Source organism: Corvus hawaiiensis, chromosome 12, assembly GCF_020740725.1.
Source record: "Corvus hawaiiensis isolate bCorHaw1 chromosome 12, bCorHaw1.pri.cur, whole genome shotgun sequence".
Classification (NCBI taxonomy): Eukaryota; Metazoa; Chordata; class Aves; order Passeriformes; family Corvidae; genus Corvus; species Corvus hawaiiensis.
In genome coordinates this window covers 14,684,251-14,745,198 of record NC_063224.1, presented here as the reverse complement: position 1 = coordinate 14,745,198, position 60,948 = coordinate 14,684,251, and the positions used below count along the sequence as shown (strand labels likewise).

The following is a 60,948-nucleotide window of genomic DNA, read 5'->3' as shown; positions in this document are numbered from 1 at the left end:
AGATTTATGAAAGAGCAAGATTTGCCACTAGCCTCTCTCCATTAAGGGTACGGCAAAACCTCGCTTTGCCCTTTGTAAATACAATCAGCAGAAGTGAGGCAGTTGCCCTTTTCAGAAGAAAGAGCACTCTCAAAGGACAGATGTTTTAGCAAAAGTTCTCAACACACTCAGAAGCAATAAGGCTCCACATTCTTTACAGTTTTTCCTCAAAAACGTTTCTCATTCCTTTAAGTGTTTTTTAAAGACAAAACACTGTACTGAAAGCTGCAGTCTCCTCTTTAGCCAGTTATTTTCCCTGCACTATAGGAAGATGGAGACAATTATAGGATGTGCATTTTGCCAAAAAGAGCTGGCCTGAATGTGGAAACCATGGCCCTGAAACCTGAAGGACTCATTTTGCACATTTTTAAAGGCAGAAATATAGTGAAGATAAAGGTAAAGCCGTCTTATCTTGGCATTCTGCTCACCTGTTGAATTTACCCTGTGTGCTGGGAACAAGTTCTCTTTGCCTGTGTACAGGTCTTCATTGGAAAGAAAAGATGCCTGTTGCTCTTGCAAGAAGAGATTTACCATCAAATCCTCAGGTTATTGTTTAGTATTTCTGAGGTTTTATGGTGAATTGGAATCTAAGAATAGTTATTCCTACTGTGGCACACTTAATTCTGATCTCAGAAAGGATAAAAAAGTTATTTTTAGTTGTAGATTTAATATTTTTTCACCTTTAATGTAATTAAAGTCTAAAATACCTTGGTAATTCTGCTCCTGTCATTGCACCCAAAACGTGCTGCCACATCCCGTTGCAGGTAACAGGCTACAAAAGGAAGGGAAGGACAAACTCAAGATGATTGATATATTTCCTCCAAAGCACAGAGTCTGTAATTCAAGATACAATGTGCTCGCTAAGTGATTAAACAAAAGTATCAGAGCAGCTAGGGTAGGGCTGAAGTTGAAATAGAAGCATAACTACTCCTAGACAAACATGCTTCACTGCTTCAAGCCTCAGCTATTTATTAGATCAATTTAGGCACATTTTCTTCTTCTTCTGGAAAAATTTTAGTTCTCTCCCTCAGAAGGAACTTGAGGCTCTGAGAAATATTCTCTGCCCTTGAGAAAACAGCAGCAGCAATGAAGAGCTGGCCAGAGGACCCTCAGTCCAAACACAGGCAGGTTTCACTTGGTGAGCAGCCCTTGGTTGAAGGGTTAGAGCTCTCGTCACACTGCAGACTCCACACACACCTCTGCTGGAGTAAGTGTCCTTGAGCAAATTCTCAGATGGGAATGCTGGTATTAGTTTAGACATGGTCCAACATGCAAATCTTTTTCCCACCTATCTGTTCCTTCCAGGTTTAGAAGCCCTCCTGTGTGCACATGGAAGCCAAGGACTGTGTTCTTCAGTGTCTCATGCTCTGATGCACTTTCAGGCACAAAACAACCACCCTGCTCTGAGTTCTTCTAAAGAGCAGTTCAGCTTTTTGTGGGAGGATTATGGATTGTTCCCAAATCCGTGGGATCCTACAGCTGGTAGTAATGGAATGAACATTACTGCAAAGATTTTACCACCTTTGGATTCCCATGGTGAGTTTGCCCCAGTACAAGAGGCTTTTACTACCAGTGTAGGACACATCAAACACAGATTTGCTTGGTCTCAAACCCAGTGAGTGCAGGTGGCACAAATCCCTGGCTGTTACTGGCAGCCCTAGAAAAAGGAAATCCTGACCATCTGAAAAAATTACAATCCCTTCCTGCCCTCCTTCTAGAAAAAGACTTGGGTATGAGGTGAGGCAGTGGCTGTTTGCTCTGCAGCTCCTGCAGGCAGAGTCCTGCTGCCACTGGAGCTGTCACTCCACCTTTCCCACAAGGAAGCTCCTCTCTAAAATGCCACACAAGTGACAGGGTAAGAGTCACAGTCAGACACAGGAAATTTCAAGGTACTTCACTAAATTCAGCTAACGAAGGTCATGTTTCTTTACCTAAAGTTATCCTATTGGCTCACTTGAGAAACAATCAGTTTGGAGCAGAAAAATAACTGCTCTATTTACTGTAAAAAAGCTTCTTTAGAGAAATCTCACCTGGATAAGAAAAGTGACACAATTCTGCATTTAAAAAAAATTGGAATAAATTTTAAACAAATCTTGGAACTACAGAATACAACATTCCAGGATGATTTATTTCTCTTTTCCACTGCTTGATTCACCTTTTTTCAGAGAGGCCTGGGGCAAACCAAAACAATTTACATTGAGTGCCACATAGTGTCCCCCTGTCCATCTACCAGATCTTGCCCTGACCGCCCAGAGATAACTGGTGTCACCAAGGAAAAGGCAGCTGCAGCCTAAGACTGGCTGCCTGCACCTTCTGCTGTGGGCTTAGGCACTATGCGAGGGTGTCTGAAAAACAACTGATTTCAATTTTATTTTGTTTGTGCTGTGTCTTTCCTCAACTCTGTGCTGTAACAAGGTAGGGAACTCACACAGCCATCAAGCCTTCTCAGGGACATTCAGGACACAGGGAAAGGCATACACATCTGTAAAAACTTTATTTCAAAATCTTTTTATTCAACTGTTATTCAGCAATATACAATACAGTTTATAAACAAATGTCTTACCTTGTTTCCAATCTTCATTTAAAAATAAATATTATTGACAGTGAATATTAATTATGGTAAGATGTACCTTTTTAATGTCTCCAAAAGAAATAATTTAATTAAAAAAGAAAAAGGAAATCCAAAAAAACCCTAAACACAATAATCTACTAAAAATATTTCCTTTCTTAGGAAGAGTTTGACCCAACATCTTTACATATTGTCATAAAGATAACTGCTCAACAGTTCGTGCAAAATGAAGAGTCAGAGGAAAGGTTTAGAAAAGAAAAAATATTACATTAAAATAGAGAAATCATAAGTGCCATGCACAGAGCAGGGCTTTACACCATAGAGTCTGGAAACTAGATGCATTATTCTATGTGGTTTACTTTTCTGTGGCATCCCCAAAAATATGTTTTTCCCCCCATGTAGAATTTATCATGCTTCTTTCAGTCTCTTTCTGTCCATCTTTAAAACTGTAGGGATTTCTTTGTCAGGGGTTTTGTTTGTTATTAAATAGGTTCCTTTCTGTTTGGCTGAGGAAGAGTGGAGGGAGCAGTCCGTCAGTGGTTTACTAATAAATGTACAAGCTTATGCAGTATTAACAGGGACATATATAGGAGTGGGTCTGTAGCATAAATAGGTCCTGTACCTAGAAAAGAAAGAGACAAAGAAGAGAAGGGGATTTGATTTTTTATCTTTTCCAATATAGAAGATTAAATGCAGAAGAGAAATATAGGAAGATTCATTTTTATCACTTCAGTGCCAGGGGTCAGAAGCTTAATTTTAATAGTAAAACAGCATCCTCAAGCTATCCAACTCAAATAGCTTTTTCCTCCCCCTCCCAAATCTAACTCCACTTAGGTCATTTCATTATGTGTTACTAATGGTATGCCTAAACTTGGCTTCAGCCAAGTTACCAGCAATTGAGATTTCTATAAATACACCATAATCTGGTATATAGTTTGAGAAATGACAGGTATCAACCACCCATTACTTTAAAGGGAAATGACAAATGCTGCGGCTGTACTTCTTGATTAACAGGACATGAACCCATTTCATTTGGAATGGGAACAGCAAGACCTTGACATCCTCTTTACCTTTTATAGGAAAGAGCAGAATTTTAAATTAAAAATGTGCTCAGGAGCTATAGAAAAACAGAGGTCAGGTGTGGAACACATCTGTTACCGTCATTCTGTCCCAAGGAGAGCAAGCTGCGATGAGGTAACTCACGGGGCAGGACACACACTGAGGCATTTGCTCACAGCAACAAGTGGCAGCCACGGCCATGTGCAGTTACCAAGGCTGTCCCTGCCTCACATCCATTTACACCAAGATGCTTGCCCAGTTTTTTTATTTTCTAGCGATGTGTGCTGAAAAGACACAGAAAGGTATTTGCTGTGTGCGCTGTGGTGTGGCCCCTCTCCCTGCCATGGGAGGGCTGAGCTGTGGGGCTGAGGGCTCTTGGCCAAGAGAGCAGGACGGACACACAGGCACGGCCTGAGGCTCTGGCTGTGCCACCTCTGAAATGGGTCACAGCTGTGCTGCCAGCACAGGCAAAAGGGCCCTGTTCCCTGGAGCAGCCCTGGCGCCCCAGTGCAGCCCACGCCGCTGCTGCAGGGCAGGACATCGGTGCCTGGCACTCCCCGAGCCTGGCTCAGCCCATGCAGACAAGGCCAGGCTGGGCCACAGCAGCTGCCTGGGCCCAAATGCCCACAGGGGACACCTTCCTGAGCCATGAGTGGACCAGCATGTGCAGTTGTCGCCAGCACAGAAATGGGTACGACAGGTGTGGGACGTCTCCACGCAAAAGCAGGAGTCCAGCGGGAATTTGCCCTGCACCTGAAGTGCAGAGGGGCACCTGGGGAAAGGCCTGCTGAACACCCGACCTACAGGAGTAACCAATGCCCAAAACAGACTGCCACCCAGACTGTCAGAGATGCTTTGCAAAGCATGATAACTTATTTTTAAAGTTTTCTGTGTTCAGTGTCCCTAGAAAAGTAATCAGGGCACTTCTATTTAGGAAACTCACTTCAGGTACCATAATGTGAATATTTTAGTCTTGGTCTCTAGGACATGTGAGTGGCATGATCAAAGGAAATGCCTCAAACAGTGCCTGAGCAAAGCACTGCTCTTGGGCTCGCTGCTCCAGCTGCCTTGTAATCTACATACACCTCACCAGCAGTGCTGGAGTATGATTACCCAGTATCAAAAATAGTACATAGCAATGTGGTGTGCAATTGAGGAACTCAAGAAATGTCCCCACAGTGCTATCTCACAGACGTCCAGACTGTGTGGTGATTATTTAGTTATTAAGGTTTTAATTAAATCCCTGCATGCACAAACACGTGCTAAGGACTGCCTACATAGCAACAGCAAGGTTTTAAGATGAATACAGGATTTTTGTTTTGAATGCTGAAAAATCATTAACAAACACAATTAACTCCAGCAACTAAAGGAGTTAGTTGCAACCCATTGCAAAAAGACACTAAAAGTGTGTGCAGGGGTGCACAACAGCTGCCAAAGCCCAGGTTCCCAGCCAGCACAGGGACAGTCACCGACCCCAAACACAGCAAATCTACACAAATCTACCTACCAGTGAGAGAAAAGAGCTGACTGGGAAGGCTGGAGGGGAGCCCTGCTGTCTGTCTGTCTCTGAGCCTGACGTGCGTGTGGTAGCTGGAGACAGATGCTTACCCACAAACTGCACTCACAGGCCCAATGGACCCACACTTCCATCAGCACATCCCCATTCCCAAGCTGTCAGATGGCTGTCCTCCCTTCTGGGACATGGCACAGCTGCAGGAAGGCCAGCCAGGACAGTCCCCACGTGCTGTCACTGTCCCCCGTGCCTGGGGATGGCAGGGGCAGCCCAGCAGCAGCCGACACTCCTGGCAGCTACACACAGCTCAATGGTCCCAAATTTGTGCCAATTCCCCACCTGCCCAGCACTACAGGGAAGAGCTGGCCTTGGATATTTATTATGACCAAACCTGAGGGTGATGAGAACCCCTCTATTAGGGCTGAACTTGTTCTTTCAATGAACAGGACTCAAGTCTGAGATGCTGCCAGTTACTCAGACAGCAAGACGTCTTTTGTGAGGGGGAATTCCCCTGGAAACACAGAAACTCAACCTGTAGAAATGGGCTCTTGAAGCTCAAGTGCTCTTGCTGATACTGAAGGGCTGCCAGAACACCAGGTTAGGATTATTTCTGCTTTGAAGAGAAAGCAATATTAGTCACAACTCCTTGCAGCACCTGTGTGCCTGCTCACCAAAATAATTCCTATGTTGGTTTTACCTTTATGTACTAGTTTCAGTTTAAATTTCAATGCAGAACTGTGAAATCAACAGTCCAAATTTTGTCTTTTCCTTCTGTAGAAATTGCTGTTGTTTTTAACCTGTATTCTCCATTTTCTTTGATAGCAGAATGTGAGTTTAGAGTCTGTTAACAGAATCTCAGCAGTTAAACATATTTTTAAAACGTAACTTGAAAGCAATTATTCTTACTGAATACCACATACAAGCTTCTTTTTTCATACTGATTCAGTGTTGTTCTGCTCTAAGACTTCAGGCATTATTGGACACACAGAACTTCAGAATTCTCCCTCTGAATATAAGCAGACCAGAAAAATAACTTCCAGTATGTTCTCTCTGGTTAGTTAACCTGAGCCATTGATTATAAACAAACTGAACTTAGTGTCCTCAATTCTGCTGTTACTGCAGTAGTGGTAATCTTGAGTTTTTAGTTAATAAATTGCTACATCTGCAGATGTTAACAAACAAAATGTGGGCTTGAGCATGAGGATCTGGACACACGATTGACCCAGGTGTGAGAACAGAGAGTTTTTACCCAGACACCCTAAATCACAAGTACACAGTTACTTGCAAACTACAGACACTTGCAAGAAAACATTTCACTGGTATTTTGAATATTCATTTGATGTTCTGTTATTGCAAGCTTATTTATCACTATACAGACTTATAACTTTGCTTTTAAAATATTTATATGCTCATGGCCAAAAGGGAAAGTCTACCACCATGCAGAACAAGAACAAATTGTTCTCTTTGTGTATGGTGAATTGCTCTCTGGCATCACTCATCCTTCTTTTCAATTTATGACATAATATTGTTTTACTGCAATTTTCTATTTAATATTTTTTTTTATGCCAGAATTAATCACAGTTTGACTTAAAACAGTTCAGTCGAAAACAAACATTAATTAACCAAGTGAATTGTGACACGCAGAAAAAAATGGGATGATTCTTTTACAAGCTATATTTAACCAATGGTCAAAAACCACGGTTTCCACCAGTCACCTATTTTTCTTACTAGAAAGAATTTGATGTCTCTTTCTGAGATGGTGGTAAAATGCAGTGGCCCATATAATAAAAAGCTGAAAGACATCAGTAGCCTATTTTCCTTGAAAGATGAGATAACACCTCAAATCTGACTGCCTACTGATGATGGAGCTGGGGCCCTGGTTGGCAGTGTCACGAGACATTCCTCTGTACTGCCTTTTATGCAGTGACCTGTTAGCCTTGGCCTATTTCCTTACAGAACAATGCCCAATTAAAGCCCTCAAACCTGGCATTTCATTAAGAGGTGAGGGATCAAACTGACCATATTGACTGATCTATTCTCTCAGTCCAGAAACTTTAGACTGTGCTTGACACATGTTCTCGTTCTGGTATCTATGGAAAAAATGGAATTCTACATGGGTTGTTGGTCAAGGATCATTGCAAGCAATAACCTCCTAGATAAAACAAATTCTCACTCACTGACATACATTTGGAGCACTTACGCTGAATTGAAGGGAATTTACCCAACTTCAGACTTAAGAGCTTCTTAGAAGTTTTTAACTGAAATTACTAAAGTCACAATACACTTACTCAACCAAAGAGATAATAAGGTACACCCCATTAGGACTTTTCCACAGCTGAGACAGCTTATAAGCTGTCTACAACCTTCCACTCTTAAGTACTTCAACACAATCCACACACTGCATTTTTGCTATTTTTTTAAATAATTTTTTTGTACCCAGTGCCTTAAACTTCCCACTCCTCCCCAAGAGCTAATTCTCCAGGATGCTGTGCAGAACTGCATGCAGAGCCTGTGCTGACTTCAGCAGACTCTCCTAGCTCAACCCCAGAGAACTGCATGGAACAGGAGGTGTTTTTGTTCAAAGACGTATTTGTACAATAGAAAAAAAATACTGAACTGTGGTGTCCCCATTGCTCTAGCTTTCGTCTGGCTGTGGATCATCCTGCCCAGGCACAACCAGAAACAGCTCCTCAGCTGTCTTTTGGTGTAGCTAATTTCTGCAGTGGTGACTTCCCACATATTTATGAGCAACTGCATGGGATCTGCTCGCCACTGAACCTGCCTAGAAGGCATAATGACAAAATTAGTTTTCTATCCACTACACATCTTTATTTATGATTCACTGAGTTTTGGAACAGCTTTCCATAACTCATCTCAAAAAAATGCCTCACAGAAGTCAGTATATGTTTTTATTTCTACACAACATGCAGGTAGAAGCTTATGATTCTGCTTTGTTCCTTCATCCACAGTATCAAGGTTTTTAAGGTCAAGAATAAATCTTCTCACAGAGCCAGGTAAAACTATCAACATTGTCCTCCACACCCTTCATGAAAATGCCCACAATTTCACTTTCCTTATCCACACCATAGCCTCAAACTCCCCAGGAAGCTGAAAGAAATTTTACTGGCCAGAAGACACTGACCAGAGTTTTGTACAACTGTGTCAGCATTTTACGTCTTCTCAAATACACCTGAGTTTCACTGTTTCTCTACCTTCTCTCTCAAGATATCCACTGCAGTATTCAGGCCTATATTGAGAGGTGAACTGCCAAAACACCATGTTACAAGAGTAACAGGAAGCCTCTCCTGTTCTAATTTTGGAAATTCAACAGGCTTTAGTATTTCAAATAAGATTTTGCATTTGGAGTATTTGGCACACCTGAAATGAGCATGTTTTACTTGCCCACACCTGTATCTATTTACGTGCTGGGCTAAACTCACCTGAAAACAATGAGCTGAGGCAAAATTTAAGGCTTGATTACTCTGCAGAAGCTGCATACAGGGCAGCACAGTGCAAACTTCCAGAATAGGTAGAAAAATAAATATGTGTATTTGAGGAAAGGCCAATTCCTTGTAGCAGCCTGGTCCTTAATTTTGACAATTCTTGATGTGACAACTCAAAAAGCCCACCTAGGACAGAAGACTGGTGTTTTAGTGGTTTGGTGTTTTATTAGACTTTGGTGTTTTAGCATGGTAGCAGAGAGGCTACAGATTAGAAAACAAATAAATTGGACGGTAATGAGAGGGGGTGTAGTCATGCCAAGGAAATGATGCAGAAATAAAAGTTTGGCTCTGATAAGAAGCTAAGAAAATAAAAATATTCCTTCTGCAGTATTGATTTTCGGAAGCACTGCAGTGCTTTGCTGGAAGTCAATGTGTGAGTGCCTTTGGGACAGAACAAAGACAGAACAGACACAGGTGTTGGTAGAGGAGTCGGGGATGTGTTTCTTAAGGCACCTGCAACTATTGAGGCAGATTTTGATATCAATAGAGCTCATTTTAACTGAGACTCATTAAAGCCACATTGTTGTTAAAATATTAGTGCTGACAATCCCTTCCAAACATGCTCATGGTACACGGACCAGCCAAGTGCTCCATTATCCTCTACAGAAGCTCTTCCCCTCTCCTGGATTTAAGGACATCATTAGACATGAGGTACAGGATTAAATGGACAATTGATCTGACCTATTCCACAGCTGCTGCAGGTCTGCAAGGCACAACAATTTCATATTAAACACAGCTATCACAAACAGAGGAGCTGTTGAACTAGTGGATTTGATGGATATAGGGAAATGCATATCTGCTACAAAACAAGAAATCCTTCTACCTTTTATACAGAAATGTTTCTGGTTTCTAGGTTCCCAAAGAAATAGGCAGTTTCATTTCCAACAGGCTGGTAAAAAGTCATCTCCCACTAAAGTCACAAGAAATAGGGGCGCACAATATGGGAAACATTTTCCCTCAATATCCCCACTTCCCTTCTGTGGTAGCCAAAAGTGCACAGAACAATCAGCACTCTTACCAAAACCTCCCTCTGCTTCTCCAAACACTACATCTGCCTGTGAACACCTCTGTGCTGAGGGCGGGCAGTGCCCACAGACAGCCCAGCCGAGCAGCAGCTGAGCTGAGGGAGCCAGGCCCTTGAGGGGCTGCTCTTGGGATGCCTTCTACACTGGAGACAAACAAACCACTCAACCACTCCAAATATCCACTCGTGGAGAAATTAAAGAATAACTTCAAGACAACACCAGGAGTAATTTATAACAAGCTCCAAAAGGAAATGCTGCTGTAGACGGTGTCAATGGATAATAGAAATGCATCCTGAATGCTTAAAAGGAGCAATTCATTCTATATAGATTATACAGTTTAAATACTTTCTATTGGTTTGCATTTAAATAAGCCAGTAACTTTCCTCTTTTGAGACCTGCAGCTGGTCTCTACTTTGTATTACCCTCACATAAACAGATTTCTGCTTTGGTATCAGTGAGATGATCTCTCCTCACTAAACATCTTATTAAGACACTCAAACCATGCAACTATGAGTTTGTTTTAATTTCCAGAATTTTCTGCAGTTCCATGATCTAAAATTAACTTAACAAAACCAAGAACCCTTAATTCACTCCTTGAAAGTTGAATAGTAAGAGATACAAAATTCTTTGTAATGAGGCTTGGTAGAAAATGAATTTTAAACAAAAACATATAGAAAAATAACTAACTGCATTAGTGGTAGTTCAGGTGGTAAATGGGTAGCCAGTGCTACACTTCTTCTGTACTAGTATGTGAGAAACTCCAGAGCATATCTATACACACAAGTAGCAAAAGCACAACTCAAACTGCCCATATCCTGAGGCAATGAAGAGTAATGGGAGCTGGTTTCAGCTACTGAACTTTGAAGCAAGTCTGGGCCATATTCTCAGGGGTTTTATTATAAGTAGGAGGACTAAAAATATTGGACATATTGCAGAAAAGGAGGCAAGCTAGGTATGGTCACACAATTCCACAGGCTGGCACTTTATGAAAAGACTGGCAGTAAGAGTCACACTGGAGTGAGCCACAGGTTTCACATTCTGTAATTGATACAAGCTGCAAATATTTGCAACCCAGAAATAAAGACGATGACACTGTAGTTCTCACTTCACTGTCTTTTAGAGTATTTTTGATCAGGATTAGGAGCAAGCTGCTGATGTAGTTGTAATTATCACTCCAATCAGAATTACTAAACTTAAGCAGATGCAAGGGCAGATTAAGGATTTTTTTGAAATAACCCTATCCTGTCCATACTTAAAGAACAGAGTTAAAGTGCATTAGCAGAATACATGATGACACATGGAAAATGGCTGTATTGAGAGCATGTGCCTGAAAAAAACCCCAGAGCCTGTGATTTCCATAAAGGAGGGATCACGTTTTTGCTGTAAACCAACAGTGGGATTTTGGGACTGACCCACAAATACACAAAGTCTCCAAACATTTCCAGTGATTGATATTTGCTAGATGTTAGTTAACTAAAGACTTTGCTATGCCCTAGATGTAAGGGAAGCCAAGCTTTGCAGAATAAGCCAGCAAGGGGTTATTTGACAAAACTGTGGACATGGGATATTCCTCAATACCCTCTGTACATGTGAAATCTCCAGCTCCTTGGCAGGAGAGGGATTCAGATTAGCATACCAACTGTAAAAATTATAAAGCAGTAAACTATTTCTGATTATGTCAGTTTGATGAATTTTATCCATAGAATCACTGAATTGGTGAGGTTGGAAAAGACCTCTAAGATCACTAAGTCCAGCCATGAACTCAGCACTACCAGACTGTCCACCCCTAAACCCTGTCCTCAGGTGCCACATCCCCATGTTTCCTGAACACTTCCAAGAGCATGGTAACAAAATGACAGACATGGAGTATAATGTCCCTTAGAGACCTCCCTGTGCTCTACCTGCTTTGGAAGCCAGCAGCCTCTCCCTGCACACACAGGGATGCCCTGCTCCACAGCCATGGGCAGGGTGAGAGCAGATATTTGGGGAATGCTCGGTGTCCCTGCGTGTGCTCTGTGAGCGCAGCTCCCTCCTCCCCAGCGGCACAACCTCGTGCTGGCTCGCACAGACCCCTCCACTGAGCACGGCTGCTACTCTGCCAAACTGCTCTTCTTCCCAGCTAATAAAATTGCCTCCCAGCTGATAACAGCCTAGCAATATAAAGTACTTGGTTGTTAGCTGCTGTTGTGGCAAATAATACCATTCTGCTGACAACCCCATTTTTTCCAATCCAAACCCACTTGAACTGTTTATTATTGACATATGGGACTGCTCTACCATTATCTAATTTTAAAAAACACATAGTAAACAGCAACAGTGAGCCTGACAGCATTCTTACTGCTTTAGCAAAGCTAAATCAAAACCCAAAGCAACCCCCTTTTATTACCAGCACAGTCCTGTCAGGCTCTCTTAAGTAAAAAAGAAACACCTACACAGGACTACTGTAAGATTCATTTCCTGGCAGAGGCTACTTTACGTTTGCTTTCCACCTACAGCCCATGCTACTAAAAGCCTTCTCAAAACCAGTACCAGTAAGGCTGTCTGGGCATTTCTTTGTGCCACGACTGCTAAGTTTTAAGCTATTAGGGACCTATATAAATCAACAACACAGTTCAGGCATTAGTTTATACGTCAGTAAAGCTGCACCAGTATAGCAGAGGTGGGGAGTAAGTACCAATTACTGCCTCATAAAAGATACAAAGTTAGCTGATTCTGCAAACTAAGACTACAAGTTGCAAAGTATCTATTGAAACTGTGTATAAAGAACTAGCAGTATATGTATATTCCTGCCCAAAATGCGGTTTGCTCAGGCAAAAATACATGTGGGTGCACTGAGCCTTTCTTATTATAAATTTCTAATTTTCAGTCACTAATGAATCAATCTTATATAGAAATCTAGACCAGTGTTAGGTACAGCTTCCACATTCATTAAAAAGACCTGGAATACCCCCTTCATTGCGTTTAGTAATATTTTTAGAAAATTTTTTCATCTATAACTTCAAAATATCAAAGAAATTCAAATAATATTCAGATTTCTTCAAGGGCATTGCACAGGCTGGAGTAGAATAGGTTAGTACAGTTTTGTCTGTCCTCTGGGGAACAAGCAAGAACCACTGAAAGGAGGTTACTCAAATAAATTGCATTTCCACAGTACAAAAACACCCAGGCACAGCTTGTTTCTGCCCTAGATAATGAGGTGACACATTACAGCAGTTAGTGCTTTTGTCCAGTTCGAGAATTAATCCATATTACACAGACACAAAAAAAGATATTTGACCTCACTTGTCCCCAAAGCAGTCTAATTTGCCTAGATATTAAAGTGCTAGTGATGTGTATTTAATGAGAATTCTTTTTGCATGTTTATTATCCAGTGACATTTAGGAGGTCAGCCTGATAATTCAGTTATGGCCTCTGTCTTGCTACTTTATTTAATGTAAAGGAAAATGTGATGTGACCCAAGTTGCATTTAACTACAACAACAGAGTGGAGCTCATACATAGTCTCATAAAAAGCACAGGGGGAGTGGAGTAGACCCACACATTACCGAGTGGGAAAGGCAAGGAGCCTGAGCTAAGCAGCCTCATAGACTTTCCTTTCTTGCTATTTCATGTAACATTCATCTATCAAACCTAAACCAGCTCCACAGGCTGTTTCTCAAACTAGCACAGTCATTCAAGCTCAGACCAAGCCAGGAGAGCCCTCACCCAAAGTTAGTCCGAACCCAACCACAGCCCCTCCAGAGTTCCCCTAACCAGCTCAGCACACTCAATGAAACATTGTTCTCCTTCCTCGCCTGTCTGTAAGCTGCAAAGACAGACCTCTTGCTTCCCGGGGCACAGCAGGCATCTAAGTCTCCACCTGGTCTCCTGCCTCAAGGTGGGCTGGCTGTGCATGCCCTGCTCTTCCGAGCACCACTGGGAGCTGCACGGGCACAGAGGCTGCAGGACTGGGACCTGCTGCTTTATCTTGGGCCAGGTAGCCCAGGAGCAGAGCTCCCTCTGCCTCACACATAAAAGGCTTTGAGGAGGGGAGGGACAGGCATGAAGTGAAGACTTATGTTCTTCCTTGCTATGACTACTTCATCTCTGCATAACACATGAGCCTGTGTCCCTCCTAGAGCACTCTAAGCATAATGAATCACAGCTTCTTGTTTCACACTCCCATCTTTGTTTATTTTATTTAAAGCTTTCACTTCTGAGCTTTGAGGCTAGAGATCAAACAAATAAAAGGGAATTTGGAAGCTGCAATGTCTGATCTACATTCTGCTCAGAAGTTAAACTAAAAATTGCCCCCAAGCCAATACACAGGCACTCATTTTGGAGACCATTTGGTAGGATATAATACAGTCAATTTCCCTCCCAAGAGGTCAGTATGAAGATCCTAGTTTATTACTTCACCATCAGATGACAAAGTTAGTCTCACGACTAAGGCACTGGACTTAAATTTAGAAGATCTGAAATTAGGTTTTCATATTTAATTCCACAGCTGTCACACAACTCAACAAAGTCAGTTATTGTTCTTGTGTCATTTATCTGTCTCATCCACTTGGACTACAAATTTCCTGAGACAGAGATACTGTGTATTTCACTCAGGGATGCTCCTGCATCGCCCCTACTCTACCCAGTAAAACCCAGGAGCACTTCCAAACAGAAACAACTCTGCACACTTTCACTTGCTCACCCCAATTTTTTTCCTACAGCGTAAGATTTCATTTGTGTACAAGCATTTAAACTAAAAGGTCAATATTATTTCATTTAGAACCACATGGATGACTGCTTCTCTGACAGTATTAAAAATAGTCTTGCCAGCAGATCTTTGTCTCCTCACAGCCCAAATCCCATTTTCTAGGTTCACACTTCAGTTTACCTTGCTGGCAGACAAGCAGTAACCTTTCTGACTCATGAGACCACAGCACCAACTTTTTATATGGTTCTTTAAACATCACAGATAAAACTCTGTTTAAGTAGCTAATATTTGTGGCATATTGGTCAATTTTTCTGTTACATTGGCTCTGTTGCCTTATATACCATAATGCTGATCACAAACTTCAGCCAAATACCATTTCTGATGACATGTCTGAAACAATGGATTTTCTATTTATACCCAGTTTGTCAGATGAGAGTCTTCTGCTCTTTAGATAATCTCAGTAACAGAAATGTTTATTCTAATAAATTCATGTTTCAGTTCACTTAGAAGATGTGAAGAATCACATTTTTCCACGGTGCATGACTGGGATGGCAACTGAAGTCAACAAAAGCCCTGCAGGCACATCCCAACATAGCATTTTATCTATAATCACATTTATTGGAATCCAAGCACATAGAGGCCATCTCTTACTACACTGAAAGTATTGGGAAGATTTCTATTTCAAGGAAAATAGGATTAGAGGCCAATTCATGCAGGACACTGTAGCTAGTGCCATGCCATCAGCTCTTAGGCAGAGCTCTCCAGTGTCTTAAATGAGGGTGTTTCTTAATTACTGATGGCAAATCCATTGTTCGACCAAATTTCTGCTTTTATACAGAGGAAATAATCGCTGCGTACAATGAAAAGACTTAGGAATGCTAAACACTTTAAATGTATTAGACTATTCAATTATTACACACAGATTTGGTGCAAGTACTCATCTGTGTGTGCTAGGGAGCTCAAAATAGGATAACAGAGCATATGTATTGTGCTGCTGTGCAGATATAACTCATACAGCAACACAAGGTTAGGTTCTGCAGTCTTAAACACCATGTGAACAAAGGTTTAGTTGGATTTGTTGGCCCTACTGTGTGGAAAACCAGTTACAACACTGCCTTGTGGGGGTGGACTTGAAACAGAGCTTCTAGTTCCCAGAAGTAAACAAAAGGGGGAAAAAACCCCATTTCCTATAAAGCAACCGCATTCTTTATGGAGAACAATAATTACTGTACCTAACACAGCTTTAAAGAACACCACTTTAACACACAAATGGGAAACTCTGAAGGTCAGAGATGTAGTTTTCTTTTAAGACATTTTGAAGAAACTTTAGTGCTTATCAACCCAAGTGGCAGCACTGGAGACCCCAGTCTTCCATTTCCTCACAAAAGTAGATGATATCCCTGCAAGTCCTCATCACGTTGACTGCCGTATCAGTATTTTATCCAGGTCTTTATGCAATATTCATGTCTAGGGAAGACTTCTTGCCTCTACACCAAGCTGTCTCTCTCTGCTTCAAACCAAGTCCCTGGCCAGACAGCCTTACTAAAACACTGAGAAGATGGGGATTGGGACAGCAGCAATCTGCTTCACAGAAGCGACCAGAGACATCTCATGGTAACAAGACTCAGACAGCTCTGGTTCAGAAGGCACCCAAATCAGGAATTTTTGAGGGCCAAGCCTCTCAGCTGCAAATCTCCTAAGCCATGCTGGGGTTCCTGTTCCATTGTTAAGTAATGACAGGCAGTTCCAAACTACCACAGGTACAGAAATTACAACAAACCAGGGAGAAGCCTGTTATTTGGGGACGTCTTGATTCAAGCAGAGTAAAAAGACATTATTTATGCAAAAGGACTGTACCAAAATACAGGATTAATTACCTCCCTCTTATGGGGACAAAAGCAGGTGCTGGTTTACACCTCATTGAATCAGTACTAGGAACAGGAACAGTTTGACTTGGCTTTCTCCAGCACTGGAGCTGCCACGGAGTGGCAGTGTTCACAGAGACCAGTGTGCAGCTCACAGCACCAAATTCTGGTTTAGCCAGTTTTGTAGCTCTCAGCATCAGCCTCCATGTGGAGACCCCCACTAAATGTTTTTCTGTATTCTGCTACCTTTTTCACCGATTTCAATCATTCCATTACCTCCACTGCTGGCCATAATGCTAACAGTTCATTTTCAGAATTTAATGCAGCCTAGAAATAATGCAGAAGTGCCATATCCCAAACCACAGACGTAAAAAATCAGGACAGACAGCAGTTTAGCTGATCTGGGCAGGAGGGCTTGCCCTAAGAGGCATATGTGACATGCTGTCTTGGCGGCGCATGCTCGCATCCATCTGTTGACGTGGAACTGAGCCCACTGCACTTCCACCGTCCTGGTTTTAGTTCATATGCAGCACATAAGCTCTGGGTTCAGCAGGCAGGGTGCACACTGCTGCCAGTCCTAAACCCAACCTCTACTGTCAGCACAGAAAACACTGCAAGAATTCTCACAGTCACAGAGTGGAGAGGAAACACTAAAATGACCCCCAGCTCTAGGGTCCAGGGAGGAAAGCAGATCTTTCCAAACAAAAAACAATAGATTGTGAGCATTACAGTGCTTGGTTTAATTTCTTGGGATCAGTGGATTCAGTAAAAGCAAAATGAACTTCTTTAAATGCCCACAAGCACCTGTAGTTAGATCTCAGGAATTATCACTGTATCTTCCACTAGACACCAATGAACAACCAGCTTCATCTTGGGAATGATAAGGAGTAAAATCTAACTTTAACATGTATTTCTCCAGAAGAAAGAAATTAAATTATTCAGAAAACAGGAAAAGGTAGTAGCCAGATAAAACAGCACCTGTAAAGCACCAGCAGGTCACAGTGACCCATATACAAATGATTTCCATTACTGTGAGCCAAAACCGGCAACTGTTTGCCCAGAAAGTGTGAAGAAGTATCAGGAAGAAGTGTGAGCTTCCCTGCGTGAAGATTATGAATCTGCGTCAGAAGAGACTCAGCAGAGAGGGGAGCTCAGGGCCTTCCCTGCACAGTCAGTGGCATAAAATTGTTTCCCTTCTTCCACAGATAACTTGGCAGGGACATTTGTTCAACGTTAGCTAAGTGACAGTGGCTGAGAGGGGAGCTGAAGCCCAGCCAGAGCAGCATTACACCTCTGAAGCTTGAAACACTTTTGCAATTCAGATTTAAGACTATGTTCTTGTCCCAGACATTCCTGTCATTAGATAAATAAAGGTTTATAACTGCCTTCTCTGGCAAGCCGCAATATGTTAATGTGGCATTAATAACTTAATACAGTATTAACTGATAGACAATCAGTATTAGCATGATGTTTACATTTGGAAAATATTATAGAGCACTGTATCTCCAATGCCTATCTCCTGCCATTAATTCAAATGTGGAGCTCATTACACAGCAATTGACATTTCCCTTCTGAATCCACATCCTGCTCTGCATAGGCCCTACATCTGCCTGGGACAACCAGCCCTGTAAGCCACTTGCTGATCTAAACTCTCTGCAGAGCATCCACAGCATTTAGCTCACCTGAGGCTGCACCTACTGTTTAAACACTGCACCCAAAAAGCTGCACGGGGGTTCTGAACGTGGGGTCTCCCACTGCACCTACCAAAGGGATGCGGGTCCCAGCCTTGTGCTCAGACCCATCTCCCCAGGCCGGTGCCTGTGTTCACTCCTGCCCAGGCCAGGGCAAGGCACCAATCCCAGCCTTTGGGACAACCTAACTACACTTTGCCAACAAACTTGGGTACGATTACTCAGTTTCAGCGTCGCAGCGAGAGTCCCGCCGCGGCAGAGGGGTCACAGTGACCGACCCGCAAGCGAGTGGCGGTCCCGGGGCTCACGGCCGTGCGGGAACAGGGGTCCCGTCCCGCCCTACCTGACCCGTGCTGCTGGCGGAGGATGGCGGCCTGCCCGGGCGGCGGCGAGGCCGAGGAGGCTGCGGCGGCGGCCGTCGAGGCGGAGGCGGTGGCGGCGCTGGCAGCTGCGCTGGCGGTGCCGCCCGGGGCGGGGGCCGGGCGCTTGGCGGGGCCGGGCGGCGGCGTGGGGCGGGCGGCGGGGCCGTGGCGGCGCGGGGCCGCCCCGCTCTGGATGTGCGACACCGCCTCGGCCGCCTGCACGTCGGGCGGGGCGAAGCGGGACAGGACGCGCAGCAGCGCCTGAGCCTTGTGCTCCTGCGTCTCGTCGTCGCTGTAGTCCGACACGCGGCACTGGTACACGCCCTCGTCCTGCCGCCGCACGCCCGACAGCCGCAGCCGGTGCGAGATGTCGTTGCCCTGGACGCGGACCGTCTGCAAGAGAGCGCACGGCCGGCACGGCCTCAGCGGCGGGCAGCGACCCTGCCCTCCGCCTGCAGCCCCGGCCCCAGCGCCGTGCCCTTTGCTGCCGAGAGCACGGCACCGGGGCTAATTCCCCCAAATCAGCGGCCACTGAGCCCAGCACCTCGCTGTTAAAGCCCCACCTGGCGGGGGTTATCCAGAATCAGACCCTGTACCCATCGTTCCCAGGCCGCCTCCCACCTCTCACCACCAGCGCTCTGCCACCACCCCCCGCGGGTGTCCTCTCGCCTCCCAGGCTCGGACAGCCCCCAGGCCGCACGAACCGCCCCGAGCCCCCGCCTGAGGAAAGCGCAGCCCCCCGGGGTTCCCCCTCGCCGCTGCAGCGAGTCAAGCCCGGCTGGGCAGTGTCTCCCCCCTCCGCGGCCAAGGAGCTGCCCTGTGTCCTCAGCACCGCGGAGAGGGGCAGCGGGGCCGCATCAAAGGACAGGGGCGTGTTTCCTGCAGGACGGCCAGAGAAGGGGGTCGCCTCAGGCAACTGGGGTTGAAGAAGGCTGGGGAAAAAAAAGCGAGATTCTCTTCTGATTTGGCCCACAGTCCTTCCCCAACGTGGCTAAGGAAGGGGCAAGCGCCACCTCCTCTGGATTTGCAAGGAATGAGATGTGATCGCAAAACCAGCAACAGATGGTAACAACGTCTTGAGCCACGGCACACTGAGGAGGGGAAACGTGCCACACTCCCGCCGTGCTGCAGGAGCGCGGCTGCCAGTGAGACCAGCTGCATTCGTGTGTCAGGAAATGAGGGGGGCATGCTGTAAATCCCACGAGCATGGGAGGAGGGGTGTGCACCCATCTCGAGCTGCACTTACGCTGATTTTGGTTGCATCCTTATTTGCTACCTAAAAGAACAGAAAAAAAGGGCAATTAGACTCAGCACTGCCACCACATCAACAGGATGTTCATATTCCCACCCCAGTGGAAGGACAGGACACGGATAGATGCAACTTTCTCCACTTGCCATTCACACAGCCGGTGCGGCTCAGGGGAGTTCCCCAGGTGATGGGGCAGGCAGCAAACCAGTGCTCAGCTGGGGGGACTGTTTTGGTAAAGTTCCCATGGTGCCCCACAGAAGCGCTGCCTTCCCCAAGGGTGTGAACAGCAGCCAAAGAAATGCTTGTTGCATGCTCTGCTGCTCCCAGTCACTGACAAACACTGGGGAAGATGCTTTACCAGCAGCACAGCAGTGAAGGGCTTGGGCAAGCTGGATCCTGCATGGCTCAGGGCAGAGCTTCAGTCCTGAAACACCCTGGGAGCAGGTATCACACAGCACGTTTCATATTTGGTTATGTTTTTGTCTCCAGCCAACCACTGTAAACTTAAGTGATGCCTCAGACCTCACTGATACGCCTCTCGGGGAGACGGTCATCATTCTCCAGGCTTGCTCTGTCATCATTTATTGTAAAAGCAGCTCACAGTTTTTATATAAGGTTAAAGAAGACATTTAAATCCAAGCGATTTATTTCCCAGTCTGACAACTGACTTACACTTTCCCCAGCTAGGCGGCATCACATTAGCTCAGTGTCTGTATGCTTTGCATCTCTATTTGAGCTCTGCAGGAAAACAAGCGTGCCACAGAGAGGGGAGCTGGCACTGGCACAGAGGCTGCCGTGGGCCACCCTGCTGGCACAGAGGATGGGGCCTGGAGAGGATGACATGTCCTGCACAGAAGGGCAGCACAGCCTCAAAATCCGGCTTTAGCCCACTCCTTGTACAGCCCTGTTTGGCACCTGCAAGTTGTCTTTGCTCTGGGGGGGCTGTAGAATGACTGGCTTATGCTGGGGAAATGAAGCTGAAAAATTTAGACTAAAGCCTACCCTTACACCAAGCGGCTTCCTAGGGGGAGGGGAAAAGGCATGCAAGACTTAACTCTGCTTTATGCATTTTAATTGTTACACCTGACTGAAAACATCTTGCTGAGCTTCAGATATGGACACAAGTACGTACATGTACAAGTAACTATGTGCTTGTAGATGCAGACTGACACCACGTTAATGTACCAACAGAGAGGTGTACCTCTCATGCCTTTTTCTGCACTATCAGTGAGCAGAGGTTCTCCCACCTTTTACAGGGACTCCTGGCTCAGTCCACAGAAGCACTGGTTTTTGCTTGTCTACACTTCATACTACAGCTATTTTCACTGCCTTTCTTGGGACCTCACTGCTGATTTTGCAGTGGGACATTTATCATTTTCTGTTTACAGTCCTTAAAGCACTGATGTTTTTCCTGATGTGAAGCCCCTCATGGTGCATGCCCTGTACTCCTGCATTCCTTGGAGGGCCTGGGCACTCTGATGCTTCCTACTGGTGGCTGGCACTGGGCAGAGGAAGCACTCTGGGAATGCTGAGTTTATTCTGATCACTACCTAGGCATGTTGCATTTGATGAAGACATGTATCTCCATAGCAATGTATTACCTTGCTCCTGCTGCCGGGGACACTGATGGCTAATTCGTGTGCAAGTTCTCTGGCTGGTTCTTTAAGGTACCACCACTGGATTTCCAAGGAGTAAGAGGTGGATCCGCTGGCTCGGAAAGCACAAGGCATCTCAATATCATCTCCCTCCCTAACAGTCACATCTTTGGGAACTTCAGTAAAGGTAGCTGGGAGGGGAAGATAGAGTTACAAGGGCTGATTAACGAGAGAGATTAAAAGACAAGATCAGTCCTTTTCAGTCTAACGTGAGCTGCTTCAGCTCAAGGGCTAAACACTGACCGCGCCACAGGTTTCCTGGAGCCCAGGGACCACAGGGTAAGCAGAGCATCCAGGACTGCGCACCCGGGGCAGGGCAGGGCCGAGGCGGCCCCTGTCACCCTGCAGCCGTGGCTTCAGCGGAAAGTTTGAAGAGGACTTTAACCCCCTCGTCCTTCTAAGAAAGCCCTCGGCTTGATACAGAGCCACCGGTGTCCCACTGTCCCCTCCCGCCGAGCGGCGCGGGCACTGTCCCGGGCTGCGCGCCCGCCGCGCCCCGCTCCGTTCCGCTGCGCGCTGCCGGCAGCTGCGGCCCAACAGTGCCACCTTGTTCTGCCAGAGCCCGCCCGGGCAGCTCCCTGCCCCCAGCCCCGCGCTGGGAACGCGCCGGGGAGGCCGGGCCGGGGAGCAGCGCGGCGGCTGCAGCTCGGCTGCGGACGGGCGGCCCCGCAGCCTCCCGCCAGCAAGTTGTGCCCGGAGCGGCGCATCGCCGCGGCAAGAGGCCGAAGTTTCCTACTCACCGGTGACAAAGAACAGCAGAGGAGCGTTGAACATCAGGTAACAAAGGGTGCAGAACAGCCCCAGACTTTCCATCGCATCTATGTGGGCTGCGGGCGGGGACCTGGCTGGGGGCGCAGCCGGGCACGCCTCAATCCATCGCACACAGCGGGCCGGGGCAGGGCACCTTCCCAAAAAGCCAAAGCCTCCCGGCTAACCTCGGTTTGCGGAGAAGCAAATATAAAATCCACAGCCAGCTGATCAAACTCGCCCGCAGGTAGAAGCGACGTTTCTGGGAATGCAGCAATAAATCGCGTCCCGCTCCTTCACTCCGCCGCGGGCGGGATTCAACTGCCCTGCTCTGCGTGGGGGCTCCCGCAGCCCGAGAGCGAGGAGGCGACGCCGGGCGTCTCTCCGAGCCCCATCCTACGGAGCGCTCCGCGCCCGGAGCTCGCCGCGAGGTCCAGCGAGGCGGATGCGGCGGCGGCGGCGGCGGCGGCGGGGACGAGCCTCCCCTCCCTTCCCTGCGCCCGGGCAGCGACCGCCGTGCGCCCGTCGCGGGCTCTGCCCCTGCACGGCGGAGGCGGCGGCACCCCGAGCCCGCCTCTCCCCGCCCGGCCGATGGATGCGCGGCCCCGACCGCAGCTGCCCCGCGGCCCGGCCCCCGCCCGCGGCCGCGCCCCGCACCGCCCCCCGCTCCAGGCCCCGCCCGGCGCCGCCCCGAGGACCTGCGGAGCCGCTCGGGCTCGCTGGCTGCCCGTGCCGCTCCGTCCGAGCTCCTGGCCGGCGCTGGAAGTACCTGGGAAGCACCTGAGCGCGCAGCAATAAACCCGCTGCTGTTTGCGGCATCCCCATCCACGCCCGGGGCTCCTCCTGGGGTGCGCGCCCGCGGCGGATTGCTTGGTTGCTGTCAGGCTTTCGAACTCACTGTGTTTGTTACTTGTTAAAATACATTAAGGAAAAAATCCCCACTCTTATTGATTTAGAAAACAGTATCATAACAAGAAAACGTTTCCATGGATAAGCTGTTTCTCAGGCAAATGTCCCAGTTAAAAAATAGAAGCGTCAAAAGTCATCAGTAAAATCATTAGTGAGTAACAATCACAAGCAGAGTTTGATTTTTGCAGTTACTAATGTGAGGGAGCTGTATTTTAATAAATTTGAGGTGCCTTTAAAAAATATTTGTCCTTTCCCCCCCGGAAATTTCATTAAAATCACCATTTTGTTCAGCCACAACTTCATTTAATCACTGTGATGGCCTGGGATGTGTGCTTTAAGATCTGCAGAACATTTCCTTTATGTTTTTAATGGTTTCATTCTATACCATAAAAAAGATGCTGGATGTGTTAGCTTGATACATGAAGATTTCTATGGAACAAAATATCCAGAAACATTCATTTTTTGAATAACTAAATCAGACCAGCTTTGATCTAGTCCGCAGCTCCCCAGCTATCTCTCTGTCCCATCAGAAAAATCTCTGGAGGTTGGACCCTGCCAGGTGCTGGCTCCCTGCTAGGAAAACCCACCTGCAAGGTTTCCATCAGGAAGTTTCAGTAAAATTCACACAGTCCTGAAGAATACCAAAACTGCAGCAAATCAATATTTCTTGCTGGAAAATTTTTTCTTCAGAGCATTTTCAGCCATTCCTACTGACCTTACCATGACTTAAATCCTGTGAGAGTCCTCTGGCAGGTCTGTGACAATTTGCCTGAAGAGCAACTTGCCTTTCTCCAGATTGGTTACTGGCAGTCTAAACCATGCCCCAGGCAGGGCACAGTTCCCCAGGCAGGTGGAGTTAGCTCCCGCCAATCATAAAAACTTACTGTAATACTAGTAATACTGTAATACTAGTAAACACCATTTAATTAAATAGCCTAATAATCACTTACACTTTGCTTTTTCACCCAAAAGCTCAGTGTGCTTCATCCAGCATTATTTATTTTTTCACATGTGGCCTCAGGCCACCCATCACTGCAGTGAGTTTTACTGTCACCTTGCTAGAGTCCCGTCATTGTGCTTCACCTACCAGGACATGAAGAAGGCAGGGAAAGACAGTCAGGACAGACACACCTGAGGAAGTCGATCCAGCAGCCACTCTGGTCAGCAGCACAAGTCTTTCAGTCAAATTCCAGGAAAGGGTTAAGGTCTGCTAGAGAGGCAATTCCACGACTTTGTGGCCTCCACACAAGGACTGATTAGAAAGCTCCTGTTGGATAAACAAAATGAAAACACAAGTAATTTTTATATCAAATGACTAGTGACAAATCATGTTTTAAACATTTTTACTCAAGTTTTTATTAAAATTGATGTTTAAAAATGTCCTCTGAGATTGCAACATTGTGAAAATTTACAACAGCTGGGAAAGTGAAAATACCCAGTTTATGTTAAGTGAATTTTGTTTCTTAGAGATAAAAAATATGTAATAAAAATGAAAAGGAAAGGCAAATGCATTTAAACTTAGTTCTATTTTAATAAATTTAAGGTTGTTATTGTAGTAGTAGTGTTGGTGAAAACAATTCTATCTTGAATGGTTCTCTCAATTTATAACACTAAACCTTCAGTTTTGCTGTATTTACTACCCCCCAAGTTTGATTTTGTATGTAGTAGCTGACACTGAAGTGCTGATATCTTTGTGTTCAATTAAAGTAAGGAATTAGAAACACAAGAGTGTGTTTTTCACAGTCTTAAGTTAGAGTAATTCAAGACTTTTTTTATGTTCTCCCGTTCTACTAAAACTATAATGAGGGACTATTGTGCTCTACACTCACTAGCGAGTACTGTGTGCAAATCACTTTGCTCTTAGGATCATAACAACATTTGAAGTCATTTATTGATTCAATCCTGCCAGCAAAAGGGATTTCTACAGCAAAAGCTCTCACCTGCCTGCACTCTTACCCCAAACAGGTGATGAATGGCAGGAATGTCATAGGGTGTCCTGGGTTGCAGTGTATTCCATTACCATCCCCATCAGCTGTTGAAATCAGGTGGGGCAGTGTTTCCTTGCCTCCTCCCCCCAGACTATCTTTCTGTTAATGGCCCATCATTGTCCTGCCGCCTGACTCAGGGATAACTCCCTCCGGACCATCTTCTGTTAATGAGCCTAATCAACACCTGGCCTCATGACTCATTACCCCATTGTGAGATGCTCCACCCAGAGGGAGGAACCAAGCATCCCATCGTGGATATAATCTGAGGCTGAACACCAGAGAGAACCTTTTTCTACTGGATTTCCAGAGGACAGGAGCTGCACAGCCACCACTGGACTTTCTGAGGAGGAGCAGACCCTTTTACTACAGGATCACCACTTCAGAGGACTGCAGCCACCATTCTGCCTAACAGGGACTCAGGTTGTATCTTGACTCTGTCAGTCTGAACCAGTGTTTTCTTTTGGCTTTTTTTTCTCCTTTTCTTTAATTTCCCCGTTAAATTGTTGTTCTGACTTGGTGTCTCCCACTGGTTTGTTTTTCAAACTAGTACATAGGGAGAAGCTCCCTTTGCAGTTGCTGATCCTGCAGCATCGTCTGCATCAGCAATTCTCAGAAATCAGGGAAAATGTTCCGGTGCTTAAAGTAAAGGCCACATTTAGTTGATGACCTTACTCTTTTGCTGCAGCTGTCTGTATGGCAGATAGGTAACAATATTTTATACTTGGGCAAACTGAAGTTCGTTGTCTTTATGGAGAAATTCTATGGTGTTTCCATAGCTTTTCACTTCCAAATCAGATTTTAGTAGAAAAGATCCTCTCTACTGTAGGACAAGCCAAAACACGCGAGCATTTGTTCTGGTAACAGGATTCTCTCTCACTTTACACAGTGGCTTAATTCCTAGGCCATCCTCGAGGGGATGGTGGCAGGGGAAGCTCTGAAGTCCCTTTCCTGGCTCCTAAGCACCTTTCCAGGGAAGCCAGGAGGAGTCTGAAGGGACCATTGGATGAAACCAGCAGAATTCCTCCTGAAGGGACGGTCATCTCTGTCATCTCTGAGTCCCATTCTCATACTCCACTGTCAACCCAAATCCCCCTTGGTATGAAATGCAGGAGCACCACTGACCCCAGGAGGGGATGGATGGTGAGCTGTGGATGAGTGCCTGGTGCTTTAGGCAGACTCCTGTGTCACTCACAGGGATGGTAGTAGCAGACATCTTTTGATGTTGCTGGACCATGTGTTTATAGCCACTCCTGAAATCCCTTAAGTGATTCCAGCACTGTGTAGCTGATTACATTTAATAATGTCTGAAAATTCTCCCTGCAATATTTTTAAATGACTAGCAGCTCCACTATTTGAATGACCAAAATACTTTCTAATGGCTGCTTGAGGAGCCTTCAGTCTTGTTTGGAGTTAATCCACTCAGAAATTAGGACAGTGCAGATTACCTTTGGAAAAGAGAAAGCTGCAAAAATATCCAAATTTGCACATACAAAGCATGTGTGATGAGACATACTTTGAGCTGGTGTAAAAGCACTGTAACATACTTGATGTGGCATGGTATTCCTACCATATTTAACTAATATTCATCTCTCCCCTAAATCCTCTGCAGAAATAAATCCTGTTCAACACTCTATTCTTAGATTTTTGTCAGGTTTTTTTTTTTTTTTCCTTCTCATTTTTCTCATTAAACTGACATGGTTTCCTAGTCACAGGGGCCAGTTCTGCTTCTAGTCACAGAAAGTAAATGTTTTTTTGCATGTGACCCCTGTGGACAGGGAGGACTGGAGCAGACAGTGCTGTCTTTTACAGCTTACATGAGGGGTTCCAGCACACTCTGGGGCTCAGGGTGCCTCCCTGGAACCTGAGTATGCTGATGGCCTGCTGAGGGGCTTCTGCAGACTGCATTTTCTTTAGAAAATAGGTGAGGGGCAGAAGATAATATTGGTTGTAAAGAGACCCAAAAAAGCCAAAGGGGAGAGATGTCAAAATGTTCTTATCTCTGCTTCCAGCACAGTGACCTTCACTGTGGAGCTTCTATCTCAGAGTAGCTCCCAACAACAGGCTGGCAACTGCCACCCTGGTTGCTTTTAAAATGTCACTGGTGTAACATTAAATCAGGAGAACATATAAGAGGTATAATTGCATTGTTTCTTCCTTCTCCCCACCTCCCAAATTCCAGTCCTGATCAGGCACAAAACAAGCCGACAACATATTTGTGTTCCTGGAAGAAGTTTATAAAAGGTCATAAAAACTGCAAGTTCAAAGGGCTGGATTGTTTTCAATATACACTATGAATTTCCTATTTCCCATCTCCAAGCATGACCTGCACTGCCTTGCAGTCATTCCAGGATCCAGGTGAGAGTCAGAAGTCTAACACAGTGTCTGAGAAAGAACTGATTGGTGTCATATGAGGAAATTTGGGCATAAAACTGGCAGACCATGCTATCTCTCTGGTTTATTAATCCTTTCTGTGGACAAGTGACATTTCCACCACAAAACTTCATTTTACTTTCCATGAAACTGATTAAGGTAGAAAGCAAGTTTCTGCATTCTGGCCAGGCATGGTTCTCACTTTATGCAGCAAATGCATTTTTAATTAACTTTAGTTTCTAATTTTGCTTTCTTATCTGACATTCTTTGTTAAATGATCTGACAGGATGAGACACTTGTGGAGAAACATATGGAAGGAGAAGGCAACATATTCATAATAATGAAACAAAATCTCACATTCTAGTATACCATGTTTACAACAAAATCAAAGACAGTCAGAAAGTCAGGTTATGCAATATTGTAAAACTTATCTGAAATTTATGGGCTACAGCCTGTTTTAATAAAAGACATGATGCTAGCTGCCTCACAGACAGGAGTATAAGATGGCATGAGAAGAAAATACACAAAAATTGTCATCTGTCAGGTCCATCAGCTCATGGGGTTGGCATTTGGCAGCTCAACCTGCAGCAGATGGGAGCTGCTGCCCCTCCACTGCTCAGTGCAACCCCTGCATACGAAAGGGATCGAGTACATTTATTGGGAAGAGCTTGAATGAGGTGGATCACCCAGAGACAGAGAGCAGAGTAAAAGCCAATTCAGCTCAGTCTTGGGAATTATAAAAAAATACTCTGCTTTGCAGAAGTATGCTAAATACAGGGTAGCAGCCAAAATTCCATGTTACCATGAGAAGCTCTGACTCTGAGATGTCCCAGCAGTGCCTGACAGAATGGGGGTGAATATTTTTGACTCTGAAATGTCTCTACCCACATATTGTGGTTACTTCCTGTGACCAAAATGTTTAACTTGCACTAAGGTCTTTATAAACTATATTAGATCACCATATCTAAGTCCAAGAGAGGAACACCACTGAGTTAGGCAAGACCTCGTATTTCCTGCTGGGCTCGCAGAAATTCATAACCTCTCCCACATAGAAAACCAACATGTATTTGACCTCAAAGGACTCCCAGCACCTCATAAGTAAAGAAATCTGTGTAAGAAACCAACAGATCAGACAAGATCTGCAGCAAACTCTTAAACACTTAGGCCTCAGTTCTGCAAGTGTTCCTGTCACCTGCAATATAAATGTCTCAACAATCTCCAAATGTAAAGGGGTAGGAGATGTACCTGCTGTGCAGTATTATAAAGAAGAATATATGTTTTCCCATGTGTAAAACTAGGGAGTTTGCTTTACTTTTTAAAGAAGCTAAGACTGTTTCACCTTTCCTATGCATTATTTGCGTTGCCAGGATCATGTCATGCTGGGCTCTCCACTAGTACAAAGCCAGAAAATCTAAAGGATTAGAAATTCAAATCATATCTATCCAGTTTTTTGAGAAAGATTCAATGAATGACTGGAGAATTAGTATAATTACTGCAACATCACAGATACTAAGCAAATAAAGCCTGATTAAGTAGAGGTGAGGAAGTGAGTTTTATTTGCTTAGGATGTATGATTTATTCTCCTTTCCTTATTTTTTTCTTTAATAATTATACTTGATAAACAATTGGAAGGAAAACTGTTGCCATTAGAAAGTAATCTCTTTCATCCCTCTGGTCAAGAGCTGAAGCTAAAGGTAGAAAAGCTTTTAGTTTGAACATGGTTGAATTAGGTTTTCTGATGTGGCTGCCAGTTATCTCAGAAATGAGCCACTGTGGGTGAGAGGAATCTACTCCTGCAGAAGGCAGGGAGAAAGCCGAGTCAGCAGGACTTGCAGTATCCTCTGCAGTGTGATGGCCTCTGATTCCTGGCCACACCCAGGTAGAGGGGCAACCTTCCTGCTCACCTGTGGGCCTTTCACCAGGACCAATTGCTTTAAAATCTGTTTAACACACAATACATTCTAATTTGTGTAGATCTATAATTATATATATAGACATAGTGTCTATATACAGATACATGGTATTCAGAGTTGTTATGCTACAAATGATCTATAAGATTTTATACATTAAATTCCTTTATAAATGGCACTTAAGTTGTGAGAATGTAAGGGAATACTCCAAATGGATGTGGGTTACTGCAGCAGGCAGTTTGGGGTTGAAGTCCATAGCATGTCAACATACCATGTCTTTGAATCATGGGTGAGTGAGACAGCAGAAGAAAAGGTATTGACAGTGTGAATCTAGTGAGTTGGTAAAGCCAAAATCATGACCTTTATTAAATCAGTGTAATCAGGAAATGTACAGAAATCCCATCTTTCCAATTAATACTAGAGCACAAGACATCAAAGTGCAAGGAAAAGTTCAGGTAGAATAAGAATCTTATAGTACACATAAAACACATACATCATAGAAAACCATATTGGACCCAAATATGTGGACTGATGCACAGAAAGGCTTCTCAGTGTTCAATTAGTTTTCCTTTAGACATCAAGAATGTATTTTTATTTTTTAAGGAACTGTCTGCAGCTGCTCTCTGCCTAAACCACAAAAACCTATCCACTTAATAAAAGAATGCAACACAACTCACTGAAGCCAACAGTTTCAAAAATCATCCATTAATTTTGGATGCTTCTGGTTTCAGATGTCTCTCTTAATGAGCTTGAATGTAAACATGCTCTTAATAATTTTGCCAAAACTGAGCTAATAAGTCAGTGTCTTCGTTTATCAACTGAAACACCTGACCTCATGCTGTACAGATGAATCAGATGCTCTGACTTAATCATTTATATTACTTTTTTTTATATGAAAAGAAAGAAACTTTGGGCCCAATTCCCTGTTCTGTTCTCATTCCTCTCAGCAGCTCTGGCTCTGGGAGAAAGCCTGGATGGAGCAGTCTGACTGAGAGGGGCTCCCTCCACACCTCTCCCATCCCAGCATGCGTTTGTGGAGAGAAGGGGATGTGACAGGACCTGTGCTTTTCAGTTTGCAGATAACCCTTCCGTTGACAAGGTACCTCTTCAGTCTGTTGGTGAATCAGCCCATTACCCACTGTTTCAGAAGGACTGTGAGAGACCATGGATCCTCAGTTAGAACTGAAATGACTCTTTGGTCCAAGCAGGATCAATTACTTGCTGGTGTTTCCTCAGTGCTGTGATTACAAAGCTGCATGGCTGATGGATGCATAGAGTAAGTGCTGGACTGGGAGGTGACACTGGCGAGGTTTGGCCATGGCCTGTTGACACACAATATTTTATGGATATGGTAGGAAGGACTCGGGCTGAAGAAAAATCCATCCAGAAAACTGACCTGCTTATCCCCCAAATGAGAGGAACCAGTCAGTGGGGGTGTATCAGGCAGGTGCTAGCACTTAGTTGTGAGGGCTGTGTTCAGAGCTCCAGCCACTGGCCTGGGAAACTGAGATGTGAGGGACGCCTCTCAACTTCTGGCTGGCAAGGTTGGAACCCACTCCTGGCTAGGATGAATTTTCTCTTGGGTAGTTTTCCTGCAGCCCATGGCCTTAAAGGAATTTTTCCCAAAGAAGAAAGAGTTGCATAGCCCCAAGGGACCAACAACATCCAGGAAGAGGAGCCGGTCCCCATTCTCCAAAGAGTTTGTGGCACCAGAAGACTTGGGGAGATGCTGCCACCAGCGAAGGAAAGATGGAAACTAAAAGGCAGACTGTTCTTTATTCCACATCCTTCATGTGCAGACTCTGACATTTTTTTCTCAGTGTTCTCAGGGAAATGAGATTAAAAATAATTATTTCTTACCTCCCTTATCCCAAGATGTGAACTGGTTAACTTCTGACAGGTCATCCTTTTGTACAGATTCTGGTAAGAAACACCAAAACCTAACCTCAGAAGCACATTTGGTATGTGTGCATTAGAACTTGTGCATTACAGATTGGCAACTAATAATTTATAGTATATATATAGTATATAGATATATTTATAGTATATATATATTTAAATAATTAATAATAAATAATAATCAGACAGGAGTTTGTTAGGTGCAAAAAGGGTGGGCAGAAAATACTGGCAGTAGACCAAACCCCAGTATCAGAAGAGATATTTAACATACGGGAGGATGGATTCAGGGAAACGCTCAGAAGAGTTTGACTTTTACAAAATTTTAAGTAAGGTTTTGCCAGCTTAAAATAATAATGACCACTGCAGAAATACACAAGTCCCAGCAATTAACCTGCAAAAGCATCTTGGAAAAGTCTGAGACAAAATATCTTCATTAAATGAATCTTTAGAGGTCAGCAAATAGTTCTAACAAAGAGTTTCATGGACAAATAGTTCTATTTGCAGACTTTTAGAAAAAAACTGCAACACACTCTTGTTCAAAGTGGCTGCTGTTAGGGATAAGCACATGTCTGACTTCAAGTGCTCCTCCATGAAAGCTCTACGTCAGGAGGCTCATTAGGTGATAACACGTAGATAACAAAACTCAGACAAGTAAACATATTTCTCCCTCACTGGTCTCTTATGTGAGTGAGAGCCCTGATGCTCAGATGTGACTTTGCTCTGACTTAGACCTTCTACACGGTGACAAATGTTGAGCAGAATGCTTATTTCTCAAGCTGCACTTCAGTCATGTCCAGCTCACTGCAGGCAGTCATTCCGGCATGGAGGCAGGTATCCAGGTGGATTGGGAAGGACAAGCTTCATAGCATGCTGGGAATTAATTTAGTTTCTGGGACTCAGGCTGTGTGGGTGACATTTGTGAGGCATTGCAGGGCAGTGGTCACGGTGCTGGGGGTCTGCAGCTCCAGCCCAGCTGAGCTCAGGAACTCCTGCCCAGCCCAAGACCCAGAGCCATCCTCACCTGCCTTCAGTGCATTGCAGTGACGGAGAAGATGAAGGTTTCATGAAGCAAAGAGTTACAACTTTATAAACATTCTAGAATTCAGATGTTTACAGATGCTTAAATATTAAGGCTTTCACTTCACTAATCTGAGATTAATCCACCATGTAAAAATAGACATTTGTTTAACTAAATTGACCACACTGCTAGTTAGAGATTTCCATTGTTCAGAAGGTCTGCCTTATTTTGATCTTTTTTAGGAGATAATCCTCATAATCCTGTATAAAGTTGACCATAATATGTGTTCTCTCTTAGAGCTCTTTGCATTCAGCAGTGATCCTGCCACCACTCACTAGTTTTGGCTACTAGTGGATTTCAGGTTTTCAGGAGGAAACTGGGAAGAAGTTATGAAGATGTTAACTGTGATGATAACCAGAACGAATTCAGCCACAACACTGTTAGCAGATGAACACTGTGAGGAAAAATCTAAGCACTGATTGAGTTTTCTATCCCAGCAAAATCAGTGTTTTCCTTAGAGCTGGGTGTGCATTTGTAGTCTCTTCCACCGCTCCCAAATTAAATGTGGAAGTTCAGTCTGTGTCCCCAGCATTATTATTCTGTGTATGAAAGCTCTGCGTGTGACGTTTCCTGCTTACTATTTTTATTGCATCTTCCTTAGCAATAAAGCCTCTCTGAGCTGTGCTTTACACCTCGGAACAAGTCCGTGTGCCAGATGGTTGCTGTAACAAATGGGGAGAGATGTCAGAAGCGCTTTTGCGTACCTGGGCACTGAGGCGCACAGTGCTGCCCCTCGCAGGGACACGGGGCTGAGCGCACCTCGCCTGCTAGGCACGGCGACAAAGAACACCCCTCTGGGAACAGTCCCTGTGGTGGAGAGGGGCTGCCCTGCCTGAACTACCCGGCTGTGCCTCTGAGACCAGCTCCTGAAACCCAAAACCTCACCAAAACCTTTTCTAAAGCCAAAACCCCCATGAAAATGTTTTCTGTGTTTTCTTCCTGTATGACACACGTGGCTTCTGCCATAAACACTATCACCAGTGTTTCAAAGAAAGCTTTGAATGGGAAACTTCTAGTTGGATTTCAAATCATAACCTCACAATGCTTCATTTTATCCTGATTACCAGGATTACACTATGTGCTTCATAGAGTATCTATCCTCTTATCTTATGGGTGATGATTCCTCACTGCTGCTTACGATTTTGTACAAAACCTTTCATTTTCAGGAAAGGTGTCTTTTAAAGTCCAACTTCATGGCCTTGTTTTGTGGATTTGAAAAGCCAAGTCAAATAGACAGGACTGGTTGGCTGATGAGACTCTGGTGAAGTTTATGGCAGTGAACCACATTAGCTAATAGTTACTGAAAATTCTGACAAAAGCAAGCAATATTTTTTTTGCATTCGGAAACTCTTCCGTTGTCTATAGGTTCCCTGCCAATGTGATACCATCAAGTCAAAATCAGATCTGCGGAAGGCAGAGGCCTGAAGTTGGTGATGGCAGTCATGGCTATAAGGATGCAGGCAGTGAGGCCGGGGTGGCCTCCTCAGCACTGCTGTCGTGAAGCCTCCAAAATATCTCACCTTCTCAGGGTTAAAGTTGATAACCAGAGATGACTGAAAAAGCAGGTAGACTTCTCCTCTAATGTGACTACTGTAATGATTTAAGTTTTTAAGATACTCTCATATGTACTTAATTTTTCTTCCAAGACCCTTTTCGTTGTTTTGGCTGGACTTGGATCAACCTATATGTCCAGCAACAGCTGCTGGCAGTTATGGCAATTATTTTTGACCTTTTCCTGAGAAACAGCTGATAGCTTTCTAGACTCTTTGTCTAATGGTAGAGTTTAAACTAAGACTAAAATGTTCATCTGATTGCACATGAACTTGGGGCTTACTCAGGTAGAAAAAACAAGCTGCATTTTTGACAGAGACCTGCTTCCAAAAATACTGAGCAAGCACTTGGGCTACGACTTTCTGTGCTATTGAGTTGTATTGCACAGAGAATTTGACACAATATTCCACGCACACTGAAGACCACCTTTGTAGTTTATGAAGTGTAAATACCACAGCATGAATTTCTATAGGTATGTGATTAGAAATTATAGCCTGTGGAAAAAGTCCTATTCATAAAGTTAAATGTTGAAAACAATGATTCACCATTTAGTCTACAAATATATTATTCTATATATTTTTTTTTTAATTCTCCAAAGTTATTGATAGGTTTTAGTATAACCTTGATAATATATGAGGGCACTTCACACAAGTGAATGTTTTGGATGTGGTGAATCCACTGTTAATTACAGAAATGTCTGCTTACAAATCTAGGATACCACCTGTCCTAAAACTACCCTTTATCTAGCTCTCTGCCTACATTCTGTGCAGCTGTACTTTGCCATTGCACTCAAAATAAATAGGAGTACGCTGCAGTACAAGTTAATGAATAAATGACGAATTACTAAAACTGTCTGACGAAATTATTCAATCTCTTCATCATGAGTCAGAAATTCTACTTAGGTTTCTTCATCATCTGCATTTGCTTGTGTATGCTCCTTCAAAGTATGGTTTTTAGTTATCACTGTTATTACACACTTTAATGGTTGGTTAGATTTGTCAGATTTTTGCAAATTCAATGAAATGCCAAACAGAGAAAGCACATAAAACACAGTGTTTTTTCTACTGAAGAATTTTTTTTTTTTTCACATTTGATTTGTGCTGGTGTTTGGAGACAGAGGGAAGGAAGGTGTTCCTGATACCCCACGCTCATGCTGCCAAACTGAATGCCAAGAATCTTTCCTGTCTTGGACTCAGCAATGGTTTTGGTTTTATCCCTGTCTTTGGACTGGAGGTTTTGTGAGCTGAGTTTAACAATCTCTGTGAAGAGACTGTACCTTATCTCCAGGACAAAAAGCCACATAAACCTTTGGTTTAATTAAACAGGAGTAGTGGGGATCCATTCTTTGATTAGGACATTGTGGAAATACCAGCTTGGAGTGGCATGGAGAGTCTGTTATTTTCCCCCAGCTGCTCATTGTCATTAGTCACCTCTCATGGCTGATTATCTGGAATTCTCTGGCAGGTGCTTGACGGGCACTGTAGCATTTGTGTTTGAAAATCTTGCCTTGCTCGTGCCCATAATTAATTATTTCTAGCACTTTGGTGATGCTTCTCTCCTCAACCCAAGAAGTAAATTTTTCTTCTACTCCTGTAACAAACCCTGGTTAAATTTTATATAAATGTTATTACTGACATTTGTTCTGATTGGTAAGTGGAGAGAATGGCCTGCTCATGGAATTGAATGGATCCTTTCCCCAACCTTCTTAGGAAATGGCTTTCAAGGCTCCAGATATTGGCTAACTCCCACTAGGGCCTTCTTCCAGAATAGGATGAGCCAGGAATTCACAGGGATGCACGTGTGGAGCTGCAGCCCCTGCCTGCAGCAGTGAGGGCCAACACACCCAGTGTACCTGAGCAGGTGGGGGCAGATAGATTTGGGTCATTTCTTCCAAGCTGTTATACTAGAATTGTGTATTTTTAAGCAGTGGTTTTGCTTCTATGGAATCACCCACAGTAGACAGCTAACAATCTCCATCCTCAGGGAACAAAAAGGGAAAAGCCCCTTTGAGGAAGAAGGAGAACTTCAAAGCCTTCATTTCAGCTCCTTCATCTTATGCTCCTTTTCACATAACAGTATCTAATCACAGCACATATGAATCAGTTCTGCCTCAGGGTCATAATTTCCTCTGTCCTTTGACCCTCTGCAGATGAGAGCCTTTGCACCTTTCCTGGGGATGGACACTGCTCACTGGTGCTGCTGAAGGCAGGAATGGACCATGCTTGTCTCATGCTGGCTCCCCTTTCCCATGGTCATCAGCTGAGTGCATTTCTATACCTTACTGGAATGAACAAAAATGCACTGTCCCATTTGACAAAACTTTCAACTAATTACTTTTTGCAATTTCCTATGTAATATCCTTTTGAAAGTTGTCCTGTTTTCTTTCTCTTTGAATGCGTATTCAGAGCAGGCAGATTTGTAGGCACACAATAAGAAGTTGATTTTGAAAAGAGGTAAATAAATTGCACTGGCTGGAAAAGGGTTTCTTGCTGCCCTTTTATTATGATGTGCACACAATGTGCTACAAATTCTTTACTTTGCATTTCTATCACAAAGATAAATGAAATTGTCAATCCTGTTCACATTTCCTTTTGATGGCTATATAAAAGTAATAGCCAGGGTGCCAAAAAAAGCTTTCATTAATTCTTCCATTTATTAAGGTGAAAGGAGGACTATTTTGCAAACAAAGAGGAGTAAACACACTGTGGTGAATGTCTGCTCCTTTTCCAGAGAATATACCTCCTTTATTCCTAACTTTAGAATGACTTTGAGCAGTTCTTAAAATAGATAAAAAACTTTTTGATTTCAGATTTCTGTAGCTTTATCTCAGTATTCACCACTGCAACACTACACAGGATAAGTGAAATGTTGTATGGTAATGTTGAAATTTAATCCAGGGAATAAGACCACACTTTAAAAACAGAAAGAAAAGAAAAATTCTGTACTTGCTCCACAGAGATATCTAATATTAAGGAAAAAAAAAATCAAACAAAAAACTAAACAAAAAACCACCCCACACTGCTTTTTCTATGTGATAGCTATAGATATCAGCGTCATTTCTTCAAAACCATCTTGGGGAAAGATGCCCTCATAAATCATATTTATTAGGAGTAGTCTGGAGCAGAAGAAGCCCTGCGTGCTGCCATGGAGCTGACACAGAGTCTGCCCGAGCTCCCTGTCCCTTGGCAGCACAGCAGAGCTCCAGCCCGGGGGACAGCGGGGACCTGCTCCAGTGCCAGCAAGGTGGAGCAGAGGTTTGTCCCCAGCGCGGCTGCCAAACACTGATCGCTCGTGGCGGGGGAGGAGGAGGAATGGGGAGGGCACAAAGCCCTCGTGGGGAGGCAGCAGAAAGAGGAGAGCTGGACATCGGGGGGAAGGTCACGGGGGAGTGAGACGGGCACTGCCCAGTCATGAGACACCCTCTGAGATGGCCATCAAGGGAAGGAGAGCTGGGGACCTCGACAAGGCAGTGGAAGAACCAGATTATGGTTTCCCCAGATCATCTCTGCAGATGGGGTAAATCTGCCTGCAGAGAGGGTCAATTCTTACAGTCTCAGAAACTTATGTGGACTTTGGCCCTTTACGTTTTTCAGTGCTGCTCTTTTTTTTTTAATTTATTTTCCCCCCCCCCCATAGTTTTGCCATTACTGGCCCAGGCATAGGATTTATTAGATTTTGAGGAATCAGCAAGCCCCAAGAGACAAATAAATCTTCAGAGATTCTGATAATTAAGATGAGGAGATTTGAAAATCACACAAAGTTTAGCAGTATCATTGTAACTTCCTGTCCTGCCTGGAAAGTATTTGAGCAGAGAGTTTGTAAATATTTAGATGAGGAAGAAATCTCTTCCTCTGAGGGACAAGGCAAGGGCAATACTTCCCTAAACTCCACGAAACAGGACCTAGTCTAAATTACCACACCAAAGTTGTCTTTGTCCTTCCTATGAGCTGCAAAAAGTCTCAGGACAATTAGTCCTGTCTTTTTTATTGGCTCAGTGTGGAGTTTAAAACCTCTGACCTTTTATCACATCTATTTAGCTCTATATCCATGGCTCAGGAAAAAATTAAAAATGAGATGCATATTCTGTGGTTGGCAGAGAAATGCAGTACTAATTCATGTTCTGGCTACAACAGTCCAACTGTGTTTAGTTTTTCCTTCCTGCCTTCACATCTAAATCTGCCTCCTCTCTTCCACTGCTCTTTACACACATTAGCATCTATATGTGTTTATATGTCGGTGTAAATCTTCAGAGTCATTTTTTACTACAGTTCTTATTAGTACAGAATATATAAGACATTCTGCAAAGGTTTGAGTTTTCAGAATATAAAACTCGCTTGCTTGTTTAGACGTGGCTCAGCCTGCTCTAAACGTGACCATAAAGCATTCATTTCCAGACACTCAGGGGCCACAAAGCATGATATTGACTCTGCTCCTGGTGCAGCTGCGTGTGATGTTATTCACAGCCAAAGCCCCAGGCCATCTTTCTACTCCACTTTGAAGGAATCACTCTCTTTATCAGTGAGGGAAACAAGCAGCTTGTCTGCTACAACATTCAGAAACCTCCCCTTCCATCTCCTTTCCTCCCTTAGCTACAATATGAACATCAGATAAGGGAGAAAAATAACACTGTGCTTCCCGATGCAATTAATTTTACAATAATTCAACTTTAACACCTTTGGACATAAGCACAAATGGGGAGAAAAATTAAAGCTTAGGTTCATAAAGCCATGAAAACAGCAGCAAACATCCAGCAAAAAAATGTTTCCTTATCACCTGCAAGCAAAGGACTTAGCCACTGGGAGATGTTTTAAACCCAATTATTTTAAACGTTACATAAACACTATTTCTGATTCCATGTGAAAATCATATCCAGTTCCAAAGGCTTCAGAAAAACCAGGCATAAAAACTTGAGATCTTACTTGAAAACAAGCGGTATCTGAAAGTGCAGTCTTCCCCGAGGACACCACAATTTAAATATCAAGTCTTAGACAAAGCAGAAAGACAAAAACTCCAAACCAACCCACACCTTGTATCAAACCCAGCTGTTTTTACAGATTAAGCCTCGTTTTTTATTACTGTGTGTTTTGACAGATATGGTGCCACCCAGTGCCACACACCTGCCATGCTGGGGACGCTGCCAGCACCCTGTGCAAGCGCTCTGCTGGGGTGAGAGAGAAGACATGGGGTACATCAGATCAGCCTCTAATTCCTCCAAAGCAGAGGCATGCCTCCGTTTGCACAGCCCAGCATTAAAAGAAGCTTTGACTGTGGTGAAAATGTCAGTATGCAAGGATTGAGTCCCTGGAGCTTTCCCAGCTAGATTGCTTTTTCTCCCCATACCTTCACTCCTGCTTTTGTTTGGTTTTTTTTTTCATTTTGGATTTTTTTCCCCATGACATTTAAAAATGATATAAATATTATGGGCCAGGTTCTTGTCTCCTGAACTAATAATATTGAAGCAGTGAAGGTGTCCGTGTTTAAGAACACAGGACTCTCACCAGCTATTTGGCTGAATGTTCTTTGCTATGCAAAGCTCTGCAGTATTTCCAGTAGTGCCTTCTAATGTCAGCCTTTGGAGTATGATAAGGTATCTCTGTGGTTTCATATTGCATCAAGTGGAAATCCAGCATACAAATGACTTGCTTGGGAATACTCTGCACAAAATTATTGAAATTTTTAAGCTGTTTCTGCTTTTACTGAGGGAGTGAAATAGATTACATGGTATTGAAGCATTTTTAGGCAAGTTTTTACTTTTTGAAAAGACCACTTAAGTGAGGAGTGTTATATTTATGGACTATCATATATTTGTGCTCCTGTATGTTCCCCTCCATCACCCAAAAGAGAGGGCAGTACGTCAGGATGATCAGCAAAAATCAGGTCTGTTTGGTAATAATGCTATTTTCAGACCATGCAACTACCAACCCATACGAGATTTTACTAGAATATCACTCGCTTGCCTGCAGAATGGCTCTGTACCTGATGTTCAATCATTATGTTCATTAGTGGGGAAAAATCCTTCAGGACTATCATTCTTTTTAAAAAGCCATATGCAATTGTGTGGCTAAAAAGCAGAAATGTCTTTAATTATATCAACCATGCTTGCAAATTAAAGTCATAATAACCCATCTGCATCTGTGTAAATCGGGTATTAGGCCTGAAGTCAGGATTCATTTGTGTACATCTATTTAAAAAATAAAGGAGTAAAACACATGCACAAGAATAATGTTTAGAGTTTGTGATGGATTGGAACGATATCAAAGGGTGTCAGAACAGTAAATCAGAGATATCACAGAAAGAAAATCATGGGAGATCCTAGATCATGGCATGAGAAAGAGGAAAATTTACTTCCACATTTATAAACTTTTCTCCACAAAAGCAGTGTGAATATTGTTACTCAATCCTTCACTTTACCAAATTTGCAGGACAAGGCTTATGATAATCTTAAAATTGGAGTATGAAGCTGGCATCCTTCCCTGAGTGTCAAAGAGCTTCCAGTAGCAAACATCAATATGATCATTTAACTTTCTCCTCCAGATCAGGCTTCAGATTCTGGCAGGGAGCTATAATCGCTCATTTTAGATGTAAAATTAAAATTTACCTTGAAAGAGTTTAAACATCTATAAGGAACATCTGGAAGTTCTTTCCCAAACACTGAATAAGCAAAGGCTCCAGGACTGGCTCTTTTGTTCCTGTGTATTTGGTTAACATATACAACAGCATCAGTGTCAAACAAATGGATGTACTTGAAAGAGCTACAAGGAATTACAAAAGGCTCTTGCTCTCTTTACATCAGCTCTGTGATGCTTCCTGCTCCCGCCTCTGGTTGAAGCTGCTGCTGTAAACAAACAAATAAATCCCAGAGCTGGCAGAGGGATTGGAGACATCACCAGCCACGGCTGGGGAATAAACCCAGGCATCCTGACACTGGAAAGGAACATACACACGTGTTGAGTCTTTGTGGAAAGCTGCTCCCTTCGGCCGTTTGACAGGGCGGCGCAGCAAGGACTGTGTGAGCAAAGCCAGTGGGTCTCAGGATGCTTCTCAGGACTGTTGTGGAACTGCTGCTATCATCAGTAACAGCACAGTAAAATCCTTGTAGTTTATCAGCAGAAAACAAAAGAGTTTATAGCAGAAAATAAACTTCACGACTCAAAATGCACTCTATGAATACTGGGTCAGTTCCTGCTGTCCTGATTTACCCAAGCACTCAGCCTTAGCTGATCGGGGAGTAGCCCTGTCTACAGCCAGGGCTGGTGCCAGTCACAGTCACTTCAGCTTTATCTGCTCCTCTCTGGGAATTCCACGGGGAAGCTCCACTAAGGGCTTATGGTCCCAATGCAGAAAATGACAGGGAGTAGAGAGTTTCCTCCAACAGGGATTAAAACCCTGGCCCCGGGTGTGTTAGCAATCAGTAACCTTGTCATGTTAGTGCAGTTTGTATTTTGTAGTGGTCATACATCTAACAGTAAAGTACATTTGGTTCATGGATCCGTGCCAAAGAGCACAGGAATATAAGTAATTCTTACAAGGAAAACTTCTAAAAATAGTGCTACTTCTTCTAAGAGATGCAAAGGGATTTTACTGATTAAGGGTCATTGCTTCCTCTCCCACTGGGACTACTTCTGTGCTTGGTGCTGGGCAGCCTGGGCTGGAGGAGAGTTTGGCCCGATGACAGAAATTAGGGCAGCACGTTCAATAGTGACATGAGACCTGGAGGAGTTGATTCCTTGTCTCTGGGTTGTTATGCCAAAAAAACAAGGAGATTTTGTTCTCTAGATATTTGTTCTTTTTTCCCCCCCTTTTTTTCTTTTTAATGTCTGCATGAAAGAAAATCTAGTTTTATCTGGTCTTAGAGCAATTAGTACTTCTGCCTGTGGAACCTATTAGCATCAACAACAGCAGATATGTTCAAAATATAAAGCTGGTCATTCCTGTGCTTTCATCTTAGTTGAAGCTTTAAATCTAACACTGTTTTAATCATTTAAATAATGCTGGAAAGAAAAGCGTGGGTTTGGGGGTTAAAAAATATCTTATTTCCTATGTTCTTTTCAGAAAGTTATGATAATTATTTTTATAGTGACAAGAAGATTATTTGACTTAATTTAATACAAAAGATTAAGTTCTCAAGAAAAAAAAATACTGTAATATACACAAGTAGAAAAACATTGCCAGCTTTTCCCTATATCATTAGGAGAACTTCCCCATCCATCTGTGGGACAATCCTGTCCTGGGATGTATCGTAAAATTTAAGGTGCAACTAAAATGTGGGGCACAACCAAGGGTCAGACATCTACATCCAACTCACAGCTCTAGAAATTCCTTTTTTCCTCCCTCCCAAACAGTTCTTTACTGGAAAATCTCTAGGTTTTCTCCCTTATAATCCATTTTTTAGAAATTCTTTTAAATTAAGTTTAGCTGTGAACTAATGGAAATAAATTATCTATGAAGTATATCATGGTGGTCCTGGTCTTGCAGTCTGCAGTGCGATGATAAATGACCAGCCTTGTAAAATAGCTGTTAATAGATTTTAAAGCCAGAGGGGAAAATTATGATCATCTAATTCTGACCTCCAGCGCAGTGCTGGTGCCTGGACATCCCCCTGTAACTTCTGCATCAGGGCCACAGCTGCTCACAGAGTGCCAGGACATTTTTCAGCCAGACAAGCCCAGCAGCCCCTTTGGAAAGAGTGAGATGGATTCTCACCTGGTGAAAATCAGAATGGTCGCAGCACCGTGTCACACCACATGGAAATCTGTTCTACTACTCTCCTGTTTTATGGTGCCATGAATCTTCTTCTCTTCCCTGACAGTGCCACTCTCTTTCTTTGCCTGAGCCATCCCACTTAAGCTTTCCTATTGCTCTTGTATCTCCATCCCAGCAAGCTGTCTAAGCACCAGCTTTCCTTCTCCTCTCTGCAAACTGCCCCCAGGCCCTTTCCCTTTCATGGTCACCGTGATTCTGTGCTGGCTCTACCAAACCCACTTGTTGGCACTGGTTTCCAGGGACTGGCATCGATACCTTGCTCATGACAGCACAGTCTGCAAAAGGGTCTCTGCTGACTTTTCATCCACTTGGGGAATGCTTCACTGATTATGAGGAAACCAGGAACAGAGAGAAGGGGTAAATTACTTAACCAATCCTCTACCAATCACTTTGTTATGTCTGCTTTCAGAATTGTGAGCACCATAACTCTCCGATTTCAAGGTTTGTGCTCTAATCAGTTACTTCAAGACAGGAAACAAAGATTTTTGTTCAGGTTGCTATATTTTCCAGCCTGTATTTCTACATGCAGGAGAAACTGCACAAAGTAGAGTTCATGGCTGGCAGTGCTGATCATTACTGTTCTACAGTTGTTCTACTATTGCTACACTGTTCTTCTCCTACTTAAAAAGTTTTAATGCCCTGTGGGTTTTAAAGCTAAATTTTTTACTAGAAAAAAGTCCAAAATGGAGTTTGAGTCCTGAGAACTTGTCAGTTTTGATTTGCTCAACACGATTCTTTACATGTGTGCAGGCAGTTTTCACCCTGATGGGGCAATGTTTGCCAGCCCAGACTATCTACAGTTCCTATTAAATAAATATACAAATAATTAACTAAATAAAGCAGATGTACAGACAGAAGATTGCCAGATCTTGTTCAAAACCAGCCACACCCATGAACTGACAGACAGTGACAGGAGAAAGACCAGCATGGGCTCCACTGGCTCTCTCTAAGAGCTCTTCCCGGATGCCAGGGGATCACTGAAAGAGCAGCAATTGCTGAAAACTCCGCTGAAAGGCACTTGGAAATGCCTGCAGTATTTACTTAGCGAGATGGGTTCCTGTGCAAGTGCCAGCAAACACTAGTGCATGAAGCAAAGGCAAGTCACTCTTCTGCTGGCTTACTCCAATCAAAAAGGATCAAAAGTGGGGTGATCTGAACTGATTCTTGAATGTGGCTTTTCTGGTTAGCACTGTACAATGCCCATTACAGCACTGTCAGGACTTGAGGATGTGAGGGCATAAAGCAGATTTCAAGCCTGAAGAGCAAAATAAATTACTTGGCTTGGGCAGACAGAAAAGGACACTTCTCAGCTGTCCAGCAAGCCAAGAGTGGAGTTTAGTCCAGTGAGAACAAAAATAGCCCAGTAAAACCACTGGCTGCAGCAGTACAGATGTCTTGTGCCATCTCCTAAGCCATTTACTTTTAGAAACCGAAAAATGGCAGCGCTGAAATTTTAGGTGAACATTTCACTGCAGGTGATCATCCTAGTGAGAAGTGTTAACTCAGGCTCTTACCTTGCATCCGTTCCCTCAGCGTTTTAACATTTCACTCTCCTGCCTCCTTCTCTCCCCGAAAGACCTTAATCCAAGCCGAGGCTTCAGCACTCAAGGCAGGAGCACTGAATTTAGGGATTCATTTCAAAATCTTAGAGTACATTGTTCCTGCCCTCAGAAACAGTTGCTGATTATCACTTTCCCAAATATTTACTGCTATCTAATTCTTGAATAGAATATATTATGAAAATCTCCATATGCCCAGGCATAGCTTGACTTAGCGAGTGAAAGACGACGACTCTATTTTGGATTCACACTGCTGAGAGAAGAACACTTACTGTATTGAATTCATACCTCATTTAAAATTGCCTTTACAGATAATAAATCCAAATGTTCCTTTGATAATTATTCTGTACTAAAATTAATGCCAAATAATGTGCAAGAAAGCAGGCAGGCCTTTATGGGTATGATTACAGCATTTACTTCTCTTTGGGAACTGCTGGAACTGTCTACATAAATAATACCATGCCATTATCCTTAAAGCAGCACATTTGTTTTACAATGAGCCCTTGCTGGGGGAACTTTTCACATATATACTATTGAAGCTTTCTGTGCACCTTAATCATCTATCATATCCTTTAAGGAAAGATCCCTTAGAAGAGAACTCTTCCCCCCCCGCCCCCCCCCCACGACTGCTTGACATAAAACCATAAAGGTTGCTAGGAACATTGGAAATCCTCCCTCCCTTCTAAAAGACAATTTATCTTCTTTATTCATTCTGCTTGAATGCCTCGGTAGTGAAAGAAACTTTTACTGTGCTTTGCCTGAAATTCACATACGTGCTTATGTTATAAGTGCCCCATATGTATATATGTTATAAGCAGCCCCTTCTTTAATTGCATCCAAGCTTTTTGGGACACTTTCACTAGCATAGAGATGTGCCACCTGCCTGGGGCACTGCCTCTTGTGCATGTGCTCCTGAACTTTGTGTGAAATCTATCAGTCGAGACAATTGCTGTGCCCAGTGAACACAGTTGACAAATTATAACGTCAACCTGTTTGTTGCTATCAATGAATTCTAAGTCATATTTTCTGCTAAAGTCAGATGAGCAGTAGGAATTGTAAGATAGCAGCTTAATTACAAGCTGGAGGGACCTATGCAGCACCGAGTCCATGAAATTACTGAGCTGCTCCTGACTAACACTGGCATCAGAAAACCAAAAATACATGGATGAGGAAAAATGGCTGTTTTGTTGCAGACTGCTACTGAGCAGCAATTACACTCTAATCAGAAACTTTAAAAGGAAAACCAGGAGTAACTCAATTCAGAGGCCTTTTACTGTCAATTACACCAGACCTTTTCTTATTCACTTTGCTGAGCAGCTCCTGAGTGATTCTAATGGAGTGAAATCACAAGTACTGCTCGCCAATGCAGCTGCAGCTCCCCCAGTCTCACCACATGGACACTTCTTGCTAGTCAAAATGGGATCCAATAAATTATGAAACAAGGACTCCAAAATTCAGATTGCATTATGAGTGGATTTATATGCTTGGGTCCTTCCTTCCGTAGAGGGACAAGTTGGAAATTGAGGTTGGATGATATACACTGAGTATATTTTCTCTTCTAGGGTTCCTCAGCAGGTGAGGTATCACTGCCCTCCTCTGATAGGTTCCTGTGCACTGCTCTCTGAATTACCAGGCTCATCTCTGCTCTGCAACGGTAAAAGAAGATTTAAAACCTAGAAAAACTCATCATGGACAGGGGCATTCCAGCCTGGCCTTGTCTCTGGCTTCCTCCTGCTTTGGGAGTGTTGGGCCTGTTGATAAGTCCATTGTGTAAGAGAGGAGAGTTGATGCTTTGATCAGGGTTGGAATGCAACAACACTGTGAACACTGAGCAGGATGGATAAGCCTCTTCCCCCTTGGAGTGCCCAGCCTCAAAGCTAATAAGGCCACTCTGCAGTAGATGCTGAGAACAGCTTTTTTCTCAGATTTAAAATTTTTTTTTAAAAAACTTTGTTGATTGCCTCTCTCCCCTAATTTTCCTTCACAACATACATTTGGGTTCCTAGATTTTAGAAGTCTTGCAAATAGGAATCTTAATTTTTCTTGAAAGGTTGATTTAAATAGCCATCTTTCTGCCCTGGTTTTAACATATGTTCTCTGAACACTTTTCATATCCAGTAGTGTGCCCATCCTGTAACAGAGGCAGGGGGTGAGGCAACACTTGCTTTTGAGGCATACCATAGTATTTTTATTGAGAGCTGGAAGTTTTCTGACTTCTGAGGGTGCCAAATTATTTCATAAGCATTTCCAGGGGCACTTGTTGGGCTGGTGATACCATTAGCAGCTGGTGTCTATACCTTTCTTGTCTCCATTTCAGTAAACTTAAATTGCACCATTCACCTTTGCTAAGTGTGCAGGGACTCTGAGTGACCGCACCGGCAGCTCAGACTGGAGGTAGACCAAGAGGATTCCATAGGAAAGCTGGAGTGGTGAAAGGGAGAAAAAGAAGTTTACAACTCCCTGAAAGGAAGGTGTAGCCAGGTGAGGGTCGGGCTCTTCTCCCAAGGAATCAGGGATAGGACAAGAGGACACAGTCTGAAGGTGAGCCAGGGGAGGTTTAGGTTGGACATTAGGAAGAATTTCTTTAAAAAAAGGGTGATTAGACATTGGAATGGGCTGCCTGGGGAGATGGTGGAGTCACTGTCCCTGGCAGTGTTTGAGGGAAGACTGGATGTGGCACTCAGTACCGTGGTCTGGGTGACAAGGAGGTGTTCTGTTGCAGGTTGGACTCGATGATCTCAGGGCTCTTTTCCAACCCCACTGATTCTGTGAAGTTGCACCTCCCCTGGCAGTACGTGTTTGTACTGCAGTAGCTGCTGTTGGATCATAGGACACCGCAAATTCCTCATCCCCACTTCTGCCACCCCTGAGCTGAGCCAGGTGCTGTGTACGCCACGGAGGAACTGAACCAAACCTCCACTCCTGGTGGGAACAGCAGAGTGCAGCAGCAGCCAGGTGCTGTGCCAAAGCAGGGAGAGGCAGGTGTCTCCCTCTGTGCCAGCACTACAGCTGCCAACAAACCAAAACCCCCAGAGAAGTGTGAGACATGGCTGTGGTAACTAAAACTGGACCTGAAGAGGTTTTCAGAAGTTCTTATACAAAAGGCAACACAGAGGGGTCATCTCTTCTCAGAATGAGAAATATGGAGACTGCCATAGTTTAGAAAAAGCAAACAAGAACTGCCAGAATGAAAAGGTGAAATGCAGTTATTGGTGCTGTGACAGAAAATAAGAGACTCAAAATCCAAGGGGAAATACTTGATTCTGTGCTGAGAAGTCTGAAGGAAATGGACAACAACTGCACAGACCCAGTCCAATTAGGAAAAAAGATTTAATTTAATTACTTTCCACAGACCTTGTTCTCTGAGAACCAGTCAAATGCAGAGCTAGAAAAGATAAAGGGCCGCCTTAGGGGTGAATATTTTCAGCACAACTCCTCTGAAGGAAGTTAAGCTGAACAACACAGGAAAATCCATGCAGAAGAAGATATATTTCTCCTCCAAGTTTACTTACTCTTAAGTGAAGTACTTGCCAACTTTTTTCAATTAGTTTTCTCAGCTGAAAGAACTCTGGATTTGTGAAGCCTCACAGAGACACATGATAAAATTGACTTCGACAGGTGAGGTTCAGAGCTCACTAAAAGGTCATACAATTTAAACTGACAGGTATCACAGAAGACAACCTGACTAGCCCAATATATTTCCCCTGCTAGAAAAGCCAAGGACTTTTAGGCAGCAAATTATCATGGATGCTGCTACCAAAAGTTATTTAACCTAGAGGGTAAATGAAAGTTCTAGATATAGAGACAAAGCTGGCTGCTGAGCCTGCCACTACCTACATAATGGGAAATCATTCCATACTTTCTGCCCTGCTGTTCCCAGCCCCTCGCAGACACTCCAGTGCCAGGAGCACCATACTCCTTCCACACTGATTCTGGATGCAGTTACCTAAGTGAGAGTTAGTGAGGACAGCCCAGTCTGGCCCAGCTTCTGCTTCTCTCACCAGTGGTCATGCCCTGATAATGAGAACAATCTAATCAACAGTGCATTCCCACCTACATGGAAGGTGACTAATTTCAAAGATTTTCTTTCTCTTGCTGAGGCTGAACTTCAGTAACTGCAAGAAAAGACACCATCAGGACACTTGAAGGTATTTTAAACAGTTTTAGGCTGTTTTACTAGTGCTGCTTAGACAGAGATGTACAGCCTCAGTTAGGCAGAAAATTTAGTGCTCAGCGAGGATATGGGAAAGAGAACCAAAACCATCCAAGGTTTATTTAAAACCCCTTATTTAGTAACATACCATCTGTTGTAAAGATGGAGACACCCTCCATTTTCTCTCAGGACGGGGATATAGCTGTAACCCTGGCAAGAGCCATGCAACTTTACACAGCCAGGATTCCATGATGGAACAACAGCCCAACATCTTTCAACAAAGTGAGCTTCAACACCCCCCAGAGGTACCCACAAAAGAGAAGTAATTGCTGTGAAATATTCATGGACCTGCATAGCACATTTCTCCTTACCTCAATGTGATCGAAGCAAGTGCAGGAATTGGTGAGTGGTAGACCTGGATAACTGAGAGCTGCTTTGCAGTTCCTCAATTTCTGTATTTTGTGGACCGAAAAACCACGTGGATCAAATATGCCTGCTTTCCTTGACTAGAATGCTATTTTCATTAGGTGTTTTTATTTATACACTTAGCTGCTCCGGACTCTGAGTGGCAGACAAAATGTTCTCTCAGAGATGAGTCAGACTGCTCTCCTTGTAGCGCTAAATTACAGAGGGATTTTCACTGCACACCGATTCCAGCAGTATGAAAGGTCAGTACACATGTATCTCCGGGTTCGGATGGGAGATGAGGAAATGCTTAAGCTTTTATCTTGTTTCCGAGTGCTTTGGGTTAAGCCTTACAACTTTGCTGAAAGCTTTAGTGGCTTATATCTGCTGAATGACAGTGTTAAATCATGACTGTAGTGGTGTCCTGCACAACACTGTTCGTGGCCAACTCACCACCATCTCCTGCTTTTTATAAGAAAAGCACGAGGAGGTAATAGGATTGGGAAGAGAGGCCCTATCATCTCTGCCTCCACTGGGTGAAACAGGAGCAACCATCCATGCAGGCTTAGCTTAGGCCACTTGTGGAGGAGAGACACGGCAGACTGCCTGAGGAACTAACGGGGACAGAGAGGAAAGGGGAGAAAACAAAACTTAAAAAAGGTATTAAACGCTGCCAGAGAGAACAAAAAACCACAGAAACGATTCCAGGGGAAAAGCTGCATCTTGGGAGAGTGCAGTGACACATGCCACTGGAATTTGAAATAAATACAACCAAAGGATCTTAGTCCAACAGTGAGGGGATGAGGGAGAGTGAAATTCACCTCGTGGGAACCTTCACTGTGCTTGTGCTAGTTTGCTGCTGAGATACAGGATGCTCTCACTGCCAATGTCAGCAGTTGGGAGAAGTCGCAGTATTCTATCTTAGAGGTAGCAGAGGGCTGCCCCTCACCCCTGTGCAGGCTGGCAAGGTCAAAGCCAATCTAGAAGGAATAAATTTTCTCCTTTGAATGTCACAAAGCCAAAACCTGGCTGTTCACTCCGCCCTCAAACTTTCAGAGCTGCTGCATTCGTGTTTTTCTTCTGCACTGCTCCTTCAGGTCATGATTGCCACCAGATTTTGTGAAGTACAAGTTTAGAACAAACTAAAAGCTTTCCTGAATTTTTAGGAAGAAGTGAAGCAGAAGAATCCTTTCTTTCCTGATAGTAACAGCCCTGGCACTCCCCACAGATCACGCTCACCCTCAGAGACCTTGCATTTCTGCTATTAGCATCACTGGCTTTTGCATTCTATCTTTACATTTCAGTTCTGGGTTGTACCATGGGACTACTCAAAATTTCTGCTTGCTTTCTATTTCATAAATAAACATGCATGGGAGCAAAATCCCCAAGCACTCTTTATATGCATAAAACTGATTCACCAACAAATAGCAATTTTGCTATGAAAACTGATATTTAGCTTTTTCTGTTGCTGCCTCTGCAAATGGAAAGCAGGGACTTTTATTTTTTTGTGTGTTATTTCTCACTAACACCATTTTCCGGTATAGCTTTCAGTAGCTCACTAAAAACTGGCAAAACCTCCCAGATATTTGTTTTATGGTAATAACATAAGTGATTACACTTTCTAAAGCCAAACAAGTGCTGAGAAATTCTCTGCTTGTCTGAAATGAATTTTTGCTTGTAAACCTTCCCTCATCACCAGCTCCAGGACAAGGCACAGCAGATAACTTCCAAACACTTCTCTTCTGACCAGTCAGTGCCATGCAGCTCCTCTGACTTGTGCTAAACTGCTCCTGCTTTGGGGAACATAAAGGAAAGGAGAATGAGCCCCCTTTCAGCCACTTACGTGATGGACAAAGCTGCTTTCTCTGTGCCTCAGGGGGCAGGGCTGTGCTCCTGTGCTGGCTGTGGAAATAACCAAATTCTGCCACTGTTTCCCTGGCTAAAACACCCCCACCCACTATAATCCTGCTCAAAATACTACAAGGGGAGTTCTAGGAAACACAGGCCTGAGCCCGTTTCTCAACACTTGGTGTGAGCTGGAGGCAGAGCTCACACACTGTGGTCACCCTGGCATCTTCCCAGCACTGACCCAGGCTCTCCAGCCACTCAGGGCACTGCAGGAACAGTGGAGAGTCTTCTGCTCCTGAGGACAGCTGCTCCTGGAGCAGCGAGAGACTCCTGGCACAACCACGGAGTGTTTAACACAATTCCCTCCCTCTCTCATTCTGCAGAAGCAGCAATGAAATCTGCAGTGTAATATATATTCAGCAAAATTTAAATGATAAATGCTGATGGCATTTCCACTCACTGTTAATATTAGAAAGCTGGGGAAGATTCCCTCTCCTGAGGTGAACCACAGCAAATCAGGAATATTTTAAATCAAAAGAGATGCAGGGCCAACTTGCAGTGAACTCTAAATTACAGGGAATTGACATGTGCTGAATTTAGGGATTCTGTTTAGCCCAGCTCCGCCTGCAGTGTGAGATGTTCAATGCCATGCCACACTTTGATTATAGCTGAACTCCTTTCTGGAAGGATCTGACATCCTGGCCTTTCCCAGTTTTCTGTACAGAGCTATTTCAAACCTTCTGTAGAACAGAGCTCAGAGATGTCCTTTTAGCAAGAGTATATTTATAATATTGATAAAAATAAAAGTTTAGTTTTTTGTTTTCTTCTTTTTAATGATCCAAGTCAACATTCACCATTGTATGGAAGTGTGTGTGTGTACTAAAATGATACATACTTTACTGAACACAGCTTCTCAGACACTGCATCACCTGTCATACAACCACTTTCTTAGTTCTTCCAGTTTGCTTTGCCTGAAATCTACCTGTGAATGTAATATTTACAGCAAACACATTTTTATCAGAAGCAGTTAATTAGAATACATTTCAAAGACACTGCTGAAATATTCCATGAAGGCTTTCATACTGCAGCTGTGGTTGAGCAGGAATTCTGGTCTCTGGAACTCCAGCAAACCAGAGGAACTCCGCAGCTCTCTGGGATTTCTGATTCGGACACTGGCAGCTAAGAGGAAGCCAAGATATTCCCTCTAAATGGCTAAAGGGCTGAGAGAGTGGGAGCTGCAGTGGTGGAGAAGTGGAGAAGGAAAGCTGAGCATTGCCATTTGACAAGTTAGTTTCAGAACCTCTAGAAACAGCAGAGGTGACAGTGCTGGCATTTTGCGTATCTGTGGAAAGCACAGAAATCTCTGCAAAGAACCCTGAGAAGGTGTGTGGAATTTCAAGGAGTCATTTTGCCTTATGGCCACGAGTCCTTGGACCAGACTCATCAAGTTTAGCTTTAATGCCAGAGGAATGGAGGCAGCTCCTTTACACTTAGGGGTTACTGTGGGCACTGATGAGCAGCTTCCTGCCAAGGGCTTTCCCAGGCACGAACTCAGAGGAGCGCACAGGGAAGCCTGGAGGTGCTGAGCTCCTGGGAGCTGGACACAATCAAGCATTTAGAGCTGTTGCTGTTTGGGGCAGGCTCTGCAGTGGCACTCTCACCCCTCTCTTAAGCTGTACTTATTTTCAATAAGGTGAAAAATGAAATGGGAATGCTTCAATACAACTCTGAAAGGAGCACTCTGAGCAGGAAGCTGGCTGTAGCAATTTAATGAGAAGATGAGGGCAAGGTGGGATTAGAAATCCAATCCTTCTCAGGGCCAAAGAGTGTTCTTGGAAGATGCAGGGAGCTGTGCCTGGGATGGGCTGCCTGGAGTTTTGCTGCATGCTTCACTCGGGATGTGGCTGAGGTTGCTCTAAGGGGATGCAGAAGCCACCAAAGCAACAAAGCATCTGCCATTCCTCCAAATGTTATCAAATTTCTGAGCAAGCCACTCAAGCTAACACAACAGAGTCAAGGAAAGCAGACTGGAAGCCTTTAACATGATTTTCTGCATTCAGCTTTAGGAAATTGATGAGCAAATATTCATCATAAAACCTTTGGAGCCAGTAGTTCACTCACATGGAAAGAAAGGGGATGTGAAACTGCCATAACTTGGAGGTTCCAAGAACTAACTTCTGTCCAAGAGAAGAGAGCTTGAAGAGAGGAGCTGTCACAAACTCTAAATCCAAACAGCCCTTCATGCCACAGATCCTCATATCCCAACCCAATCGCTCAGAGCCAGCGACTGCTTCACCACCAGCCCAGCTAACAGAGGCTTGCTTTGGCCAGAGGCACCAAGCTGAATTTAAAAATACATTGTTGACCTGGTCAAACTGTTCCGTCTAAGGAAACAACATTTCCTCAGAGTTGAGCCATTAATCCAGTTAAGTGTAATTAAAGCATTTGCACAAGTCTGAACTAATTTCTCTGTTTACAGAACAGATTGGATAAATATCCCGGTGAGAGGCAGAAAATTCATTACAGCAACAGCTTAGGTCCCTGTATTTCTGAGCTGTCCTGATATGAGGAAATTACTTTGGTACCCTAACAAATATATCATTTCAGTAAGCTCTTAATGCAAAAGCACTGTAGAAATAATGTCAACAACCTTGTGATGACTAATAAATAGACTGATGTACATCCAGCTGCACATAATAAACCTTTAGAGAGCCTAATGTCATCATAAGCCACAAGAAAAGGTATCACAAGATTACAGCTGAGGCTTTATACACAGGCACAACACTTCACTCATATTAATATTTATTTTTCTCCTTATTCTCCCCAGATTGCTGCCCTTGCTGGCTCCACTGCCAGCCCTCTGAGCTGGTGCCTCATGACACTCCCAGCTCTCTCTGGCTGCTTCTCAGCTTTGAACTTTCTCAGCAGCAAATCCTGGAGCTGCTGCATTGCTGGATGAAGCTTTTCACTTATACTTTAGACAGAATTTTGATATTCTTGGTGCTGTGAGGACTGAAACTCCCAGGGCTCCACTCAGCCAGCAGGAACAGAGAGGAGGTGACTGGGCTGGTGTTGTAGTGCAGGCGTTTGTGCAGTGAGAGCTGCAGTGCCACCCACACCTCACACCAGGCACTAAAGGACTGTGAAACAGGAGGGACGTGTCCCTTCAGCCTCCTGGTCCAAGACAGTTGTTGCTAATTACACACAAAGCAAAGACACTACTTAAAACTCAGCTGTGCAATTTTGGTTCCCTTACAGGAACAACAGACTTTCGGTGCATTGTCCCCCAGCTGAGCTGTGTTAGTGGGATTAGAAAAAGACCAAACTGATGTGTGCCACAAAACCACGTAGTATGAGCTGTAAGGAGATACAGCCATGTGGTGTAACTTTAAGTGCAGAAGGTACTACAAGTGGAAGAACATACCTCAGTACCAATCTCCTGAGCATCCGAAAGTGCATGTTTGAACTCAGCACAGCTGCAGATTAGGGAATTAGAAAGGATACTGGCTGTCAGTTCACATTTTTTAAATGACTGATATTTTTTCCTGTAAACATCTGCTTATAAATGGGTTTCACTATGACACAGACTTTTGGAATGGAGAATGTTCTCAAATTCTCTTTCCTTTCCAAGTTTCTGTTGGGTATTAACAAATCTCTGTACTTTCCAACATCAGAAGAAAAATATATTTGAGCAAAAATTTTTCCTGTCCTTGTTTTAATACAGCTACTGTTGCTGATCAGAAGCATTTAACAGTCAATTTTTATTGTTCATCTTTAGTTTCCAGAGTGTTAAGGTATATGGTAAACAAGAACACATCCAGGTCTTCCTACCACGCCACGCACTTCTGTCGTGCTTCCTATTTCCACAGCTTCAGGTCTCATCCTGGACACTCCTTCCCACGGCAGGTTGTGGGAAATGAGACTGCCTCCCAAAGCAGATGGCCATTGTGCCATGCTCGCTGCTTCCTGAGATCCTCCTGTTCTCCCTGACAAGGGATGGGATGGTAAAAACCCAGCCAGCAGCTGCTGGCATTCTCAGGTTTGTATTTTCTGACATCCCGTTTCTTGCCCAGTTGCACTGTGTGAGATGTGAGCTGGCAACTGAACACCTTGTTAGGAGATGCTGTCTTGGAGGAGAATGATTCTGTAGTCTCACAGAAGCCAGATTAAGCTGCTGCTAAAGCACCCTTGCAATTCCAAAATTAGTGTCTCTTTAGTTTGCATACAATAAAGGTATCAACAAAACACACCACAGGCAGAGACAGCCAGCCCTGGGAATAGTATGGCAGCCCTTGAAGTCCTTGAAGTGGTAATTGCATGACCTCTTTATTTATCCATTTGGGTCCATATATCAGTTCTCCACAGGAATCCTGGAGAATTTTAAGTGGCTCTTGTTAATACAGTGAGGAGATAGGCTGATTACCTTGTGCTCATTAGAAGTGTACAAGGCTGCCAGAGATAATTGGAGAGCTCAGTGAAATATTTGCCTTTCTCAGGTTGCAAATATTGTAGAACCTCATTAGTTTACCCTGCTATTGCCCATTGACTCACTAACCAGGGGTTTGCAACCTGAAAGGGCAGTGGATGAATTCCTAATAAAACAGGGCAATGTACTGCTCTTATTTCTGGAGTTTTACTACACTAAACAAACCTTCTGGTACAGTTTTGTCTGTGCAAGAGACAAGGCACCGTGAGTGAGGAAACCGATATAAAAGAGAATTCAACTTGATGCCATATCAACAGTGTTAATAAAAGTGCTAATAAAAAGGGCTCTGCAAACATGAAGAAGAAAAGCAAAACTTCTCTATTTCATATTTACAATTTCCGGCAGAAAAACAGTGAAACCAATTTAGCGTGAAATGGGTTTGTATCAGTGTTTATCCACGAGCTGCACCGACACATTCACACAGGCTCAGGTATGCAAAGGGATCGACGTATTCACATTCCCATCGCTGTGGATCCAAAGCCTGTCCTGAGCACGGCTAAAAGGAGGACAAGCATGGTGCAGCTGCACCACCCCATAAGAACACCCTGCAGCATGTCCTCAAGGCAGGCTGGACAGCCAGGCTGGTTCTGGACAGAGAGGAATCGCCTCTGCCTGTGGACACAAACACGGCTCACAGCCTCCCTGGCACAGAGCTGTGATACTTCTTCCCCAAAGAACCATTTCACCACTTCATGGTCTATTTCTGAAGGACACTGAAGTACCAAAGGAGCCTGTGCAAAACAGCCTTCTTCTGTGGGCTTCCAACAGACACACTCCAACTTACCCCACCTCACCTTAAACACTGGAAGCAAATCACCTGCATCTGATTCCAGTGCCACTAACTCCTTCTGAATCACAGCAGATATTTGAACACAAACTCTAAACTTGATTAATCTCAATCTATTGATAGGAAAAGGAGGGAGGAGCTCTCATCTGAACTAAAATTCTTTCTGACTGGCCTGTTGTAACTGCATTACAACAGAAAATCTTAAAAAGAACCCTCCAGAAATGCTAGTACCATTTTGAAAAACCCTGTAGTTTCATGGCACAATTTAGTTCTAATGATTATATAATTACATTTGTGAACGTAATCCTGGGGGGTATTATTCTAATTATAGACCACAATCCTTCTTAGCAGCTTTCAGAGAAATAATTTGCGTAATGAAATGAAGGTTTCCAGCTGCAGCAAACAAACCAATCTCAAACCTATTTTGTAAATGACAGGCTACCCTTAATGGTGTGATCCAGCTTGGATCAATCCACTGACTCTGTATTTGCCTGGATTTTGGGGGATTCCTTATTCCAGGGCAGAAGATGGCTGAGGGCAGCATGCTACTTGCAGAAGCCACAGATGTTCTCTAAGATGATAAATAATGCAAAAAAAAAATTAAAACTGAGGCCCGAGCTATTCCATCCCAGTGTGAAGTAGCACCACTCCAAGTGCTGTTGTACACAGAGGCTGAAGACAAGGAACTCCTGGCCTTGTGGACATATTTATTCTGAGGATACAAAAGGAAATTTTGCTCAAAGAAGCTTTTCTCTATAAAAACAAAACTGCATTGCAGAGCAATGAATGCATTTGAAAAGGAAACACACAGTAACTCCAAATAGGTGCAGCAGCCTTTACCTATCTAAACTGGGATCTTTCCAGATACTAAATGTCTCTGTAGACACTCCAGTGCCACTGATTAGTACTTCATGGTACTGTTATCTGAGCCGTGGGATAAAATATGTTCACTATCCCAAAACTACTACCAGTCATTTGTTGACACAAAGAGCACCTACAAGCCAGCTCTTTATTGTTGCCTGTTTCCTAACAAGCTGTCCTGAAGGACACATCTGCACACCTCTTGCCATGTGAGCCACCTTGTTTTGTCAGATAGAAGCTTCCTGAGATTGTGTCCGGCTTCCCTTCTATTGCTCTTTGTAGAGCATCTTTAGGCAACCCCTCACCCAAGGTAACAAGGCAGATGATGCCAATGCAAGGCATTGGAGCATCCTGTGAGGACAGAGGTTTACAGGAGCTAGAAACAAAAGGGACCCACCAAGCAAGTAAATCGACCTTCATGCAAGAGGAGGATGTCAGTCTTTGATTAGGAGTGCACTGGGAGCATAGGTGGACTACAGCCGCTCCCCAGCCCTGTGCCTTCCTATAGCTCTATAAATACACATTGCAACTGGGCAGATAATGGGTATATCCCTACAGCAGTTCACACTGAGAAAAGATGAGCACTGAATACTCAGAGAACAGAGGCTGAACCTACTCAGTGTGACCTGTATATTTTGGGCTGAGGCTTATACATTAATCTACTGGGGGACATGGCATAAAATTTCTGTTCTTACTGTATTACTTGGTTATTCCTGAGGCTTTTTTATTCTTACTTCCTTAAGCAACCAACCAGTAGATTATAATGTTTTTTTAGGCTCAGCATTGTCATAAATGTTGATTATTGGTGGTATCATTACTTATAACTAGGTATACTTTGATCTGCTATAAAATCAGAGTACTCACACTAGAGTCAACACATGGCATGGCTGTGCCTGTGCAGTCCAGGACAAAGGCACATGACACAGGAACATCTGAGAATGACTGACACTTGCTGTACCTTCAGTCAAGCCTGCTTGCTAGGCCAGGCAAGAAAACAGATACGCCTATTTTATGTAGCTCTTCTTTTACAATAATAGTGTTTGTAGAATTGGTAGTCAGTTTGAATCGTGTTCTGTACACTGCATTATAAATGCAAATTATTTCCTATTAATCTTTATAATGTTAAGCTCCTGCTAAAAATGTTCATTTAAGAAGTGCCTTTGTTCTTCTGTCTCCCTAATTTCAATTCCCTTCAGTCTCTTCACCCCGTGTATTAAAGCACATTATTAATTTTGTCATGTTAATCTGATCAGTGCTAAACACACCACCATTTCTAAAGACCTAAAACATGACGCTAAGCTACAGTGACATGCAAACAAAAAGCCCAGCGTGCAACAGGCACAGCAGCAGCTCTCGTGGTGCCCGCTCCTACCAGGAGGAGACAATCTCTGCCCTACTTGGGGCCGAGGCCACCCACCTCTGTGGCACTGTGGCCAAAGGCCAAGCAGAGCTGCAGCCCGGAGCACAGAGGGCAGGGCAGACAAGGCAGGACACGCAACTAAAACCTCATTAGAATAACAAGGGGGTTAAATGTGTCATCAGAAAGGAGGGGGTAAAAACCTGACAACAGCAGAACCACCAAATTCTGTGTCATCCTGCCTATTACTGAACGGAAGGCCTGAAGCTGAGAGGATTGTCTCTGAATGGTGCTTACCCGGGTCTATGGAACTGGCATTAATTCTGAAATTATGGGATGAAAATAGAAAAGTAACTACCAAATAGAACTGTCTCTCCCATTACAAGATGGACATGTTAATGAACTGGGGTTTTATGCCAGAACAGATCTGTAAAGAAAGCAGGAATTCATGGTCATTCATAAAACACTATGTACTTATAAGAACAAATTTCTAATTTGAGATTAATTTCCATTCCCAAAAATGTCTGTCCAGAAAAGTGTTGTTGATTTAAACATATCAATACTTTGCTAGAAATTTCTTTTCCTTTTCCATTTATGTTCACTAAATTCTTGCAAGATTTTAGCAAGTGTTTTGGCTCATACCTCATGAAAATGTAGCTAATTTGATGTTCAAGGGGTGCTGAAATAGAAGTGTACTATATAACTATATAACTATATAACTATATAAGTGTATATATAACTATATAACCAGAGCTCCAGACAGAAGCAACGGCAGGTACAAACAGATTTTTCTGACAGAGCATATTTTATCTCATTATGTGATTGTTGATTAAGCTATGCCTAACAGGTAGGTTGTGATTGATATCACAGACTCTTTAAAAAAAACCCCTATTTTTCTTGAATAAACACGCGGTCTGAAAACAGAATTTCAAAACTTGCTTTTTGTGCAACAGCCTATCAGCTTTTTGCTCACTTGTAGTATTTATTAACTATTTCTGAAGGCAGAATAGATTAGGAAATTGTGAGCCAGTTCACAAACGTTTCATTAATCCCAAAGAAAATAAAACTTATAAAAATTACTGCTATACTCTACAGATTAGCTATTCTATGACAAAAATATTTTCTCCTTAATAACAGAATCAAGTTATTGTCTTGAATACTTCCAGTTCATTAAATGCCAGTAACATAATTGGGAGCTGTATGAGGAGGAAAGATGTGGCTTGCACTAAGCACAAATATTAATTTCATTTTTCAATTCATTTTGAGTAATGAAAAAGGGAAAGAAAAGGAAACAAAGTAATGGGATCCAGTGACAGTGGTGTGCAGCAAAACCAAATAGGACATAATCTAAAAGATAAACTGCAGTAGTCACATCTGCATGCTCAACATTAAGGAATAAACCTATGTTTAGAATGAATTTTCAAGGCCTTAGATACACCACTTCATGCTCTGTGATTAATCACAGAGGAAAAAAAAACCCAGTCCCATACCAACTGCTTCTCTGAAAGTTAGATTTGTTGAACATGCAGTTCACCTATAGAGTCTATACATACTTGTGACACATAATCTAGATACCTGATACTGTTGAAATACAAGAAGAATAAAAAGGACAGCAAGTGCTAAGAATTCCTTTCCCTATCTCTGGATCTAAAAGAGCATTTGTAATTATAACATTTTCAAGTTCAGCTCAATTCAGGAAGATTTAAATTCCTTTTACAGTTTTATGCACAAAGGTATTATGACTTAGAAAACATGACTGCGTCACAAATTCTGCTTTCTGTGAGAGTTTCGTTAAACTCATTTAGAAAGGGTGTATTTTGTAAACTTTTATTATTTGTTCAAAAAGCTTCCAAAAAGACTGGCTGCAGTCCCTAGTCCTGTTGACTACCCAACAGAGCGTGGTTATGGCTGACTGAAAGGCCTCCCATCATTATTTATTCTTGTCTACACCAACGGGCTAACCAGGCAGAATTGTTCAGTCACACGGACTGCTTCATGTAGTGCTTGACAGAAGTTTAATTCTATGGTTTAGAAAAAGTTCCTGATGCACATGATGAGTGCAGGGGTCACTGATCACCTTAAAGGCTGGATCCAGAGCTGACGCAAGAACGGCACACACAGAGGGACTGGCACTGTCCCCTTTGTGTTGGTCAGGATACAAGAGAGTGAAGTGAAGCAGTTTTTGACAAGCTGCTGTGCACTTCTGCTTTTGCTTGTGGTGCAAAAGATGTATGAAATACACTGATAGTAGAGAAAAACAGAACACCACTCAGATTTTGACAAGGCACAAAGGAGGAAATGGACACCTAAACTGGTTTTACAGATGAGGATTTTTAATGGTTCAAATCCAAAACACAGTACCTGCATGCAGCAGCAGAGCCTCCATGACAAGGCAGCAGTGGGGCTGCATGGGGGGTTATAGGCTGCCAGCATTTCCTCCAAGCTGGTGTCTGATCACAGGGACATTGGGATGGGATGCCACACTGTTTGGTCATCTAATGACCAATGAGGGCAAATGTTCTCAGCCTTCCACAGCAGCATATTTCTGTTGGGAGCATTCATCTGTGCAACTTTCACTGGTGAGCAGGTGAGCCCCAGAAGGCTGCAAACTTCCCTCTATTTCCAGAGGAAGGCCTGTCCTGCCCAGCACGTACTGGGTAAGACCATACACACACAGACAGTTTGTTCTTGAATTTTTTTTTTCCCCTGATCTGTCTTAATTTCTAAGCAAAAATCCTATGTTTTAAACAGCTGTTGGTAAACACTGCTGTCTGTAAATCTTCAAACAAGACATGTGGGTCATCCATGTAAAACCTGAACTCCCGTAGATCTGGATAGTTCCATTGGAGCCAGGTAAAACAGTGCCGTGGTACTGAAAGTGGATTTCCTCAAAGTGACTATCATCCTATCTGCAAACACATCATAAGCACACGAGTGTGAAACATTTTTCCATCATAATGCTTTAACTATTAATGAGAGAATATTCTAGTACGATAATTATGAAAGAAATAGCGTCTAGCTCCAATCACTTGAAATAAGACTCGCTACATGCCTCCTACAA

The 60,948-nt window shown here is 43.6% G+C and overlaps 1 protein-coding gene across 1 annotated transcript; it reads right to left on the bottom strand.

Moving 5' to 3' along the window:
* Window positions 1–2,514: 2,514 nt before the first annotated feature.
* Window positions 2,515–22,521, bottom strand: VSTM2B (V-set and transmembrane domain containing 2B). The gene is made up of 5 exons (XM_048316545.1): window positions 21,957–22,521; window positions 21,163–21,347; window positions 19,559–19,588; window positions 18,294–18,705; window positions 2,515–3,230 (listed from the first exon to the last, which is right to left on the bottom strand). The coding sequence occupies exons 1-5, from the start codon at window positions 22,027–22,029 to the stop codon at window positions 3,142–3,144; spliced, it is 789 nt and encodes a 262-aa protein (XP_048172502.1). The 5' UTR covers window positions 22,030–22,521; the 3' UTR covers window positions 2,515–3,141.
* Window positions 22,522–60,948: the final 38,427 nt, after the last annotated feature.

Coding starts and splice junctions, on each gene's coding strand:
- VSTM2B (XM_048316545.1), bottom strand. CDS start 22,029: ATGGAAAGTCTGGGGCTGTTCTGCACCCTTTGTTACCTGATGTTCAAC. Junction 21,348..21,956: donor TCTGCTGTTCTTTGTCACCG/GTGAGTAGGAAA, acceptor TTCCCCTCCCAG/CTACCTTTACTGAAGTTCCC. Junction 3,231..18,293: donor CCGCCAGCAGCACGGGTCAG/GTAGGGCGGGAC, acceptor TTTCTTTTCTAG/GTACAGGACCTATTTATGCT.